Source organism: Acipenser ruthenus, unplaced genomic scaffold, assembly GCF_902713425.1.
Source record: "Acipenser ruthenus unplaced genomic scaffold, fAciRut3.2 maternal haplotype, whole genome shotgun sequence".
Classification (NCBI taxonomy): domain Eukaryota; kingdom Metazoa; phylum Chordata; class Actinopteri; order Acipenseriformes; family Acipenseridae; genus Acipenser; species Acipenser ruthenus.
The window spans coordinates 67,780-119,514 of NW_026707855.1; the positions used below are offsets into that span (position 1 = coordinate 67,780).

Consider the following 51,735-nt stretch of genomic DNA (forward strand, 5'->3'; position numbering starts at 1 on the left):
CCTGATAGGCGCCCTGCACAGGGGTCGCGGCTCATTTGTGCTGCGGTATCAGCGCTGTGCTATCCCTGCCTCCGTTCAGATGATAAGTTCTTTTTTAATAAAGGTAACAATTTTATAGTGGCTGTCGTGCATATTAATACATAAACCACATTTAAAATAGAATAGTATACAAAATAAAATGTATATACTCAACCTTAACATAAAAAATACTTAGTGATAACATGTATAATAATAATAATAATAATAATAATAATAATAATAATAATAATAATCATCTATTGAATTAAAGTTATGTATGACGCAATCAAAACGCTGATGTACATTTAAAAAAAATGAAGATCACAACTTAATGCTGAGACTTGATATTCAGATTTTTCTAAAGACACACATGAACAGTTTGTATTTTAATAGCTATCAAACACGTTGCTTAGTATTTCTTTCCATTCTCAGAAATGTGGTAAGGAGATTTGGTTAATTCAGTTAAATCTGATGTCCCAGAAACTCTAGCTGACACACTGCTTTGTCTTTCAACTCAAACAAGTGCTACACTACTTAGTGGTAAATAAATATAATTGATTTTTAACTGAATCTGTATAGATGTGAAATATTTTCAAGTCCGTCAAGCAGAGATGAGATTTTCAGAAGTATCGGGATACGAATCGTATCGTGACCTTGGTGTATCGTCTCACCCCTATAGTTTAATGATGTGCACCTTTTTCGCAATTCAGCTGATTTCTGTTTGATTTGTTTCAGACAATAAACCAAACGATGGGCATTTGTATCACACAAACACTGAAGAAGTATTAAAGCCCTGTTTGCTTCACATGAAGCAGTCGTCATTTGAATCACTTGAAGTAGTGAATCACTGAATCACGTGAATGATCCGAATCCTCACTCAGCTTCCTCTTGTGAAAGACTTCTTTAATGTATGTTTTTTTTTTTTTGTGGAACTTTACCTGCACATGTTTTGTTTGCCCCCCTTTTTTACTTTCAGTTTGTTCGTTGTATATTTTGCTTACAGAAATACATGCTTGTTGTAAATTAGGAACCTATTGAAGCATATCGAAAGACGAATTCAACAATATATTGCTTTCAACATTGCCTTATGAAAAAACAGATGCAATCTGGAACAAATCAAAATCATAATGTATGAATTTGACGTTTATTTTTATTTTTTATGGCTCAATATTTTGGTCATTATACCAGATATCCAGACAGGGGGGTGAACAACAAGTGCTGAAACGATATAGAGACTTGCTAGGATACACTAGTACAAGTCAGACAGTGACTTATCATGCTGCCCAAATATAAATAGCTACAAATTTGATAACTCCAGGAAATTTGAGACATTTTAGTTATTTAGACAATTATCATGATTATCTTGATAATCTGCAGCCGATAATCGATAACTGAAAATATAATTATCGCTCATCCCTACGAGGGGGGGGGGGTCTCTCCAGGACCAGGGTTAGAGACCCCTGCACTAAACACTATGAATAATAAAGCACACATTCTCTCTCACTTACCGCAGTGCTGTGAGGCTGAAGACAGCAGATGTTGTCTAATATTCTTCAGGGTGATGCTGCAGTGAGTTGAAGCCTCTCTGTTGGTTTGTGAAGCAGATCATGAACATGAGAGAGAGAGTTGAGTAGATCTAGTAGGGGAAGCCACTCCCTCCTATAGACATCACACCAATTAGATCATCTACCACCACTTGTGGTTTTAAATTGGAATTGATAAGTAAAGTTCAGGGAGGGGGTGTCGCCCCTGGTAAAGGCTGTGTGGTGTGCAGGGGGAGTGGTACAGTCAGGGTTGTGGACTGTATGAGAACACCATGCAGCCATGCCTTTACCATGGGATACATTAGGGGACTGTCTCCATTTTTAAAAATTAAATAAAAAGATTAAAAAACAAATAGATATGTAAAGTAATGCATGTGTCTTTCAGATAGCAAAGCCATTTACATGAAACCAAACAAAGCGATCCAGACCTGGGCTGTGTGTTTATGAGAACTGGAAACAGAAGGAGGTTAATAAAAGAAATGGCATTCAAACCAGCTGCTAAACGCATGTGTTCATCAGCCAACATATTCATATTGTCAATGGTCACTATCTGCTCTTACCTGAACTGCCCCTAACTTGAATCTATTTTGTACTTGCTTGTATTAGGACTGAAGACAGTTACTGTATGTACTGTACCTGCTCTTATTGTACTGTGATTCTTGAAACGTGTAGATTTTGTGACAGCTGTAAGTCGCATTGCTAAGAAAGAAATAATATTAATAATAATAATACTAATTGCAGTAGTGATTTCAAGTAAGAGAAGCTAGAATAGTAAATCCAGCTACATTTAATAAGAAAAATCTAGTACAAGATACAGTATAGAGTGATGTATGTAAGTGGATCAATAAGGATGGATGTCTGCAGCTGGATAATAACTTCACAGATCATTAACAATATATCCTCTTGAGAGCAACCATCCAGTATAGTGTACAAGACACAAGTACAATATTTCCTTTTGAGAGCAACCATCCAGTATAGTGGTCAAGACACCGCTCCCTTCCTCTTTAGCCTCACCCTTGGAACACAGAGAAGGGCACAACTAGCAGACCTCAATACCCGTTGAGTCTCTCAGGGAGTCAACATCTCTGTCAAATAATCTGGAGCCATCCCATTTAGAGCTTTATATGGTAACATTAAAATCTTAAAATCAATCCTGTATTTTACTGGGAGCCAATGCAGAGATGCCAGCACAGGAGTAATGTGGGCTGTCTTTTCTTTAGTTAAACTCTAGAAGCTGCATTCTGCACAAGCTGCAACTGAGACATAGGGTGACTAGGGAGTCCAGCAAAGAGAGAATTACAATAATCTAGAAGAAATAAAAGCATTGACTTATTTTTCAGCATCAGTAAGTGAGATAAAATATCTGTTTTTAACAATAATTCTAAGATGGTCAAAATACTTTTTTTAATGTGTGACTCAAAACTTAGTTCAGAATCCTAAATGACACTCAGATTTCTCACTTCAGATTTTAGATGGGGAGTCAGATCACCCAATTTGACTCCGAGCAAATCAGTTTGTTTCTGAGAACCAGCTACTAAGACCTCAGTTTACGAATAACCTTACCCAGGGGTAACATATATAGAGAAAACAAAACTGGACCAAGGATAGAGCCCTGTGGAACACCACAGGTTATATTTGCCATTTGAGATGAAAACTCTCCCATTGAAACAAAGAACCACATTAACATTTCCTTCAAGTCCCACCCATCTTTGAAGACGATTTAAAAGAATGTCATGATCCACAGTGTCAAATGCAGCACTGAGATCTAACAAAACCAAGATGGAGATTGTGTTTGAATATGCATTTATCAACAGGTTATTTGTTACTTTAATAAGACAGTTTCTGTGCTATGGTAAGAACAGAAACCTGACTGAAACTTTTCAAAAATGTTGTTAGAAATCAGGTGTTGGTTTAATTGTTTTAGCTCTATTTTTTCAAGGACCTTTACAAGAAAAGGCAGATTGGAAATAGGTCTAAAATGAAAGGTTAGGTTTCTTATGCAAATTATTTATTACAGCAGTTTAAATTGAACTGGCATTATTCCTGTTGCAAGAGAGCTATTTATTATTGCAAGAATATCACTGCACAAGTAACTGAAAACATCCTTAAGGAACCGAGTAGGAATGGGATCTAATGAACCAGTAGCAGATTTCATCTGCATCACAATCATATTTAGTTCCTATATTGTAATTAACAAAAATGAACGCATTGCCAATGGACTTGGTGTATCTGGAATGTTAGAATTTAGAATTGAGACATTGTTTTGGTGTCCTTTTCAATTCAGGCACATAATCAATATTTCATTTTTACTTGGTGTATGAATCGTTTTCTTAGAGTCAATATTTTGCATATCCGTTGTTTATGTAAAGTTACATGCACATTGATTACTATTTTAAACAATAAGAAATAACATCATGGTTTCTATTTTAAATATTGAAAAGTAGCTGTCTTTTATCAATCCACTTTTTTGGGGGGGGTGGTTGTGCTTCTTGGGTAAGTGGTCACGGACTATAGCGATTGTTGCTAAGTGATCCCAAGCTTTTGCCATGGCCCATTGTTTATGTGGTAACAGTAGCTTCCGGTGTCGGTTAGATGGCTGTTGTTAGATTTAAAGAGACAGACGTGAAGCACAGAGGTAAGTGTTAGCAATCTTGTTTATTATCTTATTGCAACTGAACTACAATTAACCAAGATGGCCCCTGCCATCCCATAATTCAATGTGCTTCCCAATACGGCAAGCACAACATGACATAACATGCAGTTGTTATAAAGCAAACTATTAATATTATTATTGTTACTGTTGTCCTTGTAAAGTCATATAGCCATCTGTAATAATTATCTTTAAAAAAATATTACAACTGGTATCTTATAAATATTTTAAAATAGTTATGTAAAGGTATTTCTGGCACATCAGAAGCATCAGAAGCATCAAGGCATCTCGAAGAATGATATAAAGCCATGGGTTTTCATCAAGAGCTTCTGTCTGGTCTCTCATCTAAGGAAAAAACAACTGTTTAAAGTAGTTGTGTTTAGTATTCTCTCTCTTCCCCTTCTCTCCCTCTCCCTCTCCCTCCCTCTCCCTCTCCCTCTCCCTCTCCCTCTCCCTCTCTCTCCCTCTCCCTCTCCCTCCCTCTCCCTCTCCCTCTCCCTATCCCTCTCTCTCTCTCTCTCTCCCTCTCCCTCTCTCTCTCTCTCCCTCTCCCTCTCTCTCTCTCTCCCTCTCCCTCTCTCTCTCTCCCTCTCCCTCTCCCTCTCCCTCTCCCTCTCTCTCCCTCTCCCTCTCCCTCCCTCTCCCTCTCCCTCTCCCTCTCCCTCTCTCTCTCCCTCTCTCTCTCCCTCTCTCTCTCTCTCCCTCTCCCTCTCTCTCTCTCTCTCTCTCTCTCTCTCTCTCTCTCTCTCTCTCTCTCTCTATAGCAAATCATGGTCAATAAAGTTATGCAGTTATCCTTTGACTTGCTTTCCTAATTCGCTGTTAACTGAACGTTCAGACCAATGTCTTCAACACTCCCGCTCCCAAAGCAAAACAGAAAGTACAACATGGCGAGTCAACCCTACATTTAACACCAGAGCAAAAGAAACAAATCTGCATTTATGCGTCTGAAAATAAAAAAAAGCAAGACAGCAAGACATCGCAAATGTTTTCTCGCCTAAGAGAGCCATATACTGTTAATTGAAGGACAATTGGAGACTTTGTAATGGATACAAAACAAATGGCTTACCGTGATGGAACGGGTTGATTTGTTTAACATGAAAACAAATTGACACAGTCTAAACTAAGTGACTTTCATAAACCACAGTACATGAAATGCGGTAAGAGGTTTGTTTATTTACGTGCAAGTTTTGCACATATGAAGGCTGACTTAAATTAAAGCTGCAGTTTTCATTTTTTTACTTTTCATTTAAAAAAAAGTGTTTGCAATTTATGTATTGCGTGACCCAGCTTCTGCTAGTGAAAGCAGCAGTCCCCTGCAGTGTGGCGCAGCTGCAGAGATGTGTTTCACTTTTCACTGTCATGTTTTAATCAAAACTTTGCATGACTTTGCATAGCCACTGGGATTTGCATTATCTTCAGTGAATACAACTATATCATCATTTTCCAAACAGTACATTAGAGGTAGCCTATCCTTTCCAGCAACGGAACTTTCCACAGTGACAACTCTGTTTGATAATTTTATTTTGCGTCTCCATACTTGAATATGAATAATATCTCTTTCATACATGAATGTGGATTTATTATTAATTAACTTACTGCCCACATTGCAACCAAGATATGTAGAATATCTCTTTCGTACATGTATAGGCAAAAAGCTTTTCTGAAACATGCGGCATGTGGCAGCGTAGTAATGTTAAATATTATTATTTGTTTCTCTCAAGACAGACGACTACAGTTGGGACTGATTTAAAACAAAATATGTATAAAATACATTAACAAAGCTGGTTACTATTGATCTCTGCATCATCATCCTGCATTTGTTCACAGACGCATAGTCTCAGTAACATTTAGAAGCAACAACACAGATTATGTTCTTGACACTAAGTTAATAAATACAAGACACGTTTTTAATTTCATGGAATATTCGATTTCATTAAAATGTGATTGATTTGTTATCGTGGGGTCCCAATCAATAAATAATTTGATTATTATTGTTATTGTTGCAAGCTTATTATGTAGAGACATTTTATTACAGCTGACTTTTTTCCATTTTTGATTCAATCAACTTGAATATATTTAGAGGGATATCAAAGATTTCTGGCTGGCAGTTCCATTCACTCGAAACTAAAAACATCCAAATTGGAGTGTTTGGAATCACGTGCAAACATGAGCACCCTAGAAGGTTTTTAAACTTTAAGAAAGGAGAGGGATATAAATCAATCAATATTTATTTTATATTGCTCCTTTTATAGTGGACCACCATCACAAAGTGCTTTACAAGATACAAGACTAGGATGTGTGAACTATGCATCAGCTGCAGAGTCACTTGCAACAACGTCTCACCTGAAAGATAGAGCACAATGAGGTAATGTGACTTGCTCAAGGTCACACAATGAGTCAGTGGCTGAGGTAGGATTTGAACCGGGAATAGCCTGGTTACAAGCTCTTTTCTTTAACCACTGGACCACACATTCTCCTATAACACTTAGACATATTTTATGTGAAGCCCATAACATGTTTTAAATATTGACCACGTTTATATATCATCAAAGAATCTCAGTTATCCAGATTTTTTATGCAAATTATGATTTTTTTTAGCAGTATTTCTCTTTATTATAATTTCTTTAGAAGGACAGAGCATAGCAGAACAGCTCTCAAGAAGGATTGTAAAGCTATCCAACAAAGCAAAACAAAACCTAAAGCTGTACACAAAGAGGCAATTGTTTCAGTCTGCAAGTCTTCCACAGGTACTGCAGTACCATGAAGCCATAAACATGGCCAATCCAGAGTGGTCCAGACCTACATGTTGAAGTACTTTACGAGAGAAACCAAATGTTTAAAACTAAAAGTTAATATCTTTTAAAGCTGTTAAAACATTCATACATTCTTTATTAGTATTCTAGTTTATTGTTCAACGTAATGGAGCACTGTGCCTTTAAGAAATGAATAATATGAACAGAAATAGGTGACGTCACAGATGACGTGTGAGTATAGCCATGGTGTAACAAGGGGAGAACTGGACTGGCCGTGTGACGTATGCACGATGCTGCAGGAAGAGGGTAGCAGTCCCGTGGGATCTGCCTTGCAGTCATGGCAGTGACACAGAGATGTGGGGAAGAGGGTGTGTGGGCTTTCCCCCTCTCTGAGTTGCTGGTGGGCAGGTCTTGGGGGGGATTGCTGGTCCTATAAATTAATACTTTGTTATTTCCTCAGATCTGCCCCTTTAGACGTGTACAACGAGCAAGCGGTCACGCTGTTCAACAAGACCAGCTCACGGATGGGAGAAAAAACTTCCACAAAGAAACTTAAAGGAAAGAATCTAAAGAAATAGAGAGAAAGTGGGGAATCCTTGGGCAGACCCCGATAGTGTTTTTAAAACCTAGCTGAGGAACTGCAAAGAGTAGGACGGAGACCCGAGTCTTACAGGTAGCGGCGACGGGAAATTCACGCTGCAAAGTGCAGCACCTTTATTTTGTAGTTTTGAGTACTTTGTTTTATTTTCCCTTTTTCTTTTTGCCTTTTCGTTTTCATTATTTTTGAGCACCTGCGAGTGCACCTGAACTGTGCTGTGTACCCTGACATGGTATTCCCGTAGGTTCTGGATACCATAGTTGGTAGCCAGACCACGGACAACAGCGCCCTCTGCGGGCTAAAAGAAATCAGTACAAATCATAGGATTAAACAAAATGAAACTGAGCACTTATGCAGTGTTTCGACAGCAACTTCTGTCTCCTTTGTCAGTGAATACCCACACCCTTCCACACATGGTGCGAGATGTGGGATTCACTGGCATTGCCCATACAAAGCAGTGCACCCACAAACGGAGCAGAAATGGATGCCGTCCAGTTTGCGGCCATGATGGACCTGCTGCGCCAGACCCTAACTTCTGTGGTGCAGGGGGCTGCTAGACCGGTAGGTCCTGATCCCCGGTTACAGAGACCCACAACAATGATGGCCGAGGATCGACCTGAAGCCTACCTAGAGGTGTTCGAGGCCATGGCGTCCTCTGCCGGGTGGGCTCAGGCACAGTGGGCTAGCTTCCTCTTGCCCCAGCTGACGGGCGAGGCACAGGCTGCAGCGAGAACGCTATTCCCTGAGAGGATGATGGATTACCCCACGCTGAAAGCGACCATCCTTAATTGCGTGGGGGCCACACCAGAGGGATATAGGCGAAAGTTCCGGGAGGAGCGTTTCTCAGAACCATCGCCCACCATCTAAAAGATTACGCCATGGGCTGGCTGAACCCGGACGCGAGCACCAATGCCCGGTTGGTGGGGGTGATTGTGGTGGAGCGCTTTCTGGAGCGCTTGGCCCCGGGACCTCGGATATGAGTGCAGCGGCAGGCACCTGCCACTTTGGATTGGGCGGTCGAGTTGGCGGAGCAATATCAGGCAGCGGAGCTAACGCCAGCAAGACTGCCTTGAAGGAGCGCAATTACTGTATCGCCCCCTCTACTGGCCCCGGAGAGGGCAAAGGGACTGGGGGAAGGGGTAGACAGGTATTTTGATGGGGGTGTCGGTGGGAGCTCCCGGCCCGTGAACTGTGGCAGGGTGGGGTTACCCAGGGGCACCTCACCATCGAGCCCCTTTGATGGCTCCAGTATTTCCACCTCTTGTTGAAGCGTCAGGGTGCGAAACCAGCCCACCAAGGTGTTGGACGTGTGGAGAGATGGGCCACATCACTCGGGATTCCCCCGTGATGGATTGTGACCTCAGCCAACCAGGTAAGCATGTTCAATTACCTCAGTCACTTCAGCAGACAGGTTTTGTTATTCCTGTGACAGTGGATGGTACAAAAACCCAGGCTCTCCCATGGTGTGGTCAGTCCCTAGTACAGGAGAGCCTAATCTCACCGGAGCATAAGCAAATATTGGGACGGGTGCATATTAAATGTATTCATGGGGATGTCCGTTCTTAACCCAAGGTTAGCATAATGTTGAAAATTGGCCAGCAGGTGACGCAGGTGCAGGTGGGGCTGTGTCCTCGATTGCTAATACCGGTAGTTCTGGGACGGGACTGTGGGCAGTTCAGGAGTTGGTTGGCCGTCCTCCCTATTTGCTAAGAAAGAGGAAGTAATTGGAGAGATCTTTTCCTTTCGTGACCCAGAGTGGTTTTGTCATAAATTTAAACCTCGTAAAACTAAAAAGGAGTGCTGGGCTGCTAAGAATGAGGGCTGGCAGTGGAGGGGGTCTGAGAAGTTTCAGGTGGGGACGATTGGTGAAGAGTCTGGGGGGGAGGCCGCGGAGCGAGCGCAGGGGTCTGGCTCGGCTGTCTCCGCTCAGGCCATGGGAGCTGATTTTTTAGCTCGTTCCTGTGACTTCCGACTCGAGCAAGGGCATGACGATGTGCTGGGCAGGCTCTTTGACCAAGCAGCTATGGTTAATGGTCAGGTGGTCGAGCCCAGACGCGCTGCCACGTACCCTCACTTTGAAATCGCTCGAGACCTCCTGTACCGTGTTGACAAATTGTCCCAGACTGGGGAAGTGCATCACCAGTTGCTCATTCCTCAACCATTTAAGGAAGATTTGTTGCAGCTGGCTCATGTTATTCCCCTGTCTGGTCATTTGGGAAGGGATAGGACTAAAGCAAGGCTTGTGTCATGGTTCTACTGAATGGGGCTGGATGGTGACGTCAGATGTTTTTGCGAACGTTGTGGGGAGTGTCAGAAGGCCAGTCCTAGAGCCGTCCCAATCCTCCCCGTTTCCTGCAATATAAAATTCAAGAGGGGCGGTGTCCGAAAGGGCAGAGAGCGGTGGTATTTCAACATAAAGGCTTTTATCTATACTTATCTGGGTATAAGATACAGTGAATAAATCCAGTTCAGATTTTACACATTCTTGAGATAAATGATGAACTAGAGCCATGTTTTAAAAGATGTTTCTAGTTTTCTTTTTACGACAAGCCTTTGTTTTTTTAACAGACCTCTTCCTCCGCGATCTGCTGCTTAATGCTTTAGAAGGTGCTCGTCTAGCCCTTTTACGGGATCGGCTTCGAGCTCCTGGAGGACTGGGACGTTTTTTCTATAGCCTCTTGACATCACCATTCCAACGTTCCTCATGGTTGTGAGTGGCGTAGGATGTTATCAAGTTCGACACCACATCCTTCACAATGTTTTTAGCCGCTAACTTTAAATGAGGTTTAGCTATATCAAAACCCCTCCTAAGTAAAGGCATAGCTTTTCTAAAAAGCCCTCTGAATATACCCCCAATCCCTGCCCCGTACATTACCGGAGCCCCAGTAAACCCAGGCATCCCATTTCCAGCTTGATTTTTGTAATATTGTATATAAGGGTTAGAATCTCCATAGACCCTCATTTTCGTATTCTTTTCAATTATATATAAAGAGACTGTTTAACAGGTCTGAAGTGGACCTTCACTATGACCTTCCCAAAACGAAATGTATATAAACTTTTCTTTCTGCAGATTTGTATAATAACTATGTCGATCAATCTACCTCTAAAAGCATTATTCATAGCGTTTATTAATTCCTTTACAGAATCATAATCGGCGGCTATTTTAAATACTGTTTTAACATGCGTATCTATATTACGGGTAAAAAATCTATTCTCCGCATCACTTATATTTTCCCACGTATAAGGGTATTGGATCTCTGCTAATCCAACTTCCCATTTTCCTTGTAGATTCACAGGTTTTGATAACCGTATAGTAAAATCGGCTATAGTGTTCTTTGGAAATATATCCTTTGAGGCGTTACTGGGTAGAGTCACATAAAAGGAGGATTGATCCATCTTGTCAGTAGCCTCGGTGTAATGAAATCTATAATGATGGAGTCCCCTTAATATCCTGCAACTGCTTAGCCTCAATCCAGCTGTTAAATTTGTCCGCCACTTTATAAGACAATACTTTTTACCTTTTTCTTTTTTCTTGGTTAAGATTTTCTCTACCGTAAACAGTCTATCTTCCAACTCTTATCTTCTGTAATTCAAGCTCGTAGAAGGTCCTATTTATTTCCTCTCCATCATAATCCTTCAGCCTGTATACAGGGGGTTTCCTAGGCAACCGTTCATATATATTAAAAATTTCATCCGTGTATGTCTGCTCATAACCTTTTATAAAGGGGGCCCTTAGTTTTGATACTCTAACAGCATCCCCAATCTGAAACTTGAATTTGGGTGGTTTGTACGGAAATTCCTGAGTATATAGATTCTTAAAAACTTTAAAGGAATTGTCTTCATTAACTTCTGAAGGTTTCATTTTAATACTTCTATGGTAAGAATTATTATAAGAGCGAACCATTTCTTTTAGCTTATCTAAATACTTGTGAGTGTTGAAGGCTGTAAAATATTTCCACATTTTAGTCTTCAGAGTCCTATTATACCTTTCAACACCCGTAGAACTCCTCTTTTCCCTCTGGTCACTTATCACTCTAACTTAATGCGCTTTACTTGCTCTTATCTGCTCCCTATTTTACTGCATTTAATCCTGTACGTTAGAGTACTGTAATCTGTCACAAGTGTTATTTAATCTGTAGTATTTTGTATTTAATTATATCCTGATGTAACTATCACTATAATCTTCTCCGTTATTGAATCGTATTTTGTCATATACTTGTACTTGCTAGAACCGAAGTCATTGTATTTTATCTTGCTCTTAATTGTATTAATACTTTTACTGTGATTCTTGAAATGTACTTTTGTTTACGACTGTAAGTCATGGAAGAGTGTATTACCTAATAGCATAAGTATTTTAGTCAGATTCTTGAAAATGTAATTTTCAAGGAAGCATGTTTTTAATGTCATGCTTTATTTTTGCATATCTTGGTAGCATAACAGAGACTAATGGGTGATTACCTTCCCCCTCCCACCCAGAAAAAAGTCGATGTTCCAGCTTGGTAATATCTTGGTAGTTTTGACCAATCATAGCCCGTGTCGCTACCAAGAATTGACCAGAAGAGAGCCAATCAGATTTTGCAGAGCTACCAAGAATGAAGTGACGGAATTATCCAATCAGATCTCATAGAACTACCAAGACTACTGAACGTTTTCAACGACGGGAGATTTATTGAAACTTGAAATCTTTTGGTTTATTTCGAAGTACAATCATCTGAAGAGAAGAATTTTATTACAGTATTATTTTAATTGTCACTAGTACTGTACGTATAGTCACCAAAATTAAAAAAAAAAATGCCAACAATAATGCGCGGATAGTAAACTCTATGTTTTGTAATATTATCAATAAAAATACACGATTGACATTTTTACAATAGGTGTCAATTCTGAGTGTTAAAAATGTAATATTTACGACAGCTAGAAATTTGTTTGTGAGACTGTTTTATCCAAAGCACAATTATATTTAATATATTTGTCCGTTATAATGGTGCTGTAATACATGTATCCGGGACAACAGAAATCGTACCATGGTAAAATAAATAGTACCATACAGTAGCGTGGTATAGTGTTGCATTATACTGTAGATACCATAATACTTCTTAGAAATAAAAAGTACAATCGTATTATCATGGTGGTACTGCATTATAGTACCAGAATAGTGCATTGTACATTGATAGTATAGGATACATTGTGTTTTTCTATCATTTGTTTTGAACGTTATAGTACTGTATTTAACTTTAGGTTTTTAAGTTTAATTTAGTTTTCATTGAAAAATGATCCTGTTTTGAAAGCAATACTTAAAAAACGTGAACATGGGTACTCCATGCTTTTTTTTTAAATAATCTCTCTTTTTTCAACAGTAAGTCCCTTTTGTCATTGTATAGAAGTGTTTATCTGTTTTCACCCAGTGAACCCCTTTTTGATTTCTTGTTGTTTTGTGTAGAAACCTTTTATTTGGCCATTGTGACTATTTTGTGTTTAGGCTATTTATTTAATTGAAGTCTTTTGTTTAACTGCAACCTTGCTATTCTGTCACAAATGCTCTTTTTCAGGTTCAGATGGAACCCTTGTTTAGAAGAAAGGCTGATGGCAGCTCAACCTGACAGCTACAAAGTAATCCATAAGCTGGTATCACCCCAGAAGGTTCAACCATGTAAGTTCTAATTTGAATTAATGCTTATAAAAATAATGATCTTCACATAACTACTTTATAGGTCTCCCTTTCAGTGCTAATTTCATTATCTATTACAATGCATTTTTATAACTTATGGTGTGATTTGAACTTGGGTGCTATATAATGAATGTTTTAATATACACATATCAAATACTGGCATTATTATATTTGGAGGAAAACAGTCAGTTGATATAAATGATATGTGGTCCAGTTACCACACCAGGTACCTATTGCTGTTGTTTTTTAGCTCTGATGACCTGAGCAACCAAGAACTCCAGAAAAATCGTACCTTCTTATACTGGACCATGCAAATACACAGGTACAGTGAACTTGTTAAAGGATTGTCAGTATTACCATTAAAAATATAGGAATAAAGCTTCTAAATTATTAGTGCAATTTTCTCTGAAATTCCACACAGGAGTTGGTAGCAGTGTTTGATTTTTATAATCTTTCATAAATAATTATAACATAGAGGGATTTCTTAATTACAAATACACTTATTTTTTTTATTTTTTTTTTTTGCAGGGGAACTAATTGGTGTGGAGTATTTGTACAATCAGTTCTCCATGACGACGGTACCATGTTTGAGAGGTTGGGGGCTGGCTCTGATCTGTGTATTGAATTTGAGGAAGATGAGGGATTTGCTGACACCGAATGGTTTCAGGATCTAACAGTTCCTACACTGGACAGAGAGAACCTTCCTGCAGCTGTTTCAGTCCAATTGCTCGTATCAAGCTACGATGTAGCCTATGAGAATTACTGACACAATTCAAGGGGAATTAGCTCAAATGGTAGAGCGCTCGCTTAGCATGTGAGAAGTAGCGGGATCGATGCCCGCATTCTCCAAATAGTTTTAATGTATCTGCGTATTTAGTCCCAACGCATTATGGAGATACATACAGTGTGACAATTCTTTGTAACAGAGACGCCCCCCTCCCACATATCTATTTTAAAGCACAGTCTGCTAATTTGTAATATTCCCCAGACTGTAAAACTGCACTGCGCCTTCCCATGTCTTCCGAGAAGCACAAAGGGAGATTTTTTTTATAGTTTTTTAGTAATTGAAGAGTTTGTATTAATTTAGAATAAATATAAATGGCTTGAAGTTTGCTTTCATTTGTAGTTTGTAATGAAATCTCATATCAATCATTGTACTGTATACTAGCTACTGTTGCATGTCCATGATTGGGGTATTTACTTTCCCATATGGTCTAGCGGTTAGGATTCCTGGTTTTCACCCAGGCGGCCTGGGTTCGACTCCCGGTATGGGAACGTCTTTATTATTGTCATTTTGTTACAGAACTGTGGTCATGTGTAATGTGTTTTCATCATGATAATAAAGCTATAGTTACTTGAAATATGAACACACACACACACACACACACACATATATATATATATATATATATATATATATATATATATATATATATACAGAATGATGCAAATGTATTTGACTCTATTCACATCCCCTCACATTTAAAATCCTCCACAGGTTGGGTGCCTCTGAACTCAGATTAATGTTGATATTGTATAAATGCAGAACCAATCGTTCCAGATGGGTAAGACCATTCATTTTTAAATACATGTAATTTGATTTTTGTATTGGTATTATTTGTATTGAGGCAGGGAGGCTGCAGTTGTTTCTAAGCGACAATGAATCTGGTATAAAATTCTTAGGGTTCGTGTCATACGACTTTCTGTCATCAAAGCTGTTTCTGGTGACGTCCACTGGATTATATTTAGAATCTTTGGTTCTGTCGTTCAGTATTTTCTCAAATAAAATGACAAATTAATAGCTCAGTTGGTTAGAGTGAAAGAAACTTCACCCAGTCAGCATGGCTAGCTCTGTTGGTAAAGCAGGAGACTCTTAATTTCAGGGTCGTGGGTTCGAGCCCCACGTTGGGCGTTCTTTTTAAATACAAATTGAAGATGTTTCTTCGAGGCAACGGAGCAATGTATGATTCTGTTCACAATGTATACAGTATTGCAACAAAATTACTTACTTATTGGTCATTGTCATATAGCAATTACTATTGTAAAATGTATGCATCGTGTATAGCTATAACAATATTGACATAAATAATCTTACTTTTTTGGGTTGGATTCAATCCGTCTCTTTTTTTACAATTGTCATTACATCTTTCATGGAGCAACAGTTGGTATGTGCGTAATAAACCCAATCGGGCCTTGATACAAGACAACCCTAGTCTGTACTGAAATAAATAATGCGGTTTTCTACTGTAACAAACGCAGCTTGTCAGGATTCTATTATGGTGTTTCCGAGCTGTTGAACGTTTCTCATAATACACAGGTTTACTGGATTGACAAAAAGGCGATCGACAAAAAGGCGATCGACAAAAAACCACCAACCTTTCGGTTAACAGCCAAACGCGCTAACCGATTGCGCAACAGAGACCAAACTGTTAGACCGCCAAAGCATACAGGAGTGATTAGCAAGACGAGATGCTGCAGAACGTGATCGAGGGAGCAGAACTCAGCAGAACCTGAGATCACATCTAATAAGAAAGCAACAAGGGGCAGGAAAGTCTATGTAATCCATTATGGCAGCACAACATACAGACGTGCTCAAATTTGTTGGTACCCCTCCACAAAAATCGAAGAATGCACAATTTTCTCTGAAATAACTTGAAACTGACAAAAGTAATTGGCATCCACCATTGTTTATTCCATATTTAATAGAAATCAGACTTTGCTTTTGATTTTTTATTCAACATAATATTGTAAATAATAAAACAAATGAAAATGGCATGGACAAAAATGATGGGACCCTTAACCTAATATTTTGTTGCACAACCTTTAGAGGCAATCACTGCAATCAAACGTTTTCTGTAGCTCTCAATGAGACTTCTGCACCTGTTAACAGGTAGTTTGGCCCACTCTTCTTGAGCAAACTGCTCCAGCTATCTCAGGTTTGATGGGTGCCTTCTCCAGACTGCAAGTTTCAGCTCTTTCCATAGATGTTCGATAGGATTCAGATCAGGACTCATAGAAGGCCACTTCAGAATAGTCCAATGTTTTGTTCTTATCCATTCTTGGGTGCTTTTAGCTGTGTGTTTTGGGTCATTATCCTGTTGGAGGACCCATGACCTGCGACTGAGACAGAGCTTTATGACACTGGGCAGAACGTTTCGCTCCAAAATGCCTTGATAGTCTTGAGATTTCATTGTGCCCTGCACAGATTCAAGGCACCCTGTGCCAGGCGCAGCAAAGCAGCCCCAAAACATAACCGAGCCTCCTCCATATTTCACTGTAAGTATGGTGTTCTTTTCTTTGAAAGCTTCATTTTTTCGTCTGTGAACATAGAGCTGATGTGACTTGCCAAAAAGCTTCAGTTTTGACTCATCTGTCCAAAGGACATTCTCCCAGAAGGATTGTGGCTTATCAATATGCATTTTAGCAAATTCCAGTCTGGCTTTTTTATGTTTTTCTTTCAAAAGTGGAGTCCTCCTGGGTCTTCTTCCATGGAGCCCACTTTTGCTCAAAAAGCGACGGATGGTGCGATCAGAAACTGACGTACCTTCACCTTGGAGTTCAGCTTGTATCTCTTTGGCAGTTATCCTTGGTTCTTTTCTACCATTCGCACTATCCTTCTGTTCAATCTGGGGTCGATTTTCCTCTTGCGGCTGCGCCCAGGGAGGTTGGCTACAGTTCCATGGACCTTAAACTTCTTAATAATATGTGCAACTGTTGTCACAGGAACATCAAGCTGCTTGGAGATGGTCTTGTAGCCTTTACCTTTACCATGCTTGTCTATTATTTTCTTTCGGATCTCCTCAGACAACTCTCTCCTTTGCTTTCTCTGGTCCATGTTCAGTGTGGTGCACACAATGATACCAAACAGCACAGTGACTACTTTTCTCCATTTAAATAGGTTGAATGACTGATTACAAGATTGGAGACATGTGTGATACTAATTAAAGAAACTAATTAGTTTGAAATATCACTATAATCCAATTATTTATTATCTTTTCTAAGGGGTACCAACAAATGTGTCCAGGCCATTTTAGAATATCTTTGTAGAATCAGCAATAATTCAACTCTTTTCATAGCTTCTTTGCTTTATTCTATGACATACCAAAGGCATGCAAGTATACATGATAAAATAGCTTTTAATTTCATCACTTTTCAGGAGGAATGAAGCATTATTTCAATGAGCTGTAAGGGTACCAACAAATTTGAGCACGTCTGTATGTCGTTTTGTTAGATAACACCCTGGGAGACAACAGAGCAGTGTGTGTAAATAGCTACAATGGAAACTATATATTTGCGACTTAATTTTGATACAGAACTTGTGGTCATGTGTAATCTGTTTTTATTATTATAATAAAGCCACGATCCCTGCTTTAGGAGGCCAGTGCTTAATCCATTAGGCTACTAGGGCTGCCATCAATAGCATTTTTGGTAGTACTAAAGAAAGTGGGAACAATAATATTGTGGTTTACTACATAATATCCCACCCATCGTTGGTGTTCAAACAAAGCAGAGTCTTACATTGGGAAAGGGCCATACCTGTCAGTAAGTATTTTAAATTCATTTGGGAAGGTTTAAGATTGTGAAGAAGTTTAAATATGCTGCGTATTTGCGCATTGGGAACCTTACATAATTAGGTTTCTGATTAATGCCACTTCTTACGGACAGTAATCAAGGTGACGATACAAGACCAGAGCCAATAAAACAGTTATTTGCTTGTCCTTTCACTACCATATTCTATTGTGCTTGATCAGAATATGCGTGAATCCTGAAAACATCTTGTTAATATGTAAACAAAGCCAGCAGTCACTTTATTGATCACCCTGTGGACTAACCGCTATTGGAATACAGATGATTGTGTTAAAGATGTTAATAGATTTCAATGCACACGTTTTAGAGCTAAGTGTTTGTTGAGGCAGTTCAAGCGCTGCACTTTCAGGCAGCCAGTTCCAGTGTTTGCCTTTTGGACTTACTCTGGAAGGAATACAAAAAAAAAAAAACATTTGTTGAGAACCGCATTTGGGAGAAAACTTGACAGTTTCGAAAAGCATTTGTAAAGGCATCGGATTCTATGATGGTGTTGCCGAGCTGTTGAACGTTTTTCATTATAGGTTTACTGGATTGCCAAAAAGAATGCTATCTCGAAACATCAGTCTCGTCTCGCCGAAATAGCTCAGTTGGGAGAGCGTTAGACTGAAGATCTAAAGGTCCCTGGTTCGATCCCGGGTTTCGGCAAACAAGAAGATGACAATATGTTTTGTATTATTTTTAACTAAAAAAACAGAGCACATTTTTTCTTCATCGTAATTGAAAGAAATAAAAACGTATCAGAGTGCAGTTTTCTAATGTGATTAAGAAATGCAAAAAGCATCGTCCCTGGGTGGGCTTGAACCACCAACCTTTCAGTTAACAGCCGAACGCGCTAACCGATTGCTCCAGCTAGGAGTTCAAATTTAGTTTCGTTATATTAGCACGATTCTTTACTAACTTTTACAAATTAGCTTATTAGGGGCTTCGTGTTTTTAACATGGTTCAGGTGCAGTCCGGGCAGACTGACTGGAGCATCATTACAGTAAGTATACCGCACTGCGCTCAGCTTTGTGTGGCCGCTGATACACAAATTAATGAACGACTATTAAATAAATCACATGTATTGCTTTTTAATGCTAAATATTTATCTGGTATTCTAAGTATTATCTACAATTAATAATTCAGCTCTATTCATATTCAGAATGTAATACAGTATTAAAACTATCAAACTGACTGGAAACAGGGAACACATTAATTGCGATCGATTCGATACCAATGGGATTACATAAGAGCTGTTGTGTATAGACAATGTCATAAACGCCGAAATGAACACGGACGGTCTTTATTAAGGGCTGACTCGTTTACACGTTCGAGAGATCTAGGTGTACTGGACAAATCTACTGGATTTTTTTTTTCCAAATCGTAAGTGTACCGCCTGTGATAATACATTTAAAACTAAGAAAATGTACAAGCCATACAACGAAAAAAAAGAGTACAGTATCTTACAAGTGATTGTGCTTCAGCTCATGTCATTAATGTGATTTCTTGTCCTAGCCATTTGCAATATGATGGTAAAACTACTAGACAGTTACAATTGCGCATTAATGAGCGAACATAAAAGTTCAATTAGGAGAAAATATATTCATCCACCACTAGCTAGACATTTTGTAGATGCCAAACATTCCGTTTCAGATCTTAAATTCTGTGGCATACAAACATTTTCAAGATCGCAGTGGTGGTAATGTCACGGGTGACGAATGTGTTGATTATTATTTTATTCAGTGTTATCACTTATGATTTTTGAATTTTAATTGGATTGGTTTTCCTTTTTTTGCAGTTTGTTTATTTGAATTATTGTTTTATTTTTGAGCATTAGATGCATTTTAATGTGTATTTGTTCACTTAACCATACGTCATCCACTCTCTGGTCCAGACCTCCTCTTAGGGCTCCTGTCCAGACGCCTGTTTGGGCAGCCCTCTCCATAGGGTGCTGCGCTTCATCTGAAGTCCTCAGGAGAGATCCTGATATCCTGACATAAACCACGAACGCAAAGGTTCTTGTCAGTACCTCTTCAAATGTCTTCAGTCACCAAGTTCCGCAGTCCTCCCAGAGTGAGTCCACAAAAAAAAATAACAAAACGAAACTGACACTGTCCGTGCACAAAAAAAACAAAACAAAAAAAACACTCGCTGTCTAATCTCGTCCTCTTTATTTTCGTTTACTTCCCTCGGCATCTCTCTCTTTCCTAGTCCGGTATCTCCTAGTTCCATGCTCCCAGTCTCTTAGTTCCTCACCCTTTTTTTATACCGCAAAGCCCTTCTAATTCCAGGTGTGTACAGAGCTACCAAGAATGAAGTGACGGAATTATCCAATCAGATCTCGTAGAACTTCCAAGAATACTGAGCGTTTTCAACGATGGGAGATTATTGAATCCTGAAGTCTTTTGGTTTATTTCAAAATACAATCATCTGAAGGTAAGAATTTTATTACAGTATTGTTTTAATCACTAGTACTGTACGTATAGTAACCAATAATTAAAAAAATGCCAATATTTATATATGTTCATATTACAAATGTCAGCTGTAGAAAGGCGCGGATAGTAAACTCTATGTTTTGTAATATTATCACTAAAAATACACGATTGTCATTTTTACAATAGGTGTCAGTTCTGAGTGTTAAAAAAATGTAATATTTACGACAGCTAGAAACTTGTTTGAGGGACTGTTTTATCCAAAGCGCAATTATATTTAGTACATTTGTCCGTTATAATGATACTGTAATACATGTATCCGGGACAACAGAAATCGTACCATGGTAAAATAAATAGTACCATACAGTAGCGTGGTATAGTGTTGCATTATACTGTAGATACCAGGATACTTCTTAGAAATAAAAAGTACAATCGTATTATCATGGTGGTACTGCATTATAGTACCAGAATAGAGCATTGTACATTGATAGTATAGGATACATTGTGTTTTTCTATCATTTGTTTTTAATTATGTATCCATGAACGTTATAGTACAGTATTTAACTTTAGGTTTTTAAGTTTAATTTAGTTTTCATTGAAAAATGATCTTGTTTTGAAAGCAATGCTTAAAAAATGTGAACATGGGTACTCCATGCTTTTTTTTAAATAATCTCTCTTTTTTCAACAATGTTTCCCTTTTCTCATTGTATAGTAGTGTTTATTTGTTTTACCCAGTGAACCCGTTTTTGATTTCTTGTTGTTTTGTGTAGAAACCTTTTATTTGGCCATTGTGACTATTTTGTGTTTAGGCTATTTATTTAATTGAAGTTTTTTGTTTAACTGCAACCTTGCTATTTTGTCACAAATGCTCTTTTTTCAGGTTCAGATGGAAGTCCTGTTTAGAAGAAAGGCTGATGGCAGCTCAGTCTGACTGATACAACGTGATCCATAAGCTGGTATCGCCCCAGAAGGTTCAACCATATAAGTTCGAATTTGAATCAATGCTTATAAAAATAATGATCTTCACATTATAACTACTTTATAGGTCTCCCTTTCAGTGCTAATTTCATTATGTTTTAGAAAGCATTTTTATAACTTATGGTGTGATTTGAACTTGGGTGCTATATAATGAATGTTTTAGTATACACATATAAAATACTGGCATTATTATATTTGGCGGAAAACAGTCAGTTGATATAAATGATATGTGGTCCAGTTACCATACCAGGTACCTATTGCTGTTGTTTTTCAGCTCTGATGACTGGTGCTGAACTGAGCAACCAAGAACGCCAGAAAAATCGTACCTTCTTATACTGGACCATGCAAATACACAGGTACAGTGAACTTGTTAAAGGATTGTCAGTATTACCATTAAAAATATAGGAATAAAGCTTCTAAATCAATAGCGCAATTTTCTCTGAAATTCCACACAGGAGTTGGTAGCAGTGTTTGATTATTATAATCGTTCACAAATAATTATAAGGTAGCTGCATTTCTTAATTACAAATACACAATTTTTTTTTTTTTTTTGCAGGGGAACTAATTGGTGTGGAGTATTTGTACAATCAGTTCTCCATGACGACGGTGCCTTGATTGAGAGGTTGGAGGCTGGCTCTGATCTATCTATTGAATTGGAGGAAGATGAGGGATTTGCTGACACCGAAGGGTTTCATGATCTAACAGTTCCAACACTGGAGACAGAGAACCTTCCTGCAGCTGTTTGAGTCCAATTGCTCGCATCAAGCTGCGATGTAGCCTATGAGAATCGCTGGCACAATTCAAGGGGAATTAGCTCAAATGGTAGAGCGCTCGCTTAGCATGCGAGAAGTAGTGGGATCGATGCCCGCATTCTCCAAATAGATTTAATGTATCTGTGTATTTTGTCCCGGCGCATTATGGAGATAAATACAAAGTGTGACAATTCTTTGTAACAGAGACGCCCACCCTGCATGTGTATTTTAAAGCAGTCTGCTAATTTGTAATATTCCCCAGACTGAAAAACTGCAGTGTGCCCTCCATTGTATGCCTTCCGAGAATCACAAAGGGAGATTTTTTATTTTTTTTAGCAATTGAAGAGTTTGTGTTAATTGAGAATATTCTGAAGAGTTTGTGTTAATTGAAAATATAAATGGTTTGAAGTTTGCTTTCATTTGTAACATGTTTGTAATGAAATATGTTTTGTGGTTTTTACCAATCATTGTACTGTATACTAGCTACTGTTGCATGTCCATGATTTTGCTACTCAGTATCCCGTATGGTCTAGCGGTTAAGATTCCAGGTTTTCACCCAGGCGGCAAGGGTTCGACTCTTGTTATGGGAATGTTTTTGTTATTGTCATTTTGTTACAGAACTATGGTCATGTGTAATGTGTTTTCATTATGATAATAAAGCTACAGTTACTTGAAATATGAATATATATAGAATGATGCAAATGTATTTGACTCTATTCACATCCCCTCACATTTAAAATCCTCCACAGGTTGGGTGCATCTCAACTCAGATTAAGGTTGATACTGTATAAATGCAGAACCAATCTTTCCAGATGGATGAGACCATTTATTTTTAAATACATGTAATTCGATTTTTGTATTGGTTTTATTTGTATTGAAGCAGGGAGGCTGCAGTTGTTTCTAAGCGACAATGAATCTGGAATAACATTCTTAGGGTTCGTGTCATATGACTTTGTCTCATCAAAGCTGTTTCTGGTGACGTTCAGTGGATTATATTTAGAATCTTTGGTTCTGTCGTTCAGTATTTTCTCAAATAAGATGACAAATTAATAGCTCAGTTGGTTAGTGTGAAAGACTCTTCCATCAGTCAGCCTGGCCAGCTCAGTTGGTAGAGCATGAGACTGTTAATATCAGGGTCGTGGGTTCGAGCCCCACGTTGGGTGTCCTTTTTAAATACAAATGTTTCTTCGAGGCAACGGAGCAATGTCTGATTCTGTTCACATTGTATACAGCATTGCAACACAATTACTTATTGGTCATTGTCATATAGCAATTGCTATTGTAAAATGCGTGCATCGTTTATAGCTATAACGATATTGAAATAAATAATCTTACTTTTTTGGGTTGGCTTCAATCCATTTCTTTTTTTACTGTAGTCATTACATCACTCATGGAGCAACAGTAGGTATGTGCGTAATAAACCCAATCGGGCCTTGATACAATAGACAACCCTAGTCTGTGCTGAAATAAATAACGCTGTTTTCTAGTGTGATAAGCGCCGCTTGTCAGGCTGGCCAAGTGGTCTAAGGCACCAGGTGCAAGGACTCTGTTTTTCCAAAGAATTGTGTGTTCTGGTCTCCGAATGGAGGTGTGAGTTCAAATTTCACTTCTGACAGTTCAGTTTTACTTATTTTTAAAAGGAATACTTGTGTTCATTTTACTATAAAAGATTGTTTCAAGGAAATCAACAGCTGATACCAAACTCTTGTCAGCACTCAATACCATTTTAATTTCCATTTTAAATCAGACTAAAATAGTGTTCCTAACACAGATTGCATTTTTGTTGTAAACAGACTACTTGTTAAAGTAATTGAAAAATATTTTGTCAAAACATGTTATTTAACTTGATTGTTTTAATATTCCAAATAACATATTACTTTGAAAAACATCTCCGTCGGCCACTGGATCGTGGTCTCAGGCTGGGATGCGGACCATTGAGAACAGTATAAACGATCTATTAGTGGAAGTAGCTTACATGAGAAATGCCCTCGTTTAACATGCTAGGATGATCCCTACCGTATGCTGTGGAGGTTTAACAGTTTGGTCTCTGTGGCGCAATCGGTTAGCGCGTTCGGCTGTTAACTGAAAGGTTGGTGGTTCAAGTCCACCCAGGGACGATGGTTTTTGCATTTCTTAATCACATTAGAAAATGGCACTCTGATAAGTTGTTATTTCTTACATTTACACTGAAGAAAAAAATATGCTCTGTTTGTTAGTTCAAAATAAAAACAGTCTTGCTATTGCCAACTGCCAACTGTGCTAATTCGACTTGACAAAGCTAGTGTTTCGAGATAGCATTCTTTTTTGGCATGCCTTTTTGTCAATCCAGTAAACCTGTGTATTATGAGAAAATTTCAACAGCTCGGAAACACCATAACAGAATCCTGACAAGCTGCGCTTGTTACAGTAGAAAACCACATTATTTATTTCAGCACAGTCTAGGGTTGTCTATTGTATCAAGACCCGACTGGATTTATTACGCACATACCAACTGTTGCTCCATAAAAGATGTAATGACAATTGTAAAAAAAGAGACGGATTGAAGCCAACCCAAAAAAGTAAGATTATTTATTTCAATATCGTTATAGCTATAAACGATGCATGCGTTTTACAATAGCAATTGCTATATGACAGTGACCAATAACTAATTTTGTTGCAATACTGTATACAATGTGAACAGAATCAGACATTGCTCCGTTGCCTCGAAGAAACATCTATAATTTGTATTTAAAAAGGACACCGAACGTGGGGCTCGAACCCACGACCCAGAGATTAAGAGTCTCATGCTCTACCGACTGAGCTAGCCAGGCTGACTGGTGGACGTTTCATTCACTCTAACCAACTGAGCTATTAATTTGTCCTCTGAAAATGCTGAACGACAGAACCAAATATTTCAAATATAATCCACTGAATGTCACCAGAAACAGCTTTGATGACACAAAGTCGTATGACACGAACCCTAAGAATGTTATTCCAGATTCATTGTCGCTTAGAAACAACTGCAACCTCCCTGCCTCAATACAAAAATCTAATTACATGTATTTAGTCTACAGGAACCAGGGACCGAGGCAGATAGGTAAGCTCCTGCTTCAAGTAATTTTAAACTAACTACATTTGGTAACATTGTAAGGTGGTGATTGAATTAGCTGAGTTAGTGTGTGATTAGTACCACGTGAGTGGTTAAATTGATTAGAAGTTGATTTGCTATTTGATTGGTTTCCACACAGTTTAGTTGGTTCTTTTGCCACGCAGTTGTTATATATATATATATATATATATATATATATATATATATATATATATATATATATATATTATGGAGCCTATTTCCACGCCAGCAAGAAGCGCCAGGAAACAGAAGAGCCTCAACAAAAGAGCCGGGAGTCTAGCTGTGGGAGTCCGGCGAGGGGAGGCCTGCCTCGAGACGCTGTTCGAATAGATCCGAACCTAACAGCGCTCTGGAAGATGCCATCTACTAGTCAGGTCTATACCCTCCACCCCACCGCTCCCACTGTACCTATTTGTCTTGCTTGTCCTGCTATGACTGTCTCTCACATCCCTGTTCTGTCCTCTCGTCCTCGTCCTCTGCCCTCTCTCCGCCGCTGCTCCTCCAACCCCTCTAACCTCATCCCTCTGCCTCTCCTCCCCTCCCACACACTCTCTGGTGCACTCTGGAACTGTCACTCTTCTGCCAACAAAGCTGATTTCATAACTGCCTTTGCCTCCCACCTCTCGCTCGATTTCTTTGCTCTCACTGAAACCTGGCTGTCCCCTGATAACACTGTAACTCCTGCTGCCCTGTCCTCTCTCTACGTCCTGTCCAATACTCTGCATCTCAGTGGATAGGGAGGTGGGATTGGTCTTCTCCTCTCTCCCTTCTTACTCTTTTCTGTCCCCTCCGACCTCTCTTCACTCTCTGTTAACACCTTTGAATTTCATGCAGTCCAACTAACCTCTCCCTGTCAACTCCTGCTAATTGTACTGTACTGTCCCCCTGGGCCTCTCGCTCACTTTCTAGATGAACTCGACTATCTACTATCCTCCCTCCCCTCTCTGTCTGCCCCAACTGTCCTGTTAGGTGACTTCAATATCCATCTCTCCAACCCCAGCCACTCTGCCGGATTCCTCCCTCTCCTTCACTCCTTCGACTTTTGTCTCTCTCCACCCCCCCCCCCACCCACAAAGCTGGCCGTCAACTGGACCTCACCTTCTCCAGGGCCTGCTGCCCCTCACCCTCTCTGTGACCCCCTGGACCTCTCTGATCACTATTTCATCTCTTTTCCTCTGTCTCTCCCCTCTCTCCCTGCTCCTCCTACCCCCACTGTCACCTCTCGTCGTACCCTCCGCTCTCTCTCCCCTTGTCCTTGCCTCCACTGCTCTCTCTCACCTCACTCCTATTGACTCCTTCTCACAACTCCCTGTAAACTCTACTACCTCCACCCTCTTCTCCTCCCTCACCTCCTCCCTCGACTCCCTCTGTCCCCTCACCTCCCGACCTGCTCGTCCCTCCCCTCCCCATCCCTGGCTCTCCTCTGCGCTCCGCTCGGCAAGAATCACACTGCGATCTGCTGAAAAGAAATGGAAGAGAACCAAACTCCCTGCTGCCCTAGACCTCTACCGCACTCTCCTCTCCTCCTTCTCCTCTACTCTCTCCTCTGCTAAATGTACTTATTTCCAATCTGTATTCCAAGCCTCCACTAACAACACACGTAAACTATTCTCTACCTTCTCCTCCTTCCTAAACCCTCCACCCTTCCTCCTCCCTCCTCTATCTCCTCTGATGACTTTGCCTCTTTATTCTCTTTTAAAATCTCAGATATCCGCAAACTCTTTAACACCTCTCTCTCCCCCGCACCCCCTCCTGCTCCAAACCCTACACCCACTACATCCCCTACTAACTAGCCCTCCTTCTCCACCTTCTCTCCCCTCTCAGACTCTGACCTCTCCTCCCTGCTCCAGGGTCACAAACCCACCACGTGTGCCCTGGACCCCCTCCCCACTCACCTCTTTCAAGCTGCTGCTCCTGCTATACTTCCCTTCATCTCCTCCCTTCTCAACACCTCTCTCCTTTCTGGTCTCTTTTCCTCTGCCTCCAAACAAGCCTCTATCACTCCCCTCCTCCCGTATTCGCAGCACATCTCCACTCCGGCACGCACTTGCCGATTCTTTCTGAGAAACATATGAAGAATCCGACCCTTCCTCACCAACTACACTACCCTGGGATCCTTCAAGAAGCTGCTTGATGATATTCTGGGATCAATAAGCTACTAACAACCAAACGAGCAAGATGGGCTGAATGGCCTCCTCTCATTTGTAAACTTTCTTATGTTCTTATTTTCTTATGTTCTTGCAGGGGACGGGTGTGGCTCTGAAGGGTGTGGCTCTGGAGGCTGTGTGGTCCAGTCGTTAAATAAATGGGCTTATAACCATGTGGTCCCCTGGTCAAATCCCACCCCAGCCACTGACTCATTGTGTGACCCTGAGCAAGTCACTTAACCTCCTTGTGCTCTGTCTTTCGGGTGAGACGTAGTTGTAAGTGACTCTGCAGCTGATGCATAGTTCACACACCCTAGTCTCTGTAAGTCGCCTTGGATAAAGGTGTCTGCTAAATAAAACATATGAAGAATCCGACCCTTCCTCACCAACTACACCACCCAGCTCCTGGTCCAGGCCTTGGTACTCTCCCGCCTAGACTACTGCAACTCCCTCCTGGCTGGCCTCCCTGCACCCGCGACCCATCAGCTCCAGCTCATCCAGAACTCAGCTGCTCGCCTGGTGTTCCCTCTGCCTCGCTTCTCCCATGCAACTCCACTACTCCGCTCACTCCACTGGCTCCCGATCACCGCTCGCATCCAGTTCAAGACTCTTGTAGTCACCTACAGATGCCTTGACCAGACTGCACCCAGCTACCTCCAGACCCTCATCTCTCCCTACACCCCCAATTGACCTCTCCACTCCTCCTGCACTAGAAGACTGGCTCTACCTCCTCTATGCCCCCTGCCTCCAGAGCACGCTCCTTCTCCACCCTCGCTCCGCAGTGTTGGAATGACCTTCCTACAGATGTCAGGACTGCCCAGTCCCTGACCACATTCCGGCGCCTCCTTAAGACTCACCTCTTCAGACAGCACCTGTAGAACTCCTCTTTTCCTTCTGGACACTTATCACTCTAACTTAATGTGCTTTACTTGCTCTTATCTGCTCCCTATTTTATTGCATTTAATCTTGTACTTTAGAGTAGTGTAATCTGTCCCAAGTGTTATTTAATCTGTAGTATTTTGTTTTTAATTATATCCTGATGTAACTATCACTGACACTGTTATCTGCTCCGTTATTGAATCGTATTTTGTCATATTCTTGTACTTGCTAGAACCGAAGTCATTGTATTTTATCTTGCTCTTAATTGTATTAATACTTGCACTGTGATTCTTGAAATGTATTTTTGTTTACGACTGTAAGTCACCCTGGATAAGGGTGTCTGTTAAGAAATAAAAAAAAAAAAAAAATAATAATAATAATAATAATAATAATAATAATAATAATAATAATAATAATAATAATGTTCAGATAGGATTGTCTTGATCTTGTTTTATAGAGAGTTAAAGTAACTCCCAGCACTAATGCCCAATGCAGTTGTGTTCAATTTGAAGCAGTGTCTTGGGTTCACTTTGTCCAGACCAGGTAGGATTTTATAGACTTCAATCAAGTCCCCTTGTTCTCTTCCTTTTTCAAGGCTGAAGAGATTTCATTCTTTTAGCCTGTCCTCGTAGGTCATGTCACTTAGTCCTGGGATAAGCCTTGTTGCCCTTCTCTGCACCTTCTCCAGTGCAATAATATCTGTTCTGTAGTGAGGTGACCAAAACTGCACACAGTATTCTAGATGTGAGCTAATTGGGGCATTGTACAATCACAGCAAATAAAACATTATATTGAGTAATTTCCCTGTTTTCTTATATAATAAAATATGGATTATGCACCTCATAATCAATCTATTTTCACAGGAAAGGTAGCCCAAATATCTTGATGATAAAAGCAGCATTTTAATGACAAAGTGTAATTTGGAAACAGGAGCTGGTCTGTGTTCAGTGAATAAAGTGCAGAGGACATACTGCAGTTATTAGCACTGACCACACGAGGGAGCCAGAGCACCACTGCTGCCCATAATGTAATAACACAGGAATAAGACTACATTTTAATAAGAAAGTGAAATTTGGGGAGGTGATGTGACAGTAAATATCCAGAGTTGTCTGAGGTTTAAACACAAAACACACAGCTGATAGGAAAGAGGAAACACTCTCTGAGCCTCCAGCTCAATACAGCAAATCATGGAATAAAGAGATTCAGTGACAGCTAACACAGGAGCTGCTCTGTGTTCAAGTGAATAAAGTGCACTCATTAATGTGACCTCCGAGAAACACAGTGCAGATATTAATACTGACCACACGAGGGAGCCAGAGCACCACTAACAACCAGACTGCCCCCAGCCCCCTCTCTCCTCCAGCCCCTCCCCAGTGCAGTAAGAAGGAGCCTGTGTGTATTCCTGCTGTCTGCTTCTCTCTGCCTCCCTCTCTCCTGTAGAATCCACACCAGCCCTGTTGAACAGTGCCCAGTGGCACACAAGCCTTTATCAGAGCACTGCCACTCCCCACACTGGATCAGTGTCTCACTGTTTCTAAATGACATGTGGGATTGGACACTGCACAGGACACTGGAGTGTTAGAGTGGCAATCAGATGAAGCAGGAGCCTGGAGACGTGTCAGAAACATCAAACAGAGCTCTTAGAAGCAGCACAGACTGCAGATATTAACACTGACCACAAGAGGGAGACAGAGCACCACTGCTCTCCATAACACTATGTAACACAATTTCTGTTCCTGGGTAGTAAGTGTTATTTCCTAATTGCTTATGCCTCAAAAGTATAGAAAATGGCTATTATTCCCCACAAACTTTGCTTTTGTGACCAGGACAGTGATATTTTAAAATTTACCTATTTCCAATGAGAAAACAGATGATTTTGTGTCTTTTCGTTCACATAAAGTCAGAAAAAAACAACATATGAATCCAAATTAACATGTATTTATACTAAAGTAATACAAAAATGACTACAAAAGATTTAGAAGTGAGTAGTTTTTCAAGATTTACGATTATACTGTAAATCACTTTCACGAATCAGCCCCTAAATGTAGTCTCCCATCATGTTCTCGTTACACTGTCCTTGGTAGCGACGTTCAAAGTCCAGTATATCCTGGTGGAAGCGCTCGCCTTGCTCCTCCGAGTACGCTCCCATGTTCTCCTTGAATTTATCAAGATGAGCATCAAGGATATGGACTTTGAGGGACATCCTACAGCCCATTGTGCCGTTGTTCTTCACCAGAGTCTCAATCAGCTCCACATAGTTTTCGGCCTTGTGATTGCCCAGGAAGCCCCGAACCACTGCGACAAAGCTGTTCCAAGCCGCTTTCTCCTTACTAGTGAGCTTCTTGGGGAATTCATTGCACTCCAGGATCTTCTTTATCTGTGGTCCGACGAAGACACCGGCTTTGACCTTTGCCTCAGACAGCTTAGGGAAGAAGTCTTGAAGGTACTTGAAGGCTGCCGACTCCTTATCTAGAGCTCTGACAAATTGTTTCATAAGGCCCAATTTGATGTGCAGTGGTGGCATCATCAACTTCCGGGGTTCCACCAGTGGCTCCCACTTGACGTTGTTCCTCCACACAGAGAACTCGGTCCGCTGTGTCCAGTCCCACCTGTGGTAGTGCACCTTGTTGTCCCTGCTGTCCCAAAGGCAAAGATAGCAGGGAAACTTGGTAAAACCGCCTTGGAGACCCATCAGTAATGCCACCATTTTGAAGTCTCCTATGACCTCCCAGCCGTACTCATCATACTTCAAAGCGTCCAGCAAGGTCTTGATGCTGTTGTAATCCTCTTTGAGGTGCACCAAGTGAGCCAGGGGAAGAGACGGGTACTTGTTACCATTATGGAGCAGCACGGCGTTGAGGCTCCTGGATGAGCTGTCAATGAAGGGGCGCCACTCATTCTGGTTACAGGCGATTCCAATTGCCTCAAACAGACTGTTTAAAATTAAAAACTTCTACAATTTTAAAAATTGTAACAAATTTTATAACATAAATATGCCTTGTAGGCCTCACACATCTTAGCAGATGCTTCCACGTAGTACTTTTTCACTCTTGTCTCGATAAATTGGCCGCAGACATAGCAAAATGCGTCTGCCGGATGCTTGCAGCCTCTTGATGCCATCTCAGAAAAATGCAGATATGTATCCACTTAGGCAGCTGGAACTAAACTGAACTGGTGGGCTTAAGGTCCCTGTATTTATACTACTATTTATATTACTGGAAAGTCCTAGAAAGTTCTAGAAGTTACTCCAAGTTTACTCAGCACTGAATCTATCAGGAATGTTCTGGAAAATAGGTAAATTTCAAAATATCACTGTCCTGGTCACAAAAGCAAAGTTTGTGGGGAATAATAGCCATTTTCTATACTTTTGAGGCATAAGCAATTAGGAAATAACACTTACTACCCAGGAACAAAAAAAAATAAAAAATTGTTACACAGTGTTATTTATACTGTGTAACAAAGCTACATAATCACAGATGTGGCTAAGATTAATTGTTTGAGAGAAGGGAGAAGAGAGAGAAATAGCTGTGTTTGTTCAAACTCAACACAAACAAAACTATGCCTGCAAGAGAAAACTTTTTTGTTTTTTTCTCTGAATGATAAAAAAACTGCATCAGCTGAAAATGAGTTTAAACATAAGAGCACTGCTTGGCTAGAAGTGGCTGCTGTGCCAAGGAAGACAATTTGCATAGAAAAGACACTTTGCATTGGCAGCACATGCTTCAGTGCTCTGGGAGTGTTTATAGCCCTATGAGTTTAACACTTCATGATTGAGAGCTGCCCTTCATGGCAACAGAATCCACAACAACAATGACTTTGATCAGTATCTTCATCTGGGCACTTGTCATCTGCACTCAGGGTAAGAATCATTTAGAAAAACACTATTTATGGGACATTTCTTAATATACAATTTAAGTGTTCAAATTAAACAGGAGTGAAAAAGGCTTGACATTTATTATGTGTTTTCATAATTCAATTCACTTGTTTATTATAATTTTCCACATTATATATTATTTTCAGAATCCAGTGGACAGTATACTGTGACTCAGACTCCAGCAGTGAAATCTGTTCTCCCTGGAGACACAGTCGCTCTGAGCTGTAAAGTCAGCAGCGCAGTGTACGATAACAACGAACTAGCCTGGTACCAACAGAAACCTGGAGAAGCTCCCAAACTCCTGATCTATTATGCAAGTACCCTTCAGTCTGGGATCCCAACTCGTTTCAGTGGCAGTGGATCTGGGACTGACTTCACTCTGACCATCAGTGGAGTCCAGGCTGAAGATGCAGGAGATTACTACTGTCAGAGTGCACACAGTGGCTATGTGTTCACACAGTGCTACAAACCCGTACAAAAACCTCCCTCAGCAGGACTGCACAGCAACTGCACTGCTGCAGCTGGGACCTACTGCAGGTGCTGAGGGTGAAGGCAATGAAACGGGACACGGCCTGTGGAGGAGCTCAACTGCACACTAACACACTGAGCTCAATAACAACACACAGTTACATGTAGGTATGGATTCAATATTAGTCTATTTAAACAAACTGATTTTGTTGTGACTACATGGTCATCTAGTAATGTAGTGATGATACCATCTATTCTAAATTCTGAAACATCATTCAGTTATTCCAAGAATTGTAAAAATGTAACTCATGTTTTTCATATCTGATTCTCATATGAAGATGTCCATGAATCCTGGGCTGGGTTGCACCAGCTGTGTGTAAGTTCTTACTTAGCTTAGTTATAGTGTAAGTCTTACTAACTTTAATTTAACACATTACTACATTGACACTAGTTGCACCAGGTAAGATAGTTCTAACACAAGGCTTAGTTGTTGTTTAAAATGTATCCATACCTTTGAGTGGGTGTAATCTATTCGTAGAATCACATTTCCAGGCGGCTCAGCAGCTGTTGCTGCTTCTCTTTCATGCTGATTTTAGTTTTTCGGCGTCAGCATATCTTGCGAGGCCGCATACATCCTCTTGACAGTTAAGATATTGACATTGATGCCGTTTTAGATGAGAGAATATTCTGATCACTGATTATGTGTGTGTATATAATAGGTGAAATGTGAATACAAATAAAAATGTATTGACTGAAATGTACAATTCTTCATTCATATCACTGTCACATGTCATGTATATTTTGAACACATTCAGAATATTCACTTGAATTACCTACATCACAGACTCCACACTAATTCAGTATCATTCCAAATGAAAGAAAGCTGGTTTGTTCCAATCTTTCTCAAAACAACATGTCAATACAAGAGCCATGTGTTTCTCAGTGAGCTGGGATTGCCATGGCAATGGAGTGTGATCAGTCACTGTGTGCACCCTTTCACACACATCAATCAATTAATCAATAAAGAAATCAATACATGAGTTTTCTACCTTTTCCCCTGGCTTGTTAAATATTAGCATGATTGAAATCATGAAAACGCACTCGTAGCAGTTCAAGGTACATCTTGGAAAAGCCTGTGAAAGACAGTGAAGTAGATGTTCCATTTAGAAGAGTAAGAATCTGTCAAAATGAGAACAATGAAAAGAAAAATGACAGGTTCATTACTTGTACAGCAGCAACAACACATGGGAAGGTATAACACTAGGGTTAGGGTTAGGGCACTACATACCCTTTAATTCTCAATAGGATTGAAATAATGACACAAACACAAACATTATTGTCAGTTTAGACAGACACACAGATTAGACAGCAGTGATGTACTGAGAGCTTTGACTGGGGGAAAAATAGAAGAAAACAGTAAAAGTGGCCCAACCCTATGAAGCCCCACTGGTGCTCACGGCTCAGATCTCATCTAACTGCCTGGGACAGGATTTGTATAAAGGAAAGTGCTTTGCATATCTGTGCCTGCCTCACTGCTCTACACAACAGCTAGAATAACTGCACTGCTCCATTGCTCAGGGTTTTTAAAGCTGACAGTTCAGCCCTTTCACAGTCACTGAGACACACAGAGAACATGGCTTCACGGGGGCTCCTCCTCTACACACTGGCACTCTTTGCTCATGGTAAGAAATCCTCATTATTATGAATTATTATTTATATCAGCGCTTCCTCAGCACACAGTGGAATGCAGTTAATGGACGAGGCTGTTGACTCGGTGGGTTGATGTTCTGTGTTTTTATTTTCAGAATCCAGCGGTCAGATTGTCCTGACTCAGTCCCACAGTGGAGTCTGTCTCTATAGGAGGGAGTGTCACTCTGAACTGCAGATCCAGTAGCTCTGGTTTTACTAGCAGTCTAGCCTGGTATCTGCAGAAACCCGGAGGAGCTCCTAAACTCCTCTTCTCTTCACTGAATAGCCGAGTCTGTGGAGCTCCAGCTTCATTCACTGACAGCAGGTCAAGAACAAACTTCATGCTGACCATCAGTGGAGTCCAGGCTGAAGATGCATGAAATTACTACTGTCAGCAGCACTATAGCTTCCATTAGATATTTTTGTAAAGCATCACTACTCATCTACCGATAATATGGTATGTATCCGTAACAGTATTTTTTGTTGTCATAGTAATTACAGTAGTTAATGTGCTTCCAAAAACATAAAATTGACTATTACACAGATAGTTTAAAATTGGCTGTTTATTTCTATATTGTGCACACTGTGTAACTGATCTGTTACTAGCTGAAGATATATGGATATCATCATGTGCAGAGTCTCCAAGATTCGGATTTCAGTTTTCATACTTTTGTCTTCAATGAATGAATTCTCTTTACCGACCAGTCGAGAGCAGGTGGAAGCAATAGGCTGCAAGATCTGGAAGAAATTTTAAACAAGCAAATATTAACACTAACCACAAGAGGGAGCCAGAGCGCCACTGCTGTCCATAATGTGATAACACAGTACCAGCCCAGTCAGTCCAGTTCTCCCATTGATAACACAAGGCTCCTGACACCCAGTCATCTAAACACTACAGTGTGGTCTGTGTCTGGAGGAAGGAGCTGCTCACAGTGATGGACAATACCCCAGCAGTAGAGATGTGTTCACACAGTGCTATACACCCGTACAAAAACCTCCCTCAGCAGGACTGCAGGTGAACATTGTTCATTTTCTGATACTTAAATACAAGCTGAAAATAAAGTAAAGCAAACATTTTCCTTCTCTTTCTGTAAATGTATATAAATAAATAAATTGCATATTTAACTTCAAATTGTATTATTTACTTTCTTCATTTTACTCTTTTAATGATTCCACTTCATCAGCAACACATTCTATATACAAACAGAATGATGTTTATTTTTTAAAACAATTGAACTGTATGCATATTGAGATTGATTTATTTATGATCCACTGGACAACATATTAAAAAAGAAGTCCAGCAAACAGCAAAGCCCAGTATTGCAGTGATGTGTAGTTACACTGTCTGACTCTGTGGAGTCCAGCTGGATATTTTTCATTGTGTCAATCTGATGTGTTTTAATGTATTTTCAAAACTAATATTAATACATAAATGAATAACATTGAACTTTAACATATTGTTAAGATGAAAATCAAGACACAAATTACTGTTAATTACAATGAACAAACCATGTCTTCTTTTCAAATAGAATTTTACACTTTATTCTTAATTACTGAAAAAAATGTTAATATTGATATACCTCAAGTTATAACCTATTATAATAAAAAAATAATATATTTAAATTGAAATAAAAATAAAAAAAATAAGCAATTCATACATTTCTGAGCGAATTCTTATTTTTTATTAAGGAGCAGCACATCAGTGTTATTGAAGGCAGTTTATTCTTCATTGTCTTGCCTCCTGTGTCATCCTTGTTACCCACCTGGTCTCCTTCATTCCTTATGTGTGCAGCAGCTCCCTGGCACACATGTCTCAACACTTATGGGCCAGTTCATTCTGAACAGGCAGATTTCTAATGCCCCTCCTAGAGAGCAGGAAAGCACTGAGAGGCTAAACATAAAACTACAGGAAGGATAATCTAACTGTACTGTGAGTCACCCAACCCTATCAAGTCCCACCTGTGTTCACAGCTCAGATCTCATAGAAATGTCTGTGACACTTATTGAAACAGAAGTGCAGCGCTTAGAACACATATACAAATAGAACTAATCCTCTTTTCTATTAAACTGTGAATTTAGTGTTTGATTGAATCCCTCTCTGTGTTTGTATAGCCTGGAAACAGGCATCAGTGCCCTGCCAAGTTGCACACACTGCCATCATTCACACTGACCACAAGAGGGAGCCAGCGCACCACTGCTGTCCATAATGTAATAACAGAACAGTAATAACACAACTGAAATAGGCAGCAATTACCTCCCCAGTCAGCCCATATCTCCCATTGTTAACAAAAGGTTCCTCATACCCAGTATTCTAAACACTATAGTTTGAATAGACCCATAAATGAATATATAGCGACATAAATGAATACTCTCACAGACATTTATTTATTTGTTCAATTATTTATTTATTTATTATAATTTTGACGTAGAATATCCTCCATACAAAGGGAGCAGCCATACAATATTAAGATCTCAATGTACCACATACACCGCTGTTATTCCACAGGGCGAGACAAAATGCACCACTGCTTTTAAAAACAAAGTACAATTAAATCAAATATACTATATATATAAAAGGAATAACACACAACAGGAAATGTACCACGCTGTGCAGACTGTGCCTTTAATGCCCCCTGCTGGCCTTGTTAACGATGACTGCTGATGATGAGGGTGACGCTGCCATTGTTTTACCTCACGCACTACACGAGGACGTGTCGTCCGTTACCATGGCAGCTGAGGGGGAAACAAACTTTCCAGCTTGATTGAACTGCTTTCGACTCCAAGAGAAAGTCTCAGAGCAAGGAGCTCTAGAATCTCACATGGAGTGTCTTCCTTATGTGGAGACAGCAGTCACGTGGTGTAAGCACAGCTGGGAGACTTTCAAACGAGAAATCCAATTGCAGCGATCCGTCACACCAGAACCGTGTATATAATAATTAATTCATGAAAGTATTCATTTCAATATTTATTCACTTATGTATGTATTTATTTATAGGTTTTGCATGGAACATCCTTACTCATAATTGAATTGCCAGTTTCTTTCCCACGACACTTTTCTTCCTGGGGCTCTTTGGAAGTGCCCAGTTTACTCCACTTACTGCCTTCCCTAGTGACTGAGCTGAAAAGAGAACTTTTGACGATGAGTTTGTCAAATGATTCTCATTAAGTTGTGGTTCTGGTTCATGTCATTTTGAAAGATTTCTCCTATACTTTCTCATTGTTTCTTTGCTCTTTTCTGCTTCCCCTTTCTTCCTCCCTATACTCCACTTGCATGCTTTCTGCTGCTGTCTGTTCCTCTGTTTCATCCTGTAACAGGGAGAGACCTGGACTGGCCGTCTGACGTATGCACGATGCTGCAGGAAGAGGGCGGCAGTCCCGTGGGGTCTGCCTGCCAGTCATGGCAGTGACACGGAGAGGTGGGAAAGAGGGTGTGTGTGCTTTTCCCCTCTCTGAGTGGCTGGGAGGCGGACTTTAATGGGATTGTTAACCTATAAAGTAACACTCGGTTGTTTCCTCAGATCCGCCCCTTTAAACTGGAACTGCGAGAACAGCGGTCTCGTTTTGAATACTGAGGGACGGGAGGCTAACACAAGCCCGGAAAGAAAATACTTTTAAAGAAAGAAAGGGAAAAGTGGGGGATCGTTGGGCAGCCCCAGTAACGTGTGTGAGTTGGAGACAGCAGAGTGTAGGACGGAGTCCCGGGTCGTACGGGTAGCGGCAACTGGGGAGATTCACGCTGCGAAGTGCAGCACATTTATTTTGTAGTTTTTCCTTACTGTGTTTTATTTTCCCTGTTTCTTTTTGCCTTTTCGTTTTTTATAATTTGTGAGCACCTGCGAGTGCCGGACTGTACCTGAGTACCCTGCCGTGGTATTCTCCGTTGGTTCTGGATACCATAGCTGGTAGCCAGACCACGGACCACAAGCGCCCTCTACGGGCTCAAAGAAATCAGTGCACCAGAGAACGAAAGAAAAATAATAAAACTGAGCACCTGTGTGGTGTTATCAAATACCATTTCTGTCTCCCGTGTCAGTGAATACCCGCACCCTCCCACACATCCCTACTCTTTTCTCTTCTAACATCCTTGCATGATATGCACGCATTCTTTCTGCTGCAGGTACTGGAAGCATTTTCCAACTTTAATCTAGATAAAAGAAAAACAGAGGATCAGCCAATTAAAACACGGAATTAAATACATATTTTAGAGGAATTTTCATGTTCTTTACTTTATTTCAAATATCCACATGTTGAGACAGCTGAGCCTCTTATGGTATGAGAATCTTTAGCAGCACAGACTGCACTACACCCTTGTGACCACAAGAGGGAGAGAGAGAGTAATAAAATGATGCTCTTAATCCAGAGCAGTGGTTCTTAACCTGGGGTCCTCAGAGACAGTCCAGGGGGTCCACAGGAAAAAAAACTGGAAACTTTTCACTCAACATTAGCAATGTGCAAAATCTAAATGTTTGCTTCTTGAATGGATTTGATTTCATAAAGTTTATGATGGATCTGTTAACTTGCAGCTCTGATTTTAATATTTTACAATGAATAATTATTTATACTGTGTAACAAAGCTACATAATCACAGCTGTGGCTAAGATGAATTGATTGAGAGAAGGAAGAAGAGAGAGAAATAGCTGTGTTTGTACAAACTCAACACAAAGAAAACTATAAGCTATTTCTTTTTTCTTTTTGCCTGCAAGAGGAAACTTTAGGTTTTTTATAGAATGGCAAAGAAACTGCATCATCTGAAAATGAGTTTAAACTTAAGAGCACTGCTTGGCTAGAAGTGGCTGCTGTGCCAAGGAAGACAATTTGCATAGAAAAGACACTTTGCATTGGCAGCACATGCTTCAGTGCTCTGGGAGTGTTTATAGCCCTGTGAGTTTAACACTTCATGATTGAGAGCTGCCCTTCATGGCAACAGAATCCACAACAACAATGACTTTTATCAGCATCTTCATCTGGGCACTTGTCATCTGCACTCAGGGTAAGAATTATTTAGAAAAACACTTTAAAAATCTATTTGTGGGACATTTCTTAATATACAGTATAAGTGTTCAAATACAACAGGAGTAACTGAAAAAGGGTTGACATTTAATATGTATTTTCATAATTCAATTCACTTGTTTATTATACTTTTCCACAATATTTATTATTTACAGAATCCAGTGGACAGATTACTGTGACTCAGACTCCAGCAGTGAAATCTGTTCTCCCAGGAGACACAGTAGCTCTGAGCTGTAAAACCAGCAGCGCAGTGTACAGCGATAGCGATGGCAACTGGCTAGCCTGGTACCAACAGAAACCTGGAGAAGCTCCCAAACTCCTGATCTATTATGCAAGTACCCTTCAGACTGGGATCCCAACTCGTTTCAGTGGCAGTGGATCTGGGACTGACTTCACTCTGACCATTAGTGGAGTCCAGGCTGAAGATGCAGGAGATTACTACTGTCAGAGTTACCACAGTGGTGCTGTGTTCACACAGTGCTACACACCCGTACAAAATCCTCCCTCAGCTGGACTGCACAGCGACTGCACTGCTGCAGCTGGGACCTACTGCAGGTGCTGAGGGTGAAGGCAATGAAACGGGACACGGCCTGTGGAGGAGCTCAACTGCACACAAACACACTGAGCTCAATAACAAGGGCTCAAAATAAAAGACAAGATCAATCTGGTAAATATCTTGATTATTCATGTATTCTAATACATTGCAGAGGCTGAAGGGCTGTCATTGGATTTATATTTACTAATTTAGTTTCAAATGAAAATGAAAATATAATTATTGATTACTCTGCAGTAAGGAAAAGATAAAGATACTGAAACTAAAATACAAAGTGAAAATAAAGAAAATCACACACTGTATTTCCCTTAAAGGAAATAAATAAATAAATAATGCAGAGAATTTGACTCGATGTGATTCTGCGTTCATCCCACTACAGGTAAACGTTTCAAGATTAAATCTCGTATTACATGCACCAGTACTAATGTGCTTTACTTGTTGTCGTGCCCGTGTGGGAAAGGATATGTGGGGAAAACTTCAACAATTAAAAATTCATCTGAGTGAGCACAAGAGTGCAATTAGACAAAAAGATGAAACTTCACCTGCAGCAAAACATTTCATGAAGAGAAGCCATAACGTACCTGCTTTCAGATGGATTGGCATTGAAAAAGTGATTGTGAATCGTAGAGGTGGAGACCTACATACAAAATGACTTCAATGGGAGTCTTTTTGGACACACCCCCTGAATACACTGTCACCAATTGGGATGAGCGAGGAACTGGATTTGGCAGCTTTTTATCGTTTAGAATTTGGCCTCCTTTATAATTTGGTTGTTTTTTTCATTAATGTATGTAATATTTTGTTCAGTTTTTTTTATAATCTATATAATTAATATTGATGCATTTAGAATGAGTTATCGATAACCAATGAAAGGTGATTGATGCTTTGTTTAATACAGTATTGATGGCAGTGTTGTTGTATATGTTACTGGTATAGTTTTATTATAAGTTGATAATTAAATGGTTCTGAGTTACTGTTTCAATGAGATTGGCAATCTGTCTATAGATTCAATGCGCGTGTGTTCTTTGAATTTATTGATTCATGGAAATGAGAAAAATGCTGCATTTAAAGATGTATTAAATTGGTTAATAGAATAATGAATTGTTAGATTGATCCTTTATTGAAGCTTTTTTGTTGCTTTGTTTGAACAAACGCTGATGGTGGCCATGTGGCCGAAACATGTTGCTTGTTTGTGATGTGTGGTGATCTGATTTAGTCTTTGAACTTTTCAATAAATGATTAAATACATGAAAGAATAAAATATTTTTTTAAAAAAATGTTCAATTGGAGTGTGGAATATTTGTTTATTTTAAATGTAGCTTTATGTATCTTGAGATTTATTTATATTTATTTATGATCTACTAGAGAGCATATTAAACAAGAAGAACAGTAAAGCCTGAATCACAATATTGCAGAGATGTGTATTATATACACTTTCAGCCTGAGTTTCAAAAGCAGCAAACTAATAATGAAATCACAAAGTGATTTCAATGTTTCCAAATCTCTTTATTTCGATGTGTTGAAGGTTCACTAAGTGTTTACACGACTCGTTTAATAGAAACCCATTGAAAGCCATAAACTCAGTGCCCCACATCAGCTTTTGGAAATCACTGCGGGACCTAGTTCTTATTTTGCCTCTTTTAAAATCAGGCTGTTTGTGTGTGTGTGGAGTCTGGCTTTATATTTTTGACTGTGCAAAGCCACAGGACTTGTGTGAGCGGGGCCTCCGTTTAGAGGAGCAGCGCACGCCGCCTTCACTGGAACTTTGATTTGGAGTTTCTGGATGTTTTGCTTTGCTTTTTGTACACTGGGCTGTATGTCCTCCATGTGTTCCCATAGCTGGTAGCGTCACGTGAGTGTGTGTGTGAATAAATCCTGAGTGCCTGTGTCTCTGTGCCTCCCTCTCTGCATCTCACCTGCATGCCTGCCTGTCTCAACCGCTGTGAAACACACACTTCTCACACACTGGATTGAGAGAACTGACTTTTTATCTGCTTGAAATAAAATGAAAGGAAAGTACTTCTGATTGTGCAACCATTCTTTAAATTCAATTGTATATATTAACATGGTATGCACCTCAAACAGATAGAAGATTGAGTGTGTGAGGCTTCTTTATCTAACTCAGGTTATAACTTATAATAATAAAAATGAAGTTATCTCAATTTAAGACACATTCTTTAAATTAGGAATTCATACATTTCTGAGTGAGTTCTTATTTTTTATTAAGGAGCAGCTCATCAGCGTTATTGAAGGCAGTTTATTCTTCATTGTCTTGCCTCCTGTGTCATCCTTGTTACCCACCTGGTCTCCTTCATTCCTTATGTGTGCAGCAGCTCCCTGGCACACATGTCTCAACACTTATGGGCCAGTTCATTCTGAACAGGCAGATTTCTAATGCCCCTCCTAGAGAGCAGGAAAGCACTGAGAGGCTAAACATAAAACTACAGGAAGGATAATCTAACTGTACTGTGAGTCACCCAACCCCATCAAGTCCCACCTGTGTTCACAGCTCAGATCTCATAGAACTGTCTGTGACACTTATTGAAACAGAAGTGCAGCACTTAGAACACATATACAAATAGAACTAATCCACCCTTCTATTAAACTGTGAACTTAGTGTTTGATTGAATCCCTCTCTGTGTTTGTATAGCCTGGAAACAGGCATCAGTGCCCTGCCAAGCTGCACACACTGCCATCATTCACACTGACCACAAGAGGGAGCCAGAGCACCACTGCTGTCCATAATGTAATAACACAGTAATAAGACAATTGAAATAGGCAGCAGCTACCTCGGCCCAGTCAACCCAGTTCTCCCATTGTTAACACAAGGCTCCTCACACCCAGTCATCTAAACACTACAGTGTGGTCTGTGTCTGGAGGAAGGAGCTGCTCACAGTGATGGGTGCTGGGAAACACTGACTCTAATAACTCATATATTCATTTCCCTTTGATTCCAGTAATATGAACTGCGTAGGCCTACTGAAGGCTTTTCTTAAGATAAAGTGAGTACTAAACATAGGATTATGAAATAGAGGTTTTGTTAAACAAAGCAAGGACCACACCAACTAGTGTTGAATAGTTACCCACAACATAGAAATGTTTGTTAATAAGTACACTCGTAAATGCAGCATGGTGGAAAATAAAGCTGCCTCTATTTGGCGAGCTCATTTCAAACAAGAAAACATGACATTGTTTCCAGTTCATTCGTATGCACACACATTTACACAGACACAGCACAAGCACAAACATGAGGCTTCCAAATTAAAACATAGACATAATGAAACACCAACAGTGCTCTGCTTTTGACAACAAACCTGCACCCATCAAATGTTTGTACCATCAATACAGAATTAATAAGGTTTGACATTTTACAGCTCTGAGATTCTGACAAACTTCCAACATGTGATGTTTATCGGTACCAAATTTTGAAATGTTGACGGTTGTGTGCAATGAGACATGGTTAAGGCTGGGTGCTCGAAGGGTCATCACTAGGGACATTTGATACCTTGGAGTAGGGGGAGTGACACACCCTTCACCTTCGGTTCCATGGTGTACTGGTTAGCAGTCTGAACTCTGAATCCAGCGATCCGAATAAAAAATAAATAAATAAATCAAGTGAATTTGCCATTAATGTTTGTGGAACTGACGTAATTTAGAGCAGAAAATGGATGTTTCTTGATCTCAGACAGTACTACCTAAAGTGAGATTGGCCAAACTACTGTAGTTTTACCTAGGAATACCCCTAGCATGCATATATTCAAGTAAATATGACATTAGAAATAATCAGTAAATAGTTTTATTAAAACAGAAACATTTTATTTGGTAACTGACGTATCATAAAATTGACATTAACAAAATAAGTCTTCTGAAATAAAGAGGCAATTATACATGTTGAACTGCACAAAATAATGAAAAGTGTCTGGTCCTCAAATGTAAGGAAACAATTGACACCACTCCTATTCTCCCCTCTACTAGAACCCCAAACATGACATGCCTGACATAACCAGGTCCTGTAACTGACGTAACCACTGTGAAAAATGCATGGATGTGAACACAGCGCAAGCTGAAGCGCTCACACAGTGAAGTGTCTGCAGAGTTTGTAATGTTTTCTTGAAAGGCATATACTCTCCTGGTATTCACAGGTACTGGGGCATCAATCCTTTTGAGAACAGATGAAGCAAGGCACCACGTTACATCCTTTTGTGTCGGCCACTTCCAGCCCCCTTTGCATGGATGCAAAACACTGAGGATCTCCTCTGGCAGGGCCGGTATGGTTTCTTCAGCTGTGCCAGGGGAACACTTGCCTTCATACATAACAATGCTGTACTCATTTACAGACAATTCAATGGTTTTGAATGGATACTTTGCCATAGCTGTTGCTTGATCCACAATGCCAAACACACTGACCACTTTCCAGTCAGGCTGAATTTCTTTCACAAATGGACCTACTGTGCTGAGCTCAAGTTCAGTGTTGCTAAGCGTTCTAGCATAGTGAATGCTGTGCGTGTTTGGGGTTTTCTTTGGACAGTTCTGTTCCCACCTGTTTGCCTATTCATCTTGTGCCTTCTTTACCACATGCTTTGTAATATAAATGATGCTCACATTTGGGCATGCTTCTTTTGCCACCTTAGCAAATTCTTCTGCTGTGTTGACAACAGCATGCTTTTGCAGAATGCACCTCCAAACTGCACGCTTTACTTTACCTGCAACTCCAGCAACTGGCCCTTTGCCGTGTGCTGTGGCAAAAAAGCTCCAATCAACTTGATGCAGACTACAGTGTACATTGCTTGGCATGGTAAGGGTGGACAAGATGAATCTGTTTTTGAATTGGCTCGCAGCACCATCAGAAAAGATGTGCAAGTTAGAGATGTTGGCTGAAGTTGAGGCTTCATCAAGAACAGCCCGATTGTAGCAAACAACTGCAAATGTGTCATGTTGCCGTTCATCACTGAGCACAACATAAGAAGTACTAACAGACTGAGTTGTGAGAACTGCTGGAAACAGAGGCACTCCTTCTGTGATCCATGGAGCTCACATAATTTCAGCTTGCTGCTTTATAGGGAAGTGTTCTGAGAAATCTTCCTGAAGTATAGCTTCACATTCATTTCAATTCATCTTCAGTGTCTTGATTTGGTGAAGTTGCACCTTGGTAATAAAATTGTGGCTCCGCAGAATGGTCCGCTGGGTTTGAGCTCCTCCTTGGCATCGTCTAATGTTGACTCAAGCAGTTCCTTTTTATTGTTAGCCATCTATTGGTAGTAGTGTACAATTGTATCTTCATTATCATTGCCTTGTATTACCTGATTGATAGAACTAGCAAGGTCTTGGCATGTGTCACACTGGCCAAGGCAGCATTTCATCTGCCAGATGCAAAGTGACCCAATGACCAGGAGATTTCCATTGGGGATATTTTGGCAAACCATTTTCAAACCATCTAGTAGCATCTCTGTGTTCTCATGGTAATGACAGACAGACAGGTTGCACGTGCACAGGGCGCAATGCTGCAGACTTCTTTTGATGTTCTGATTTTTACATCAGGATATTCATTCTTGAAGAGGCGGTGAGCTTCAAGAACCATCATCAGGAGCACTTTTTTGTGCATTCTTTTTTTTGTGCATCCTCTCTTCTGATAGTGATGCAGTCTTTTCATCCAGGCAGCTGACGGGACACACAATCAATCTCATAGAATGCACAAACCTGACATTCTGTTTCACTAACTTCAGCTCTTTGTGTGGAAGAGTGCTTATCTACCAGAGCCAAACCAAATTGAGTTGCCAGTTTCTTTACCACAACACTTTTCTTCCTGGGGCTCTTTGGAAGTGCCCGGTTTACTCCACTTACTGCCTTCCCTAGTGACTGAGCTGAAAAGAGAACTTTTGACGGTGAGTTTGTCAAATGATTCTCATTAAGTTGTGGTTCTGGTTCATGTCATTTTGAAAGATTTCTCCTATACTTTCTCATTGTTTCTTTGCTCTTTTCTGCTTCCCTTTTCTTCCTCCCTATACTCCACTTGCATGCTTTCTGCTGCTCTCTGTTCCTCTGTTTCATCCCTACTCTTTTCTCTTCTCACATCCTTGCATGATATGCACGCATTCTTTCTGCTGCAGGTACTGGAAGCATTTTCCAACTTTAATCTAGATAAAAGAAAAACAGAGGTCTGTTTCAGCCAATTAAAACACTGAATTCAATACATCTTTTAGAGGAATTTTTAATGTTCTTTACTTTTTTAAATATTCACAGTAAGTTGAGACAGCTGAGCCTCTACTGCACTACACTCTGTGACCACAAGAGGGAGAGAGAGAGAGTAATAAAATGATGCTCTTTAATCCAGAGCAGTGGTTCTTAACGTGGGGTCGTCAGAGACAGTCAAGGGGGTCCACAGGAAAAAAAAACTGGAAACTTTTCACTCAACATTAGCAATGTGCAAAATCAAAATGTTTGCTTCTTGAATGGATTTTATTTCACAAAGTTTATGATGGATCTGTTAACCTGCAGCTCTGATTTTAAAATTTTACAATTAATAATTATTTATACTGTGTAACAAAGCTACATAATCACAGCTGTGGCTAAGATGAATTGTTTGAGAGAAGGGAGAAGAGAGAAAAATAGCTGTGTTTGTACAAACTCAACACAAAGAAAACTATAAGCTATTTTTTTTCCGAGTGGCAAAGAAACTGCATCAGCTGAAAATGAGTTTAAACTTAAGAGCACTGCTTGGCTAGAAGTGGCTGCTGTACCAAGGAAGACAATTTGCATAGAAAAGACACTTTGCATTGGCAGCACATGCTTCAGTGCTCTGGGAGTGTTTATAGCCCTATGAGTTTAACACTTCATGATTGAGAGCTGCCCTTCATGGCAACAGAATCCACAACAACAATGACTTTTATCAGCATCTTCATCTGGGCACTTGTCATCTGCACTCAGGGTAAGAGTTAGACATACACGTTTAAAAAAATATCTGTTTCTGGCACAATTCTTAATACATAACTGTTAAAAGTAAAAAGGGGAGATTAAAAATATTACATGAAAATGTCTTGAAATGTAATGTGTTTTTGTTATTTAAATCAGTAATTTACTAAACTTGTCTATATTTGTATTTATTATTTTCAGAATCCAGTGGACAGTATACTGTGACTCAGACTCCAGCAGTGAAATCTGTTCTCCCAGGAGACTCTGAGCTGTAAAACCAGCACCGCAGTGTACACTGCTAGTAATTACCACTTTCTAGCCTGGTACCAACAGAAACCTGGAGAAGCTCCCAAACTCCTGATCTATTATGCAAATACCCTTCAGTCTGGGATCCCAACTCGTTTCAGTGGCAGTGGATCTGGGACTGACTTCACTCTGACCATCAGTGGAGTCCAGGCTGAAGATGCAGGAGATTACTACTGTCAGAGTTTACACTACCCCAGCAGTAGAGTTGTGTTCACACAGTGCTACACACCCGTACAAAAACCTCCCTCAGCAGGACTACACAGCGACTGCACTGCTGCAGCTGGGACCTACTGCAGGTGCTGAGGGTGAAGGCAATGAAACTGGACCCGGCCTGTGGAGGAGCTCAACTGCACACAAACACACTGAGCTCAATAACAAGGGCTCAAAATAAAAGACAAGATCAATCTGGTAAATATCTTGATTATTCATGTATTCTAATACATTGCAGAGGCTGAAGGGCTGTCATTGGATTTATATTTACTAATTTAGTTTCAAATGAAAATGAAAATATAATTCTTGATTTATCTCTAGTAAGGAGAACATAAAGGTGAACATTGTTAATTTTCTGATACTTAAATTCAAACTGAAAATAGACTAAATCAGACACACTACTCCTCTTAAAGGTAATAAATAAATATATACATGCATACATACATACATACATAGCATATTACAATCCAACATATTTCTATTGCGTTCCAAGTTTTAAAGCAATCTATGATTTAAAACACATATTAACGTATTTCAATATTAATATACAAGATTTGTTTTTATTTCTTTACATGTCTTCAAAGCAATTTAATATATTTCTAATTGAAACTATAAAAGAAATAAATATAGTGAAATAAATATGAATAAAAATCTATTTCTATCAAGTGTATCAGTAATGCTACAAAATTTAAACCTCACGCTGAAAGTTCAAGCATTTCATTCATTTGTATTTGGTGCGTTGATGCTCAGAAAAGTGTTGATAGTGTGAAAACATGGAGTACGCACACAAACACATTGTTAATTCACCATTGTGCAATTTAAAGAACTATATTAAGGGTGGGGTTTGTTTCTTGTTTCAATTTGCAGATCGTTGATGGTTAGATAATTCATTGTAAATTTCACTTCATTAAGTGTTTGTGGTCATGAGTTGGCTGTTTAACAGTACCTGTATCTAATCATCTTGATCAATTGATTAATAACTATTAAAGTTTGTTTGGGTTACAAATTGTAACTTATTTGACAATCATTGATGTTGGGATATCTGATTGAAAACTTTACTTGATGAAGTGTATGTCTGTGATAATGAATTGTCTGCTTAACAAACCTGTGTTTAATCATGTTCACTAATTGGTAATAACGATATTAAGGGCTGGGTTTGCTTTGTTTCTTTTAAACACTGAGGACGGCTCTTTGGAGTCGAAACACGTCTGTTGTTTGAAGTTTTGGTCTCTGTTTTTAAATAAATGTTGAATGGTTGAAATATCACAATGGTGAATTAACCAGTTTTGTTTTCCTGCTATAAAGTATAGCATTGACAGGAACACACCCAGATGTTTAGCTATGGAATCTGCTGTATGTGCAAGGACTTGGCACTATCAGTGTGAAGCTCTGTGTGGAATGCATGCTTTCACAGGCTGATACAACCAATGCATCGCATTGAAAGAGGAAGAAACCATTCTGACTTCATTGTCAACCATACAGGACATTGTCAGTCAACGAGCAGACTGGGGTAACAGAGTGATATACTGTAAGCAAGGAGCTAGTCAAGTCTTGTGAGGCTTTTGTCTGCTCCTTGTCTGGTAAAGCAGGAGATGATGTTGAATGGGGTTACAGATTGATCTGCAGCAGAAAATGATGCATGCAGCTCTCCGACATCCCCTGCCTGCGCGCACTGCTGTGTTTTGTGTTGTGTGTTGTTTTCAGAGCGGTCGTTGTTTATATTTGTATTTATTTGTAATGATTGCAATGTTAAATCAATCATTTTTCACAGGTATTTATTGCACCACGCACTTTAGTGTGCTTCTGGTGCTGAACTTTTCCTGCTGTGTATTAATCTGCTGCTAACATTCCACTTCTTTTTATCTGCAATAAAATAAAAGATTATTTTTTAATTGGAAGAGGCTGTGTTTCTGATCCCACCCTTGATTTGCTTTCAGAATAAAATAACCTGTAACTGTTATATTTGTCCAGTGTCTTACACACTAATCTGGCGCAGACCGACTCCAAATGTGATTATGTATTTCAATTCTGTGTAAGCCCTGCCTAGCGGGTGTTACAGTTACATAAAAGGACTCTATAGAGTCCTAATGCAAAAAGAAAGAGCAAAAAGCAAGTTGGGAAAGGGGAGGAGGGTGTCAGTAAATATCCAGAGTGCTCTGAAGTTTAAACACAAAACACACAGCTGATAGGAAAGAGGAAACACTCTCTGAGCCTCCAGCTCAATACAGCAAATCATGGAATAAAGAGATTCAGTGACAGCTAACACAGGAGCTGCTCTGTGTTCAAGTGAATAAAGTGCACTCATTAATGTGACCTCCGAGAGACACAATGCAGGTATTAATACTGACCACACGAGGGAGCCAGAGCACCACTAACATCGCAGACAGCCACCAACACCCTCTCTCCTCCAGCCCCTCCATTCTGGTTATTATACCAGAACTGTGTAGGCCTACTGAAGGCTTTTCTTAAGTTAAAGTGAGTACTAATCATGGGATTATGAAATAGAGCTTTTGTTAAACAAAGCAAGGACCACACCAACTAGTGTTGAATAGTTATCCACAACATCGAGATGTGTGGAAATAAGTACACTGGTAAATGCAGCATGGTGGGAAATAAAGCTGCCTCTTTTTGGCAAGCTCATTTCAAACAAGAAAACATGACATTGTTTCCAGTTCATTCGTATGCACACACGTTTACACAGACACAGCACAAGCACAAACATGAGGCTTCCAAATTAAAACACAGACATAACGAAACACCAACAGTGCTCTGCTTTGACAACAAACCTGCACCCATCAAATGTTTGTACCATCAATACAGAATTAATAAGGTATGACATTTTACAGCTCTGAGATTCTGGCAAACTTCCAACATGCCATGTTTATCGGTAAAAGATGTTGAAATGTTGACAGTTGTGTGCAATGAGACATGGTTAAGGCTGGCGCTCGAAGGGTCGTCAGTTGGGACATTTGATACCTTGAGGAGGGGGAGTGACTGACCCTTCACCTTAGGTTCCATGGTGTACTGGTTAGCACTCTGAACTCTGAATCCAGCGATCACAGTTCAAATCTGTGTGGGACCTGAGGTTTTACCTTTTTTTTAAAAAAAATCCAGTGAATTTGCCATTAATGTTTGTGGAACTGAAGCGTGCGATCGAACAAGTGAAATGAATGCAGATTTCCATGTCTGAGGTGAGAAATGCATGTTTTGTTTCATTTGCAGAAATGTCCAGTAGTTCATTTTGGAGTGGTGCATGGTATGGGAAATACATTACCATGCTGAAAGCCTCTGCCGCAGGTTTGAAGTGACGCGGGGCACCGTGGCTTAGATGGGCAAAGTGTAACTGACAAAACTTAGAGCAGAAAATGTATGTTTCTTGGTCTCAAACAGTACGACCTAAACTGAGATTGGCCAAACTACTTTACCCATGGATAATCCTAGCGTGCATATATTCAAGTAAATATGAAATTAGAAATAATCAGTAAATCATTTTATTAAAACAGAGACATTTTATTTGGTAACTGATGTAACATAAAATTAACATTAACAAAACAAGTCTTCAAATTCATTAAAGTCCTTCTGAAATAAAGAGGCAATTATACATGTTGAGCTGCACAAAATAATGAACAGTGTCTGGTCCTCAAATGTAAGGAAACAATTGACACCACTTCTATTCTACCCTCTACTAGAACCCCAAACATGACGTGTCTGACATAACCAGGTCTTGTAACTGACATAACCACTGTGAAAAATGCATGGATGTGAACACAGTGAAGCGCTCACACAGTGAAGTGTCTGCAGAGTTTGTAATGTTTTCTTGAAAGGCATGTACTCCCCGGGGATTCACAGGTACTGGAGCATCAATCCTTTTGAGAACAGATGAAGCAAGGCACCACGTTACATCCTTTTGTGTCGGCCACTTACAGCCCCCTTTGCACTGAGGAGCTCCTCTGGCAGGGCCCGTATGGTTTCTTCAGCTATGCCAGGGGAACACTTGCCTTCATACATAACAATGCAGTACTCATTTACTGACAATTCAATGCTTTTGAATGGATACTTTATCATAGCTGTTGCTTGATCCACAATGCCAAACACACTGACCGCTTTCCAGTCAGGCTGAATTTCTTCCACAAATGGACCTTCTGTGCAGTTCTGTTCCCACCTGTTTGCCCATTCATCTTGTGCCTTCTTTACCACATGCTTTGTAATATAAATGATGCTCACATTTGGGCATGCTTCTTTTGCCACCTTAGCAAATTCTTCTGCTGTGTTGACAACAGCATGCTTTTGCAGAATGTGCCTCCAAACTGCACGCTTTACTTTACCTGCAACTCCAGCAACTGGCCCTTTGCCGTGTGCTGTGGCAAAAAAGCTCCAATCAGCTCGATGCAGACTACTGTGTACATTGCTCGGCATGGTAAGGGTGCACAAGATGAATCTGTTTTTAAATTGGCTCGCAGCACCATCAGAAAAGAAATGCAAGTTAGAGATGTTGAGTTGAAGTTGAGGCTTCATCAAGAATATCCTGATTGTAGCAAACAACTGCAAATGTGTCATGTTGCCGTTCATCACTGAGCACAACATAAGAAGTACTAACAGACTGAGCTGTGAGAACTGCT

At 39.9% G+C, this 51,735-nt stretch overlaps 3 non-coding genes and 1 gene segment (V, D, J or C); all 4 read left to right on the top strand.

Annotated features, from left to right (window-relative positions):
* The first annotated feature begins 14,437 nt into the window (after positions 1-14,437).
* Positions 14,438-14,509, top strand: trnae-uuc (transfer RNA glutamic acid (anticodon UUC)). Its single transcript has one exon. It is a non-coding gene; the product is annotated as a tRNA-Glu (tRNA).
* Positions 14,510-18,393: 3,884 nt separating this feature from the next.
* On the top strand, positions 18,394-18,466 carry trnaf-gaa (transfer RNA phenylalanine (anticodon GAA)). The gene has a single exon. It is a non-coding gene; the product is annotated as a tRNA-Phe (tRNA).
* Positions 18,467-24,005: 5,539 nt separating this feature from the next.
* Positions 24,006-24,079, top strand: trnan-guu (transfer RNA asparagine (anticodon GUU)). Its single transcript has one exon. It is a non-coding gene; the product is annotated as a tRNA-Asn (tRNA).
* A 7,801-nt stretch (positions 24,080-31,880) lies between these two features.
* On the top strand, positions 31,881-33,148 carry LOC131728447 (Ig kappa chain V region K29-213-like). The segment is given in 2 exon segments: positions 31,881-31,956; positions 32,118-33,148. Coding segments are annotated over 2 exon segments (471 nt in total).
* Positions 33,149-51,735: the final 18,587 nt, after the last annotated feature.